Raw genomic sequence first — 72,089 nt, forward strand, 5'->3', positions numbered from 1 at the left:
TCTAGACCCTTTGGAAGGGTTAGGAGCGAAATTCTCATTTTAGGCCCATTTTCACCTTTTTCCTCCCTTCTTTGGCTTGGATATAACTTATTAGGCCTCTCTTGATCATCCTCCAGTCCAAGTTAGCATTCACTTCAAGGTTTTGTGAAGAAAAAAGGGTCTCATATGAATTTCGCTCTGGACCCTTTGGAAGGGTTAGGAGCGAAATTCCTCCTTATGCTCAAATCCTGACTTCATTTTCATATTTCTTTACTCCAAATAAGTGTTTTGCCCTCAACAATGTCTGGGAATAAGTTAGTTCTAAGTTTGGATCAAAGTAGAATGTCCTATAGAGGAATTCGCTCTGGACCCTTTGGAAGGGTCAGGAGCAAAATTGAAATTCGCTTTGGACCCTTTGGAAGGGTCAGGAGCGAAATTTGACATTTTGGTCTCTCCGTCAGGATTCATAAATGGAATATAACATTTAAGTATTTCTTCTTTCTTATACTTTAAGTTATATTCCATATATACTGTCAGGATGTTTGAGAGTGGTTTCGGACCTCCAGGAGTTATAATGCAAAATCTAGTTTTTGGAAGACTTCAATTTTCCAGATTTAGTCAAATTTCAGGATCGGGATGACATTCCAGACTTAGCCAAATTTCAGGACATTTGAAGATCAGGATGACATTCTAGACTTCATCACTCACCAATTTGACCTAACTCGGATCTTCAAAGATGATATTCACTCACCAAGCTTCATTGACCTCCTAAAACTCAAACAAGACACAATTAGCAACAAGAGCAAAACTTTGTCCTAAGGAAGACTTTCAAAGAAACCCTAACCTGGAGCACCTGTTGACTCCCCCTGGCTCAAGCAGAGCCTGCCATCCTAGTGATCCCCTTGGCGACACTCAAAATGCAAAGGCTAACAGACAAAACCCTAAAAACCTAGAAAGCAAACCCCAGAAAGAAAAAAAAGTAGGGGTCCCCATTTGCAATGGGGCGATGTGTGAATACGTCACAGCAAGTTGTAGCAAGGGCATGCTTTTGATTTGATTAACTGTTTATGATTTTTGGAAACAAAAACCTTCAGGAGTTTGAGAAAGGCTTGGACAAAAACCTAGCTTTCCCCAAAGGTGGATTCGCAACGGAGTCCACAGCTGGACCAAATTTGTGAAGTCTTTATTAAGACAAATTCGCAGATAAGTCCTAATATCAATAGTAATACAAAGTCTGCTTTAGAGTGTTTATTCTGAATATGGGAAATAAGAATATTTATATTCGGAGTCTTTCAGAGAATATAAGGATTAGGCTGCCGATTAAATATTTGTGCCTAAAGTTTATAGGCTCCAGAAATAATTATTTTGAGCCGACGTGAGAAGGATATTGTCTATTGGAGGTGTTAGATCCAAGCTTCATATTAATTCGACTTATCGTTGCAAATATCTGTGTCGTTGCCGCTATTTAAAAATAATATAAAATCGAAGGCTTCAGTATTTCCAATTTTTGGCGATTAATTATTTCTTATTGGGTTTAGGGATATTGGCATCAATATTTTAGCTAGTCCGGAGAGTATTTTATAGTGAAGGGTCATAATCGTAGAGTTATGATTGATATTGCGGCTATATTCTATCTGGTGTGGCAAAATCTATTTTTGAAGATAGCTATACCGATTCTATAAATTGCATAAACTCCTGCATGTGTGACTACTGATGAACTATGGATAATTGGCGATCATCCCCAGACAGCTCGGTTCGGTCTTTGTGGTGCCAATCATCTTCAGCACAACTCCTTTAAGGCTAGAGCGATCCTTGAATGTGAGCTTAGGTTTGTATTCATTCTGGAGGCAGTTGTGTATTGCTGACGCGTTGATTGTAGGGAACATGAGGTGAATGCTTAGCGCTTCCCAACGCAAACATTCATATCAGTATTGCTTCCTCATGTGGCACTGGTTCAATCATTTGAAATTTGTGTCCATTGGTGTGGGAGGAAGGACTTCAGCAGTTCATGAATATCTCGCCATGAGGGGAAATCTCTGATATTGAATATTCAATAGTAGCAGTTGTTATGTTCCTGTGAGTATTTGAAAGATCCCTAAATAGGTCTTTTGCTGCCTTGTTTAAATTTTAATTTAATAAACTATATTTTGGAGCCTTTTTGGTGTTCTTAGAGACTAGACAGAAGATGCAAAAGAGTTTGTTTCTTTTGTGTTGTTTTTTGGTGATGGGGTTTGCAACATATGACAAGAAACAACATAAAAATGAAATGTAATCAAGAGATCAGCTTCTGATTTTTTATATGACAGCAGATTACAATCATCTAGAAGTGAAATAACATTCACATGTACAAGCAGAAAACATACCAAGGATCCAGTGCTAGGGTTTGAGGCTGGTTTGCCATCCAGAAAATGGATACAAGCTGAGAAGGATGGTGTAGGAGCAGATCAGTGGATCCAATCTACTTATTCTGCCATAAGATGAATTACCAATAACAAATTGGGCAAGAACCCAATTACCAGCTGGAAATCTAACCTTTGCTAGGCAAAATTATACAAATTTGACTTCTTTTCCCATTGTTTTGCTCACCCTGATCACAAATCTAGTCAGTTGATTGTGATTTCTTCCACACTACCCTTTCTAATCCCAACAATGAGATCAAGCACAAGAAATGGAGTTAGAACTCTCCATTTAATTTTAAATTGATGCACAGCCTTCTAGAATGGTACGACACTGCCTGGAATGGTACGGGTGCAATTATGAAACCCACACTTGCTGCAATTTCAAGACAAACTGCTCAGAACTGATATATTATACCTAATGGAGATTGCTGGGCTGGTTTTGTTGCTAAATTGACCCCCATTGGGTCTAGACAAGGCACATCCTTGTCCCACGTGGGCAAATTAGTGGGTACACCTCCACTACCAATGCAGATCTGAGGGTTTACGTCCTCCAAACACCTGCAATTTCTGCTGCTAATGCAGAGCTGAGAAAATCAGAAAATAAAATAATAACATAATGCCAATTCCCTCCTCCAAAAAGTCTAATAACCTTTTCCAAGGAGTGGCATAACCCTAAATGGAATATCCAACTAAAAAAACATCTTCCTTGGCATCTTTTGGGTCTACGTAGCTGAAAGGCTTAAAGGCTTTTAAAGTAAGACAAGGGTCCCACCATGCCATGTCATTTAAGTGATTTGAGCAAAGGGGTGGTGTTGACATTAAAGGAGCCACTTTATTAAAACATAAGCCTTTATTAAAAAAAGAAACTTAGGCTTATAAAGTAACTTTATAAAAGTTACTTTTTCCCTTATTAACTTTTGACACTTAGAATTTTTTAAGTGTCTTTGTTCAACAAATGCAATGTGGGAATTGCATCAAAAAGATGGGGACATGACAGTATTGAAGGCATAATTTTATATTGAGTCACAAGACTGGAAATTCTGAGTTAACGGTCAGATATTTCATTGAATTCTGATTGTCATTTCCAGTAATATTTTCTGCAGTTGCAAATTCTATTCTCAGACTCTCCTTTATTTGTTTGTGGATGCACTGCTTGTTCGTTATTAAATAAAGGAAATAAGTCGTCATCTTTTATGCAAACTGTTTATGAAAATTCTTTGAAAATTCATAGCACAAGTCTGGTAGAAATCAGTTAGGACCTTTTCAGTGGTATCAGAGCAGTGAACCTACCAGCCTGTGGGGGCAAATGATGAGCAAAATTACACAAAGGTATCTTGAGAGAGAGAAGACGATTATCAGTATGGGTGATGGAGAGGAAGATGTTGTTAAAGCCTTCTTCAAAAGATCAGAAGAGCTGCACATCACCATGTCTGAAACATTGAAGGAAGTGGCCCAATTGTTGAGAGCTCTAAATCAGAAATAGAATATTGATAAGCCTGCATATGACAAGGGTGAAAGACATCCTGATCAAGCTAATGAGATGGACCGACTTCAGGCTGAATACAATGCTTTGAGTGCAGCAGTCCATGATAAAATGACCTTAATTGAATGTGGAGTTGGACTTAAAACACAAGGAAGGCATAGGAGAAAGGGGTATTGTCTTAAAGACAAGTTGGATAGAGTGACTAATATTTTTCAGAAGAGAAAACAGTAGAAGCCAAAAGAAAACTCAGAAGATACCATTGAAGAAAGGACAGAACAAAAAGAGGAGTCAATTGTTTATGATCTGCAGTTTACAAATGATCCTGGGAAAGACAACAATCAGCTATATGAGGATATGATCAAGCAAGAATCGATTATTGCACCTACAAGTGGAGAATACATTAGCCTTCATGGTGACTACAAGGTTGAAGAAAATGCCTTCCGGAATTCATCAAACCAGCAGTGGCTGATCAGCTATGTAGAGGTATGAATCCTAATAATGTTCCATTGTGTGAATCAACTCTACATCTTATTGGTAAAGAATCAAATTGTGATTTGAATGGTGATGATGTTCATACACATGAAAGCAACTCAGAAATTTGGTCATATAAGAAGATGGATTTTCCTCACTTCATACCCTTGATTACATTGGAGAAATACGTGTCAAGATCGTATGAGGTATGTTGTCTTAGAGAACCAATTGTGAAGACTAGGAGATTGCCTAACAAGAGGGTCCTGCAGTTTGATAATGTTTGGTTTGTCATAAATACTTCACCATGGATTTGGTTGGAGGCAATAAACATCATAGCCAAGTAAGTGTAGGTATGGATCAGTTTAATGACAGCTAAAGCAGCCAGAAGAACATGTGGCTTTCAGCTGGACACATCTCATAAACCATTGCTTATGAAGAAGCAACCTATGTTGGAAGAAGATGCAATTTAGGACAGCGAAGACACTATGAAGAGGCATGCACACGATTCTAATTTTCTGAGAGCGACCAGCAGTCCTGTGCCATCACATGAGCCTTGCATTGAGGACGTTCAGGGATGGATTGATATGCATGAAGTTAAAGATGAAAATTCAGACTTCTCACAGTCTGATTTTGCATTAGCAGTTGAAAAAGAGCATGAAGTAAGTGATTCTACTAACTATTGTGGTGATAACCCTTTGATTGAATATGATATTGGCCTAGCTTCAAAACGTGAGTTTTGTGGAAGATATGTTATGAAGGGAGCTGTTTTGGAATAGCATGATTATGAAGGCAAGTCAGAACATTTGTTTGAAGATATTAGACTTCAAGTGTCACATCACTAGGAAGGTCAATTGAGGGTAAAAGATATGATTATTGCTTCCCTAGCTCACGTTGATGACACTCATAAGATGCTGGCAGATTATTGTTGGAAGACTCAAGATGGACACAAAAGCCTTGAAGGAGATCTATCTCTTGCACCCTTACAGGTACTCAAAGAAGCTTTGATTGTAAATTACGTATACCTACTTCTGGATAGAGATCATTGCTGACAGCTTAATGAGATAGGTTTAGATGCATTAAGAGGAAAAAAGGCTGAAGTTGATAAGCTTTGCTTGGAGATAAGCTTAAGACAATCTTCATCATCCAAGTTGGGAGTTCGATCATCTATAGCAGCCACATTCAGGGAGCAACAACTTTATATAAAGAGTAGATACATAGATGAAGAATTTGTAGGGCTCCAATATGAAGTTTTTACAAAAGAGGACAAGGGTATAACTTGCAACCGAGGGACAGAAGTCATGTCAGGTAATACTTTGGTGACACCTCTTGGAACAACACTTATGGATAATCATCCACTCATAAAAGAAGTAGCCAAGATCCATGCAGGCATCACACAAAGGCAAGAGGGAAGGATTGATTTCCTGAATTGGAACATAAGTCCCTTACCTATGCAGAATCATGAGTTAGCAAGTTGGGAGTTCGATCATCTATAGCAGCCACATTCAGGGAGCAACAACTTTATATAAAGAGTAGATACATAGATGAAGAATTTGTAGGGCTCCAATATGAAGTTTTTACAAAAGAGGACAAGAGTATAACTTGCAACCGAGGGACAGAAGTCATGTCAGGTAATACTTTGGTGACATCTCTTGGAACAACACTTATGGATAATCATCCACTCATAAAAGAAGTAGCCAAGATCCATGCAGGCATCACACAAAGGCAAGAGGGAAGGATTGATTTCCTGAATTGGAACATAAGTCCCTTACCTATGCAGAATCATGAGTTAGCAGCCCTTAAACATGAAGATGATAATGTTATGGAGTCTCCCAATGTTGACATTCAAGTTTTGAGAGCCAAACGTGAGGCATTTGCTATGGATCCAAGCCACAAAAAGTCTGAAAGTTTATATTTCAGCATGAAAGATGTAAAGAAGACACAAAGTATGTATGATGGATGGTTACAAAGAGCCAGGAAGGTGTTGGATATTTGTGGCATTGATGTCAGGATAATTTCAAAGTTTATTTGAGCTGCTTACTTGCTTGTACTTGAGCAGCTTGAGCTGCCTGGGTGTCTGCATCAGCTGGCTGTGTGCCTACTTGTCATGGTCAGCAGCTTTGTCATACTACTTTGCCACATCATCAGCTGAGTGCTTCTTATGTTAGGAATCTTTTCTAATTCTTTCGAATTTCTGCCTACTTGTCATGGTCAGCAGCTTTGTCATACTACTTTGCCACATCATCAGCTAAGTGCTTCTTATGTCAGGAATCTTTTCTAATTCTTTCGAATTTCCTTGTGCTCTCTTTAATATTTTTCAAAGGAATCGTTTATGTGCCTTAACGCATCCTACTTGGTTGTCAAGTCTGTTTGACATGACACATAATCAGGTGGACTTTTCTAGTGTAACGTTTTGTCTATAATCTTTTGTGAAGTGGAGGTGGTGTTTTTAATTCTGTGTCTGACGAAAGTCAGATGTCTTTTAATTCTCTCTACATTCATTTTAGGCACGATTTTGTTTATTTCGTGTATATGGTGTGTGGTGGAGACGGTCTTTATTTATTCAAAATCGGATTTCTATTTTTGCATCGCTGGAAGTGTTCGGGCAGCTGTATGTTTATCTGGAAATAGCTAAGGCTGCGTATTGACTTTCCACTGCATGTGCGTTCAAAAGGAGGTACCTTTTAGCTCCAATACATGTGCATATATTTATTATTTCTGTAGACATGTCTGTGCAACGGCAGCAAGTGGAAAGCAATTATTTCAAACAACGTATCCAGTATACAAGCTGCGTTTTTTTGGTGTGCGCCTTTTAAAATTATCATTCGATTTCTTCTGGAACCGAAATTATTAGTCATCCTCAGCCGTTATATTTCTGAGTAGGGTTTTTGTTTTGGGGAATCGTATTTGTGTGTGGTGCCGCCTAGAATAATTCTGTAGAATTTTTTTATTATTGATTGGAGTCGATTTTTTAATGAATTCGAATGAAGCGTTGAATTAATGAGGAAGGCGTTTTTTAAGTGGCACTCAGCTTATGCGTGAGCGGAAAAAAAAAGGGTTGGGACATGGTATCGAACGATTATAATGGCCTCAGAATTTATTTCGACCAAGGAATACAGGGGATGAAGAGTTAAGCTAGGAGTCGTAGAACTACCGTTTTTTGAATATTTTCGAAAGCAGTGGTGCGGTTTTTATTTTTATTTTTAAAAACGGCAGAAAGTTATTTCCCTGTGTAGAGGCGTTAAATTCTTAATTGCTGAAAGGTATGGTTGGCGTGAAAAAGTGAGTGGAAGCAACAATATTGGAGTGAGTTCGCAGCTGTGTTGGGGAAATGGTGAAAAAGAGTTCGTTGTTTTTGGAGTAATACGAGAGAAGTTACGGGATTTTAAAAAATGATCTGGGTGTTTATTTGAAAATTAGATGATTCTTTCTTTACAGTGCAGTGACTGAAATAAGTCTGGTGGGATAGTTTTTCTATATGTGGTGCTGGTCTTGCAGACAAAAAGAGAAATTAATGTTTATCTTTCGAGTGGGGTTAGAATCTTTTTCAAATTTTCTTGGCACTTGAGAGTTGGAGCCTGTCTCTCGAATACTTTTTGCTGAACAGAGATTGGTATCTCATTTTCACTGAGTTGCTGCTCAGTTTGTAATCCGGGTTGGTGCCCTTTTGAAATAGGAGGAGCTTTGAACCGTGGTTTTTTCACCGAAAGGGTTTTCCACGTGATATATTTTGTGATCTTGTTGTATGCTATGGTGTTATCTTTCATATCTCTATGTATCAGCCTATGGTTATTGCAGGAATGGATCAGTCATTGATGTCATCAAAGGGGGAGCATGTTCTCAGGGGGAGTAAGTTGCAAATTGGAGATGGAGTTGCCATCAATGACAAAATGGGGGAGATTGTTGGGCATTTATCATTGATGTCAAGTTTAGTCTTAAGTTTATTTGTGCTCGCTGCCTGTGAGCTTGAGCTGCTTGAGGTAACTGACTGGGTGCTTGAGGTGGTTGCCTGCCTGGTTGAGCTAGTTGTCTGCTAGCTTGAGGTGCTTGGATGTATGGTTGAGCTGTGTGCTTGACTCCTTGTGCATTGTGTGTGTTTGCTTCAGCTTGTTGTATGCCTGTCGGCAGCTTAGTCAGCTTTATGCCACTTCAGCCTCTTATGCCACATTATATTTTTTGTGGGACTCGATTTCTCCTTGAGCGATTCTTCTTATATTAATATTTCTTATGCGTACTGGGGCGGCTCAATCTGGAACCTTTTTTTTTTCTTAATCTGCAAGAGAAGCTATCAGCTTTGTATGAATCTTGTTTGGCATTAGTGTGTGAAAAGTGTGTGTGATGCTTTTGTATATGTTGATACGGAAGAGCGAAGAATGTGAGCAGTTTTTGTTTGACAGCGAACCTGTGTGCTATGGAGAGATTTTCTTCATAGATCTGTTGATCTATCATTCTGCAGATTCTGTAATGTGAAACTGAGCGAATGTCTTAAAAAAAAAAAAATTTCTAAGCGTATGTATGAAGAAGTTATAATCATGTTCACCCTGAAGTGTTGAGTCAGAAAATCTTATCGGTTCTGCATTTCAAGATTGTAACTCTTTGCTGGAGGTTGTGCTTCAGCCTGTCTGTGCTTGCTTTAGTTTGCGTTGGTGCTCCTTGGCTGTGGGGTTGGTGCCTCTATTGTTCTCAGTTGGAGGGAGCTGAGAAGGGAGTTGGTGCTCCCTATTTGTGTTCTTACTGTAAATTGGTTTGGTGCCCATCTCTTCAAAATTGAGAAATCTTTTTGCCGTGTTAAACTTTGGGTCCTTGCTTTGCGTCTATATTCATTACTAAACACTGATAATCCCCCGTCTCCCCCCCCTTGCAGTGTTTTCTGTATGCTTTTCAAGCATCACTTGGTGGATCAGCCACTAGTACTAGACCTACACACGTAAGGGGGGCATAAGTAATTTGATTGGCCTTTTGGGCACTCGTGGTGTGTTTGAGGAACTAATTCTTTTGGAGGCACACATGGTAGAGCATATATCCTTTGGAGCAGCCTATGTAGTAGTATATGGGGATGGTGGTGTTGCCTATTCAGTTTTGCTTAAGCATGTGGATCCTCTTGGCAAGACCATTGATACAATTCTGGAGTATAGAGCTGCTCAATTTTCAGAGTATGAGGAATGCACAATTAATGTTCTTCATTTTAAGTGGCTTTTACTTTGGGTGGATGAGTCTCAACTGAGCTTCGGTGTGAGGTATAGTGAAGTACACATACAAAGAAGCACTTCAATCCTCATTCGTTGGTTTGTAGTCCACACATTGGCATTAGACAGCTGTAATGTATTGTTAACCACAAAGATGTCAAGTTGTCTTTTGGGGACAACTGCTGATTGGAGGAGTTGGAGAGGATTGTATCCTCTTTCTGTTATTGGAGGTTGGCTTATTGATAAACTCCCATCATCCTTTATTAGTGGAGGTACTCATTCCTTCACTTGGAGTGAGGTTCTCAAATGGGTGGATGCTATCCTGGTTTATAACAGCAGCATATGGTGTTTTGACATAACTGAATTTGCACTTAAGATGATCACTTGGGAACTCATACAAATGGGGGTTGTCACTAACCGTTGAAGGCATGATAAGAGACATCTACTCTTCCACTTTTCGTTGGTGTGAGAGTGGAATGATTTGGGATCCATTGAACAGCTTGATAGTGGAAATGCTACAGGATAACATAGTTGCAGAGGTCAGTACGGCTGGGTGCATCAGAGTGGAGCAGCAGAGTGATGTAATATTTTTCATATGGCTAATTTGGGATCCTGGTGGTGCAGTAGAGAATTGCTCAAGGACAAGCAATGTTTAGGTCGGGAGTGCTGTAATGTCCACAATTTTTAAGGTGACATTTAATTAAATTGATTTTTATTAAGTTATCAAAATATAAAGAAAATATCCATACAATGATTTAATATTAATTAATTTAATTAAATAGGAATAAAATAATATTTCATAATATTACTGGAAATTCTGAGTTGTTAACGGTCAGATATTTCATTGAATTCCGATTGTCATTTCCAGCAATATTTTCTGCAGTTGCATATTCTATTCTCAGACTCTCCTTTATCTGCTTGTGGATGCACTGTTTGTTCATTATTAAATAAAGGAAATAAGTCATCATCTTTTATGCAAACTGTTTATGAAATTTTTTTTTGAAAATTCATAGCACAAGTCTGGTAGAAATCAGTTAGGACCTTTTCAAACATACTGAATCTGAACTGTTGAAAAGAGTGAAGGTGGTGGAGATTTTTGAAGAACATTACTGAGACTCTCATCGTCAATGTTTGTATGGGCCTGAAGTGTTGACATTCATTTTATTGCTAATGAATTTAATTTTTTGAACCCCAGGATGTCTTCATTTTTAATCTGTTTGCTGTATATATTTTCTTTATGCATGTGTCATTCAAAAATCTCTTATACTCTTGTCTTCTATGAATTCTTATTGGGGATTCAATAGGGACTACTGCTGATTTACTTTAACAATTGTAGCATCTTCTAGCCCCTTTGCCTATTTATTTCCTTTACCGCATATGTTTCCTATATGTTTCCTGGATAAAAATATTAGAAGAGAACTCTAGCATGAAAGTTCAGATTACAATACCACAATGTCATTGGTGAGCTATTCTTGCTTTTAAAGTCCAAATAATCATATCACATCATGATTGTGAATCATCACAAAGTTCTTTTAGAGCTCCATCATTTGGGCCATTAAATAAAATAGTTTTATGCGAAAAACTTTTGCATTAAATTTTGCACTCTATACCCATTAAGCTTTGCTTCCCACTGGACATTTGCATATGGCTCAGAGTTTCTAACATGCAAAATTGCATGTAAAATAATAAATTCTACAGTTTTAAAAAGCATGCTAAAGCCATCAACAATAGCAAGACTGAACACTGCCAATAACAATACCTTGCAAAGTTGAAGCTTATTAGTCCCCTCTTTCATAAAGATGCTCATTTAGTACCATTAACTTGTTGATACTTTAGCCCTGACCTTTTCCCTTAGGAACTGAAGTATATGTTCTCGCTTCCAATTATCAATCCTGTAGATAATAACAATGGAAAATAAGCCCAATGAATCAGAGTCCATAAAAAATAGGTGATAGTGGTTCATTACGAAGTACAAAAGCATATTGGAATTAACTATCTACTGTACTTATTGTTAGAATTATATTTCTCTATTATTTTGATGGTCAGTACTGTTTCATTAATAGCTACAGTGTTTTGTCATTTCTATATATTGTAATCTTTTCTAACTTAATACACTGAATTAATTTACCAGTTCTTTCCTGAACATGGTATCAGAGCCTAGGTAAGGAATTTTTTTGGGCCATTAATTTTTTTGAAATTTACCTCAAACCCGTCTAGGGTTTATGTTCTTCCTGGGCGCTTTGTCTGTTTTCGTAGGTCTGTTTGAGGGCTTTTTTGCCCTACCCGCATCTGTTTTTCCGCACGCGCCTCTGTTCATACCTTTCGTGATTCTTCATCGCGACGTGATTTCGCATCTTCTACAACCTACGCAATTTTTTGCATTGTCTGTGCAGTGTGATTCAGTGGCAATTTCGCAAAATTTCTCTGCGTGCGACGAGCTTTTTATTTTCCGACAACTATGTATTTCACGTCACGATGGAAATTTTTGTTGCGTTTTTCTGCTTTTAGCCCACGCAACCTGCATTTCTCTCCTGGTGGCAACTCTTTTCTACGACGCAATTTATCAATTTAAAAAATTGTGGTGCATTTTCTGTGGCGGCTTTTTGTTCGTGCTGACGGTTTATTTGTGTCCTAGGGTTTCAAATTTTCTGTGATCTGGGCTTCTGTTATTTTTGGTGGCTAGGGTTTCTACACAACCACCTAGGGTTTTCTATAACTTTGCAGCACCTCGGGTTTATTTTTGAACCCTCTATTTTTTTTGCGGCCAGGGATTTTTCAAACAATCATTCTCAGAAAACTATCACCTGGGTTTTTCGTAAGCTTTTCTGGGTACCTATCCGATTTTTTTGGGTCTTCCACAAAAAATTTGCCTCGAAAACTGTGTTAGGGTTTCAGTTTTTGTGCATTGGAATTTGTGCCCTCACCAGTTCAACCTCAAGATACGTGATGGCATCTTTGACAAATATTATGCTCGAAAGCAGCCAGAAGTTCAACGGGAAGAATTACAACACTTGGAAGCAGCGCATGCTTATGACCTTTGAATATCGTTGCCTCGATCAAGTTGTTTTCAGAAACCTGTCTCATCCTATTACAATCGGCAAGGATCAGGACAAATGGGATGAGCGCAACCGGGAAGCAGTCATGCTCATTAAATTCTCTGTCACTGATGAGCAACTACCTCAAGTACCATCCAGAAAAACTGCGAAGGAGCAATGGGATCATTTGAAGAGTCTCCATGAAAACTCTGACAAGAGCAGAGCATTCTTTTTGAAGAACATGCTCTTTTCGATTATGATGGATGTGAGGACACCTCTGCAAGATCACTTGACAAAGATCGAGGACATCCGTGACCAACTCGAGGCGATTGGTCGCACAATGGAGGAAGAAGCCATGGTTATCATCACTTTGAAGAGTTTGCCCAAATCTTATGAGCATTTCATTGAAACGCTGAATATCACTTCCACTAACGTCGATTTGAAGTTTTCCGATATTTGTACCAAGCTTTTATAGCAAGATCGGTGGCGACAACAGTTTGGAAGTAGTACCAATTCCACCTCCACCGAGCAAGCATTCTCTACCAAATTTTCTAGTAAGAAGAAAGGGAAGGCTCAATCTTCTCAGTCGAAAGGCTTTGGTTCTTCTCAGGACAGCAAGAAGAAGAAGAACGTTCAGTGCAATTATTGTTAGAAGTTTGGTCACATGAAGGCCGAGTGTCGAATTAGATTGGCTTCCGAACAAAAGCACGGAGGGCCTCAACAAAAGGCAAATGTCGTAGAGCACTTAGAGCAGAAAGAATCTACATTCTATGCTTTTATGGCCAAGAAAACAACAGATCCAGTCCACTCTTTTGCTTGGTATATTGATTTAGGGGCTTCGCAACATTTCACTCATCATCGGGATTGGTTCACAAAATTTAAACCATTCTCGGACTCAGTAATCTTTGGAGAAGAGTACATAGTTGGTGGTAAGGACACTGTCCAAATTCACTTAGGAGGCAGAAATTTACTTTTTCTTGATGTCTACTATGTTTCAGGCATGGAACATGATCTCCTCTCTGTCAGCCAAATCATGAGGCATTCTCCTCAATTAGATGTTATCTTCAGTTTGTCCACCTACAACATTGTTGATAGGGAGACTCATAGTACAATCACTATGGGACTTGAGGATCATGGTTTGTATAGACTTGTTGATTTCGGCAATTCTCAGGAGCACGCTCTGGCTGCTACGAGTACATCCATCAGAACACTTTGACATCAGCATTATGGGCACTTAAACGTGCACTATCTCTCTCAGTTATCTTGGGAGGGTTTGGTTGCTGGTCTACCTAAGATCCAACCTCAAAATCATGGAGTTTGTAGACCCTGTCAAGCTGGGAAGCAACATCAGACACCATCCTCGGATGGTGATTCTTGGCGAGCCTCCAAGGTCCTTCAGTTGGTTCATGTTGATGTATGTGGGCCAATGAACACTCCATCTGTTACTGGTTGCAGGTACTTCTTGTTATTTGTTGATGATTTCAATCAAAAAATGTGGGTGTATTTATTGAAAAATAAATCAGATGTGTTCAGTACATTTCAGCAGTGTAAGGCCTTAGTTGAGAAAGAATTCAATTCTTAGATTGTCACTCTAAGGTTAGATAATGGGGGGGAGTTTTGTTCCAATTCTACATTTTGTGCTACACATGGCATTAAGTGACAACTCACCACACCATACACCCCTCAGCAGAATGGTGTCGTTGAACTTAGAAATCGCACCATTACTGAAATGGCTCGTTCTATAATAGAGCATTGCAATGTTCCTAAGAAATACTGGGCTGAAGCAGTTTACACTACAATCTACCTCCTTAATCAGTCACCTACACGTCGTTAAGAAGATGACTCCTGAAGAAGCTTGGTCAGGCCGCAAGCCTAAAGTGGGCCATTTAAAAGTCTTTTGGTTCTACTGCTCATGTATGGATTCCAAACACCAAGTGTGCTAAGTTGGATTCAAAGAGCCAAACACTTATGTTTAATTGTTACGGCGACAACCACAAGGCCTATAGATTGATTGATGTTGTGGTTGATGAGACTACTGGACCATTTATGCCTTCTACTACTCCTAATCCTGCGACTTGGTTTGTGAAGACTTCTGATGTTGGTGTTTGTCTTCCTCTTGGTTCCCATGATGGGAGGGCTTCAGAGCATTCTAACTCTGAAGATGAGGAATCTATCGATCTAGCACCACTTGATTTTTCACAGGATTTACATCCAGATGACTTTGTTCCGGAAACTCCAGGGGATGTTCCTCCAATGCCAGATGTTGGTACTTCTACCCTCAAGCCTAAATGGTGGGCCAAGACAATAGGAGATCTTCGTGATGATGAGCTTCTTGAGGATAGATCAGTTCGCCGAAAGAGAAAGCAGCAGAATACAATCAACTTTGCACTTATGGCCAACATCCACAACATCCATGAGCCCCAAACATATTCCGAGGCTAAAGGCATTCCTGAGTGGGAAAAGGCTATGGAGACAGAATACCATGGTCTTCTGAAGAACAACACTTGGGTGCTTTCTGATCTGCCTCCTAGGAAGAAACCTATCAGCTGTAAATGGGTTTATAAAGTCAAGTATTATGTAGATGGTACTTTGGATATGTACAAGGCCAAATTGGTTGCTCGGGGATTTACACAGCGGGAGGGCATTAACTACGAGGAGACTTTTACTCCTACTGCCAAGATGAGCACAATTTGTCTTCTTCTCGCCATTGTAGCTTATTTTGAATGGAAACTTCACCTGATGGACGTTAAGAGTGCATTCCTCAACGGTGAGTTGTAGGAAGAAGTTTATATGACAACCTCTTGGCTTCAAGGTTCCTGGTAAGGAACATCAAGTTTGCAAATTGGTAAAATCCCTCTATGGCTTGAAGCAAGCCCCTCGGGCTTGGTACTTTAAAATTGATCAGTATTTGGTTGAACATGATTTTCAGCACATTCCCTTTGACACTAATCTGTATGTCAAACTCTTTGGTGATGATATCCTCTTTCTTGTTGTCTACGTGGATGACTTGATTGCTGGCAATTCAGCACATTTGATTACAACCATCAAACAGGACTTGTGCCAAGCTTTTGACAAGACAGATTTGAGGTTTTTCCATTATTGCTTAGGTGTTGAAGTGTGGCAGACTGGTGACTGTATCTTTATTTCACAGTCCAAGTATGTCCGCAATTTGCTTGACAAGTTTCAAATGCAAGATTGTAAACCTGCTTCCACACCTATGGAGAAAGGGCTGAAGTTATCAGCCAAGTTTGATTCACCTGTAGTAGATGAAACCGAATTCAGGCAACTAGCAGGCAGCCTCATCTACCTCGCTGCCACTAGACCTGACATCTGTTTTGTTGTCAGCTACATCTCTCGCTTCATGACAGCCCCAAAAGGTGATCATTGGATTGCAGCGAAGCGAGTGCTACGATATGTGAAAGGCACTTCAGACTAACGGTAACGATCCAAAGCTGATTGGTTATACTTACTCAGATTGGGCAAGATTAGTGGATGACAGAAAATCCACTTCTGGGTATGTATTCAGTTTAGGTATAGATGTCGTCACTTGGAGCAGCAAGAAGCAACAAGCCGTGGCTCTTTCCTCGACAGAAGCCGAAACCTGGGAACAGTCAAGGCCGCATGTGAGGTAGTTTGGCTTCAAAGGATGCTTTTTGACATGTAGATGCCGCAAGCAAGTCCTTCTCCCTTGTAAACTAATAATCAAGGGGTACTCAAACTGGCCAAAAATTCAGTCTTCCATGAACGTACCAAGCATGTCAAGCTTCATTGTCACTACATCAGCAAGTTAGTAGAAGACAGATCAGTTCAGTTGCCGTATGTTCCGACAGCGGATCAGACTGCAAATATTCTCACCACGTCTCTGAGCCTGGATAAATTTGTGAAATTCATTGGGCGACTTGTTGTTTTTGATAGATTGACCATTAAAGGAGGGTGTTAGAATTATATTTCTCTATTATGTTAATGGTCAATACTGTAATTAGTTGTTAGACATCTTAAATGTCTACAGTAGCAGGTAGTTGGTTTCATTAATAGCTACAATGTTTTGTCATTTCTATATACTGTAATCTTTTCTAAGTTAATAGACTGAATTAATTTACCAGTTCTTTCCTGAACACTTATTAATACTACAAAGGAACTATGTAAATTGCTAATATGAATTGGCATTTTTGTTTAGCCTATATATTGCAACAAATTGGTATGGAAAAAATATACACATGAAATAATTGGAGAGTACATAATATGACTGTTGGACATCTTTTAACCAGTGAAGATATTTAATCAGTAAAGTCATTGCTTAGTTTAAAGGATAAAACATTCTCAGACACCTCAATTTTCAAAGTAGCAAGTCAGGCTTACAAGTATAATTTTTTTGTCAGCTGTCAGTGATTTTAATTGCATTCAATTGTGAAATATGCAAAAGCAGAATAAACAATATATTTTCCCTACTTCAAAAGACAGAAGATCAAAATATAATAACTAACCTGATAATTTCCTTATGATTACCATCTTCATCCAACATGATAAGTTTCGGGGGTGAGCCATAATGATACTGAACATGGAGGGAATTAAAATCATCCGCTTCTTCTTCAATAAAGGAGAGAATGTCTGGATAAAATGTAAGCTTTCTCATGCATACTTCTAAAATTGCACCAGAATAAGTAGCCTGCATAAAAAGATCACGACGTCATTGGTTTTAATATATCACAATAGCATCTGAACAAGACAAATAAAGGTGTTGCAATGAGGTGAAAACAAAACAACATTGAATTGTGGATCGCCTTGCCTACCTCTCATAGATACATATAGATGGAAACACAGACAAAAGATCGTTGTCAAAGTCAAACTATTAATCTAATAGGTATGGTTGAACTTGAAATTACTTTTTTCCAAAGAAAATGAAGACAACTACAATAATAAAACAAGAAATCAACCATAACATTACAACACAGCCAATGCCATTTGCAATTCATTTATAATTCCCTGTTGGATACCAAGCTCACAAATTCATGGTTCCATTCAAGGTATCATATCTTCCCAGGTCAGCCAGGAAAGAAACAAGAGTTCCTAAATAAATATACCATACTTTACCAACTCCAACTTGACAGCCCAAAATTTTGAGTTGGACTAAAGGCTTGGCAAATTAAAAATACATATAAATTCATAAAATAAATTCAAACATGCAAAATACTGTTGATAATCATAAGCAATGAAATGAGAAAGTGAGAAGCCAGGTAAAATGTTGAAAAATCATTCAAATCAAAAGCAAGGAAAAAAATTGTTAAAATTATAAAATATGGAAGAAAATCTGCCACTTGGCTTGCTTCATACTCTGCAAAAAACTCAGTAAAACTCAGCATGCACTCACCAGAAGCTCACCAAGTTTTAGGCAAGTTACTTGCCGATCACTTCTAGTTTTGGCTCATGAGTTCTGTGAGTTCCTGGCAAATTTTAGAGCTATGAGACAAACAATGAAGTATGAACTTTTCTTCAGCATTTATAACTCCAGGTTGGTCCTCTTCCTATGATTTCCTATCCCTCCTGCATTTCCCCATCCCTCCCAAAAGGGGATTCAGCAGAACATAGCTTATATTTTGCTTTTGCAAACTTCGTTTTAGATCTCAAATATCCAACAGCATAATGTAAATCTTGGTTGTTAAGCGAGTCTCTTTACAATTTGAAGGTAGTTGATGAGCCTTTTTCACATGATGATGCCAAATAGATAGCATCTTCAGAGCTTTATATCATAAAGATAACATGTTTAAATCAGACTTACCACCAAGAGCTTCCCCACATGTTCAAATGGGAATGATATTTTTGCATTAACCAGTTATGAAAGGAAAACATTATTCTAAAATTCCTATTTGTTTCATGACCAAGTTGTAAATGCTATCTACAACTTTTATCCCAACAAATTCTTCCTTCCTGATAGGGTTGAAGCTACAAGCAGCATTTAGTGAATGTACTAGGATAAGGTGTATATCTCACTGTAGTACACAAGATAGTGTATGCTATGTTTGAAAAGTGCTTCAATTCAAAAGATAGCAAAATAATAAAATTTCCAACACTAACAAACAGGAATTCAGTTATTTGCAATATTGATAGATTCATGTTGTTGTTGATTAGGGCTTATCCTAGTAATTGTAAGTTTGATAGAAGTTTTATGGGGATGTGATAAAGGCAATAATATCAATTGTATTCAAGAGCTTTCTTATTACTTACTTAGCCCCATTCATTTACTACCTCCTAAAACCAAAGAAGCTGCCAAATGTTAAAAGGCACAGTGTGTATTAAATATGCAAGTTTGTATGGCATAAAAGGTTTTAATAACAACGAAATCACCTTTCCCCCAATCACAGGTTAAGTGGAGATCATTCTAAAAAAGTTCAAAATGCTCAAGTGAAGCACAATCTCTAGCAAAGTGACCAAACTTGTCACATTTGAAACACTGAATCCTTGAGAGATCCTTCTTCTTAGGTTCAGGGGCTGAATCAAAATTCCTATCTTTGTACCTCTTGAAATTTCCTTTCCTCCCTTTCCTTTTAGAAGTATGGGCAGCAAGGACATGATCTTCTTCATGGTGAGATTTTTGCCCATTTCCTCTTGCCTCCAATCTGCATTCCTCCTGAATACAATCACCTCTCAACCGATCAAACTTGGGTAGTTCATCTCTTCCACTAATTCCTTGAATGAAGGTTTCCGAAGAGTGAGGAAGGCCATTCATGGCCAACATAACCAGGTCTTTGTCCTCAACAGAATCTCCAATAGCATCGAGCTGATCCTTCAATTCAGTAATCTTCATAAAGAAAGAAACAATAGATTCACCTCTACCCATTTTAATATGAAGGAATTGATGTCTCAAGGCTAGAGCTCTACTAGTGTTGTTGAATTCATACAAGCTTTGAATACACTCAAACATCTCTTTGGCTGAATTCAACTTGGATATAACAGGTGCCAGATGATCCTTAACAGAATCAATCAGTATCTTTCTTGCCATGATAATGTTCTTTCTTCATTGAGCTTTCTCAGTGTCATCACAAGGTTCAGCTACATCAGACTTCACGTAATTGAGAAGATCATTCCCTTCAAACGCAATTAGGACTCTGAATTTCCATGAGGTAAAATTGGATGCACCATCCAACCTGTCTTCAACTTTGGGTCCATTCAACATTGTTGAAAGCTGAAATAAACAAGCTAGGAGACAAGCAAAGAATATTTCAAAGCTAAGCGTTCTGGTTCTGGATCTTTTTCTTAAAACCTGGCTTTGATACCATGTTAATTTTTTAACCAGACTACTAAAAGAGCAATAATCAGAACCTTAAAAAAATACAAGGACAAATCAACACAAAATATTTATCCTGGGAAAACCCCCCTGCCTGAAGGGAAAAACCCAGCCACACTCAAAATTGATCCTTTATTAAAAAATCAACAGATTCAATACAAAGCTTCACAAGCTTCTATGGAAGAATGACTTCTTCAACAGTCTCCAAATCAAATAACAATTACCAGTAGTATGTCCTAATATGATTAGACATCTACTGCACATATATTTTTTCCTTTTGAATCACAAAACACATATATAAAAGCTAATCACACGATAATAAAACTCACTGTTATATCACTGAGCAATTCTAATGAACTGTCTCTGTTCTCCCGTGAATCAAATAACCTCTTCAAAATCACTTCAAACCACCTGCGAATGACTTCTAACATTGCCAAAATACAACCCGATACTGCCTCCAAGAAAGTTGATGGCAGTTACCAAATGTCGTCTTATATTCCGCAAACATAAGAACCACGCGAACACTAGAAACCGACAACGCTTGGACTCCCCATCGTGAATGGAATTGATGGTGGTGAAAATGAATATTAAACGATCCATCTTCAGAAACATATGAAACATAAATAACGGAGACTATACGCCGAAGGAAGAAGGCACGATGGTGTGATAGCTGGAAACGGTCACACATTCATGTCATAGATACAAACACAACAGCAACGGAAGTAGGCCTATTCAACGATACGACCACATGATCATATACAGATCATGCATACAAATATCTAAAGCATATGAAATAAAAGACAGACATGGAATGTCTGTTTTAGACTCAATAAAAGCTGATCTTGATACAATAATATCACATCAGCTTGTGCTTGAACAAACACAACTATCCAACCTCTGCCAATGCTCGACACAGCAACACAGCAGAAATGAAAAATTCAGATAAGCACAACTATCACAGGCACAGATGATGTCTCCTGTAGCTACCAACATTAACAGTTTTGTGATCTAGGATTCCTCAAGTTGTTAAGAGTTAGGTGGCTCCCTTTTTAGGAATACATACAAACAACAAAGCTGAATGAAAAGCATTGACTTTGGGGATAAAAGCAGCAGTCTCTCTTATTAGCTGCACTAATGTGATTGTCAAAGGTGACACTACGATTCATCAACAAAGCTAAAAAGTCCAAGCTGGAAATTAAATAGATATTTAGAAAAAGGTTCAAAGTGTAAGGGAGAAATTTGAAAGGATAGATTTCATACAATACCTAATGAAAATTGACATGGCACCATATTGTTTGACAAAGACTCCTCAAATGCTAAACTGCGTGATCAAACAAGGTGACTCCAAGGTTTCTTTGGTCAGGTCTTGACTTTGCACATGGATAGTCTCAGTGAATATGATGTGATATGCCGGTATCACAAAGGAACTTACGTTTATGAATTGCAGCTGGAATGTGATCATCTGATGTAACAATTAAGTGATGCTTTCTTCCTACACTAACTCGAACTCAAACAAAAGGTCAAAAGGGATAAGGTTTTGAGAGACTAATCTATGCTAACACATAAGGGCAAATAAAATAATGGATAATGCTTTGATAGACAAACTCCTTCAAACCAAGCTTTGCTTTGCTATGATAACAAGAACTACACAACGCTGGTGCAATCTCCCAAGGAAATGAAAGATTTTCATACCGCAAACCATTCATTCAAATACCCAATGCTGGTGCAATCCAAATGAAACATTCGCAATCGAACTTAGCAATATTGAGGTTCAAGCTACCTTGCACTATAGCTTACAATCAGCAAACCACAAAAAGTATAAACCAAGGAATTTATCATATATCATCGCATTGCTTCATTAAGACCAATGAACTTTATCTAAAACTTAAAGTAGAAACCATGCAACATGTTGAAATAACACACAAAATCCACCATATCTTCAATGAAAGTAATATGTTTATTCCATAAAGCCTTGGCAACAATCTCTGTCTTCTCTTCTACTCTACTCCTACTGCTCTATTCCATTAACTTCTAACTATATTAACCTTTACAAATGAGAAGGCAATGCCCTTTTATAGATATCCCAATTACAAATGAATGGCTTTGATTGATTTGAAATCAATGGCCAAGATTTAACAATAAAAACCTAATTAGGGTTAGTGACAACTAACTCCTCTTTGACAAATGCGATCATTACATTGCTTTGAATACACGTCCTTTTAGGTGAAGGACCAATAAGAAATGAGGTTAGGTACATTGAACTTTGTGCCTTTCTGGTTTTTTAGATGCATAGTGTTTTCTACAGTAATCATTGAATCAGCCCAATATTGTGCAACATGACCCAGAAATTGAGTATGTTAATAAAACTAATGTAAGTAATTGAGTTCAAATTCCTGCAAGCCTATGCATAATGATATACATTATACCAGGATCAAATTCAACAAAATCAGAAAATTCTACTAATACTACTTAGAACACAAGCTCAGTTCTAAGAAGTGTACCATCAAAATCTAATATACAATATGAATATTTCATCAAGCAACCATCAGTTCAATTATGATACAGCATGAGGAATGCATTTACAATAGCAACGTGTGAATTTACAGAGAGCAAGAATAAATTTACTGGCAATACCTTGTTGATTGAATCTTCTGACTCTTGCACACAACATTTTTTGCAGTCTGATACCAACTCTGCAAAAAGAAACAAATAAAGGAAGAATTAATGATATTAATTCTATAAATTAGCTTCTTCAGCATCAAAAAGCAACGGTAAAACTATCCAAGGTGTAAACATTGTTGTTTCACTACATTTTTGCAATTAAAACAAGTTTGATATTTTAAGCCTTCAAGTCGTTAATAAAATACTTTGAAAACTCATAATTGACCAAAATTTCACTCAGACTTGGCAACTGAGCAACTTAGAAAAAATTCTTTAATTCCTTAAGAAAACATAAATTTTATCCAAAACCTTCTGAAATTATAGGCGATCAATGATAGGTTAGAAATGCAACCAAAATCATAGAAGCAGATCTGCATAATTAGGGCAGCTCAACCCAAAGAGCACAGGGGAGGATTGCATTAGGAGAGTAAAGTAAAATTAAAAATTAAAAAATTGCAAACTCACATTCTAGTAGCAAACACAGTCAATTAGAATTTTACTGCTACAAGTCTATGTTGTGACGTATTCACACATCGCCCCATTGCAAATGGGGACCCCTGCTTTTTGCTTTCTAGGGTTTGTTTTCTAGGTCTTTTAGGGTTTTGTCTGTTAGCCTTTGCAGGATGAGTGTTGTCGAGGGGATCGTTGGATTACAGGCTTTGCTTGAGCCAGGGTGAGTCCACAGGGCCCCAGAATTAGGGTTTCTTTGAGAGTCTTCCTTAGGGCCTGGTTTTGCTCTCGTTGCTAATTGTGTCTTGCTTTGTGAGTAGGTATCATTCTTGAAGGTCCGAGCTAGGTCGAGTTGGTGAGTTATGAAGTCTGAAATGTCATCCTGATCTTCAAATGCCCTGAAATTTGGCTAAGTCTGGAATGTCCTAATCCTGAAATTTGGCTAAGTCTGGAATGTCCTAATCCTGAATTTGGCTAAGTTTGGAATGTCCTGATCCTGAAATTTGACTAAGTCTGGAAAACTGAAGAATCCTCCAAAAACTAGATTTTGCAATATAACTCCTGGAGGTCCGAAACCACTCTCAAACATCCTGAAAGTATATATGGAATATAACTTAAAGTATAAGAATTATACTTAAATGTTATATTCCATAAAATGATCCTGACGGAGAGTCCAAAATGTCAAATTTCGCTCCTGACCCTTCCAAAGGGTCCAAAGCGAATTTCGCTCCTGACCCTTCCAAAGGGTCCAGAGCGAAATTCTCCATAAGACATTCTACTTTGACCAAAACCTAGAACTAACGCATTCCCAGGCTTGAATAATTTCGCTACTGACCCTTCCAAAGGGTCCAAAGCGAATTTCGCTCCTGACCCTTCCAAAGGGTCCAGAGCGAAATTCTCCATAAGACATTCTACTTTGACCAAAACCTAGAACTAACGCATTCCCAGGCTTGAATGAAGGCAAAAGCACTTGTTTGAATGAAGAAATGCAAAAAAATGAAGTCAGGATCATGGCCTAAGGTGAATTTCGCTCCTGACCCTTCCAAAGGGTCCAGAGCGAAATTCTTATTTCCTCTATTTTTCTCCTTAGCTTGACCAAGTTTGTAGACTTTTGAGGCATAATTGAGGTGGTTTGATGCAACTTTGCCTTGGAGAGGAGATTCTAGACCTTAGGATGATGGATTCTAGCCTGGGAGAGGAATTTCGCTCCTAACCCTTCCAAAGGGTCCAGAGCGAAAATCCTTATAACTCTCATTTTCCTTCCTTGTTTTGGATGGGCGTTGGTTTATTAGGCTTTGTGTGTGAGTCTTGATGTGTTCTTGCCTTGAGAAGTGTTTTGAAAAGTGAGGATCTTGTCCAAAAATAGGAATTTCGCTCCTGACCCTTCCAAAGGGTCCAGAGCGAAAATCAACCTAAGACTCATTTCTGGCCTTATTTGACCAAATTTTGATTTGCAAGGCATTTTGAAGGGAAGAGTAGACATGTTTGGACGTTGGAAATGTTTGAAAGCTTTGAAACAATGAAGGATTCTAGCCAAGAAGGTGAATTTCGCTCCTGACCCTTCCAAAGGGTCCAGAGCGAAATTCCTTGCAAACCTATTCTTTTGACCTTGTTTTGGCTTAAGACCTTATCCCTTGGGTGAAGGATGATGTTTAGTTACCTCTTGAGGTGGTTTTGAGTTGGAAAAAGAAAGAATCAAGCCCAAATCATGATTTTCGCTCCTGACCCTTCCAAAGGGTCCAAGGCGAAAATCCTCCTTGACCTCATTTCCTTCCCTATTTGACCAAATTGTGATGCCCAAAGCATGTTGAAAGGGGAAATGGACATGATCTTGCCTTTGAGAGTGTTTGGAAGTTGTGAAAATGAAGGATTTTAGCCAGGAAAGGAAATTTCGCTCCTGACCCTTCCAAAGGGTCTAGAGCGAAATTCCTTATAAGCCTACTTTTTAACCTTTCTTGGACATGAAACCTTGCTCCTAGGGCAATGAAGGATGAGATTCTACCTTGCAAAGAAGTTTCAAGTTGAAAGAATGATGATTTTGGGTCAAGAATGAGATTTTCGCTCCTGACCCTTCCAAAGGGTCCAGAGCAAATTTTCTCAAAACCTCTCTTTGCTATCAATTTTTTGTTGGATCAAGTGTGGGCCAAGGTAAATTCAAGGAGAAGTTGCCCCTAAGAGTGACTTTAAGTTGCTAGAAACCATGAAAATCCTAAAAACCATCTTTTCTTCCAAAATTTGAGCAAAGTCAAACTTGGACAAGGGTGAGAGAAGTCATTTGGATTGCCTTAGAGTGAATTTTGGTTGCCAAGAATGCAAATTTTGAAGCCAAACGAGAATTTCGCTCCTGACCCTTCCAAAGGGTCCAGAGCGAAATTCTTAAGATCACCCTTTTTCCTTGCAAATCAAGTCAAGATTTTGGTTTTTATGACCTGGAGAGGAGTGAGGCAAGGTGTTCTAAATCTTGGAGGTGATTTGAAGTTGAAAGGATGGTGAAATAGCCCTAAAACAAGATTTTCGCTCCTGACCCTTCCAAAGGGTCCAGAGCGAAAATCCTAAAATCTACCTATTCCTTTCAAATTTATGCTAAGCTATGCCTAGACCAAGGTAAAAGATGCCCTTGGGATTGCCCTTAAGTCGATGGTTGTCTCCAGAAGTGATGATTTTAGGCCAGAAGAGGAAATTCGCTCCTGACCCTTCCAAAGGGTCCAGGGCGAAAATCCTTCAATCACCTATTTTGCCTTGCAAAATCAAGATAAACTTGGGTTGGATGAGAGAAGAAAAGTGTTTCCTTGCCTTGTGAGGTGGATTGAAGTTGAAATGATGAAAAAAAATGAGCTACAAACAAGAAATTCGCTCCTGACCCTTCCAAAGGGTCCAGAGCGAAAAACACTAAAACCATCCTTTTCTCCAAATTTTGTGCTAAGTTAGGCCTGGACTAGGGTGAGAAAAGCTATTTGGAATGCCTTGGAAAGATGTTTGACCTTCAAAAATGTGAATTTTGAGCTAAAGTTGGAAATTCGCTCCTGACCCTTCCAAAGGGTCCAGAGCGAAATTCTTATAGGGTCTGTTCCTGGAGAAAATCTTGGGCAAGTTTCATGTTGATATCTTTTCGTTGATGATTTAAATTGAAAATGCTATGTTGAAATGAATTTATCATGTGTCCTTAATCATCTTTTTGTTTGTCTTGCAGTTAAAAGGCGACCTTCTCCAGCCCAGCATCATCAAGGATGGCCTTCTCCAGTCCAGCATGAACAAGGACAACCTTCTCCAGCCCAGCATCATCAAGGATGGCCTTCTCCGGTCCAACATCATCAGGGACGACCTCTTCCAGTCCAGCATTCGAAGGAAAGGTACACCATCCATCCTGCACATCAAAGACAAAGGAAGTTAAAGCAAGGGTTCGTTGAAGAAGCAGACAGTTTCAGAAGAGTTAATTAAAGTTAGCTTCTCAGCAACATCAAATTGAATATCTACCAAGTTGCAAGTGTCAGACAAGATGGCATCCTAGTCATCACTCCTCCAGTCGGATTGGTCCACCTCAGCGTGTCCAGATTCAATGTACCTGACTCATGGGAGATGGCACAAACTTCGATGTACCTACCCCGGTTCTCCATTGGTCGAATATTCCAGAGAAGACATGTGTCCAAATAATGCAATTATTTCATTGGCCAGAATTGAGTTTGTTGTAACAAACCCTAATTAGGGTTTTCATTGTAAAATCTCGGCCATTGATCTGAGCCATTGAATTGTATTGAGGACGCTATATAAGCCCTGGCTCCTCATTTGTAAAGGCTAATAGTTAGTCAATAGTTGATAGTAGGTGAATAGTTAGCTAATAGTGAATAGTCAGTTGATAGAATAGCAATTAGAGTAGAATAGCAAGAGAAGGCAAAGATTGTTGCCAAGATGTTGTTGTAAAAGACTTGTAAAACTTCATTGAAGAAATGGTGAAATCTATGGGTCGATTCAACAATTTGCATGGTCTTTATACTTCTCGGATTGGATTTCATGTTATTAGATGAGTGGAAGAAATGTGTTTGATTGATGGTGAAATTTGTATATCCATACTACTAGCAGTTTGTTGATTGCAGACTTGCCTTATGTAGTCAACTGGAATCATTCAGCTTAAGCTTAACTTCAATTGTCGCTTCTTCATTGATATGCATCAGCCTGATGGTGTCTATGCCTGTAGCGATGATCTGAACATCATAAAGCTTTCCTCCGAAGATCGCACTAACCTTGTGGAGATGGTCCTGGGATGTCAAGACAAGACTTAGTTAGAATTTCATCAAAGGTCATTCATTGTTCTTACATTCTTAGTGTCAGAATTAGATCCTTCCCTCGCCCTCATCCTTTTTTCCCTTTGTTCAAAAAATCTAGGCTAGTGAAATCCTGTGATTCCAGCAAATCAGACGTTTAGGTCATCAAGTGAAGTCCCCTTGTGATTCCAGCAAAAATCACATCATACCACAAAGAGCTTATCCACAAGTAGAGATCCTACATACAGGAACCTTGAAGCTTCTCCGATTGATCCTTCTGCGATATCTTCAACATTCGGGAGCTTTATTCAAGAGAGGATAAGGTACCTTTAGGTATTTTATTCTGTGTTTGGCCGTGTACAAAATACACATCAACAGTCTACAACACTCAATCCTCCTCCCATGAATCACAATTGCCTTCTTCATATGTATTTATAGATGCTAGAGAGTCCTTCCCATTCACTGGAAGGTCGCCAAACCAAGTTATGAAACAGAGAAGAGTGTCTTTTCACTTCAAATTCTGGCAAAAAGACATCAGTTGGAACCATTGCTTTTGGCAGACTGGCAGTTGTGAAACTGCTGCCTTTATGGAACCAGTGGTCTGATTTGCAGATTATTTGGGTGAATTTTGAGATTAAAAACTCACTAAAATATTCCTTGATATAAATTACAATTTTATGATCCAATATGGATCAGATCTCAAGTGGACTTGCAATTCATCTAACCATGCTGGTTGAATAAAGTCTTTATCGACTTAATATTCTGCCTGTAGCTTGTTGAACATGTTGCTGCATGTTTATTTTCCTGCATTTAGTTTATTACTTCATTGCATTATTATGCACCTAGGATAAGCTTACGTAGGTAGATATCTACTTGGGTAGGTTGCACTTGCATCATGTGACATGTACTTTCTTAAATTGGTGGAAACGTAAAACTACATGTGACTATATCTCCTATTATCCCTTATTGGTTGTTGTTGATGGTGTTTTTACACACTATGCAACACAGAATAAAATACTAAGTATTCTATCGTCTCTTGAACAAAGACTCCCCAAATGCTAAGTTGCATGATCAAATAGGACGACTACAAGGTTCCAAATGTCAAGTCTTGGCGTGCTCTTGGATAGACTCAATTGTTTGATGTGATATTGCTGGAATCACAAGGTGGACTTACGCTGAATGCTTGAATGCTTGAATGTTGCTGGAATGTGGGATTTCACTTGATTGCAAAAAGAGCAAAAGGGATAAAGGTTGAAAAAGCTAATCTAATCCTAGGAATGTAAGAGCAATGGGCAATCTTTGGTGAAACTCAACTAAGCTTTGCTTTGACATGCAACGAACATCTCCACAAGGCTAGTGCGATCTTCTAAGGATAGCTTGATTTTCAAATCACCACCACAAGCATAGAAACCATCAAGTTGATGCATATGAATGAAGGAGTGATAATTGAAGTTAAGATTGGTTAAGATGGATCCAGTTGACTACGCAAGGCACTTTACAATCAGCAAGGTGCTAGTAGTATGGATGTAAGAATTTCACCATTGATCATGCACAAAGTTCTTCCATTCATCTAAACAACATGGAAATCAAATGAGAAGTAGAGACCATGCAAATAGTTGAATCAACATATGAATTTCACCATTATCTTCAATGAAGTTTACATGCTGCTTACAAAAAAGTCTTGGTCACAATCTCTACCTTCTCTTCCTATTCTACTCTAACTCCTACTTGCCACTCATCTACTATCTATTGTCTACTACTGAACTCTTGACTATTAACTCTCTATCATTAACCTTTACAAATGAAAGAGTGGAGCCTTTTATGGTGCTCTCATTACAATTGAGTGGTTCATATTGATTTACAATCAATGGCCAAGATTAAAAGATAGAAACCCTAATTAGGCTTTATTACACCCATTACAAAGCTTTAATGCTTGACCAATGATAAAATTACATTTTATGGGACACATGTCCTTCCTTGAATATTTGACCAATAGATGACGACGGTAGGTGCATCGAACTTTGTGCCCACATGTGGTAGTTTGTAATGTCCATGTTTTCGTGAGCATTAGAGTTTGAGGGATTAGCCTATTATTTGGACTCTCGTAGGCTAACATTTGGGATAGAGAGTCTCAGTGGCAGTTCCACTTCTTCAGTTCAGTCTTGGTTTCAGTTTCAGGGCCTTTGCAGTCAGTGTATGGGCTTAATTGAGGGACTCACTATTTATAGTAAGTCAATCTGGCAGTTGTGATATTTTTAGTTAGGGCACCTAGACACATGGGGGTTATTCAGTGTTGACCCCAACTTCAGACGGCACGTCAAAAGACTGAATATTGAGGGAGATATTAATATTTTAGTGGTTAAGTTATTTAATTAACTTATATGGATATTATAAAGTCATAAAGTGACTTTATTAAAATTAATGCCACTTAAATATTATAAAGTGATTTTATTAAATTACAAGTCACTTAAATTTTATAAAGTAACTTTTTAAAAAAGTCACTTAAATGAATCATGCGCCCAAGGTGAATATAACTATGGAGATGAATTAAATACATGGCGTGGCTTTTGGGAAGTCGTGCTTTTTGGAGTTATAAGGAGAATTAGCAATTCAAACTCATTATTATTGATTATTTGAAATTTCTTTTCTTTCCTCTATGTATTTTTTGAGACAAGGGTTTCAGAGGGTTTGCTATTGAAGAACATTCATTCTTCATGGATCTGTTATTCTGAGGCTATGAAAGATCAGCTGAATTATTGCAAATTGGAAGGGCTTCATTCAGGAGTCTTCATGTGCTTCATCAGAGATTAATTGATTCAGTTATTTGCAGATTTTGAATAAGGAAGGAGGCATTACAGGTTAGAAGCCTCATTAGCAGCATTTTACAATTCCAATAACCAGTCGTACAAGTTCTTTGCTGGCCGTACTATTTCAGCTTGGCACGTGGGGTTCTAGACAAGGCATTTTTGGCTGGACGCTGAAACGCCTCCCTTTCCTGCAGTTTGAAGATACATTTCCCAACGCCTAGCCCTGACAGGTTGATGTGACTACTTTGTAGAAGAGGGTTGTAGGAAGATTCCTAGCAATGACACTCAAGAGTTGGGTGTTAAAAATGTTTTATGTGTTAAAAATTCAAGTCATAGCAAGTCTGATTTTGTATATCAGACCTTGGAAGAGGTGAACAAGACACAAGTCATGTGTGATGGATTGGTTGCAAAGAGCTAAAAAGGCAAGGTTATTGGCTACCCAAGCGAAACAGCATTTGCAAGAAATCGAAGAACATTGCAACCAGCTAGATCAAGCAAAGAAGCACGGGGAGTCACACCTTAGATCTCTAATTCTTCCAAGGGAAGAACATATTAAAGTTGGGCATACAAAGGAGGACCTTCTTGAGGTAAGCAAGCATGAGGAATATGCAATTATGTGTGAACAAGAGAAGAGGTATGATTAAATGCTCAAGCCTTAGAGATGTGTGACCATGTTGAATACACACTTAGTGGATCAGCCACTAATGTCATTGCTACACATGAGGCTGGGAAAGAGTTAAATCATTTCCTTGTCATGCAAGAGCAGCATGGGAATGATACTCTATCATCCTATGTACCTGTTGGTATCCTTAGCATCCCCTCAGGTCGGTCTTGCAGTTTTGAGGGTGTTGTTTGGTTTCATATCAGCAACATAAGAGAGGAGATTACATGTTATTCAGCACCTATGGGGGGGATTCAGCAAAGGGTGGAGATTGTTGTTGTGTTGTGGGTACTCTTAGTTATTCCTATCTCCACAGAGCAGACGGATGTGTGTATTGTTTGCATTGGGACATGGGTGTTGACAAGGTTGGCACTACGGTTTGGATGGGTCCCATTGGTTGGCTTCACCACTTCTGGCATGGTGAAGTTGAGATCAGATTTGAGCAGTGGAGGTCTAGAAGTGTTTCTCATGGCTGACTTCAATACTGGCTATGGGATCCAAGGATTGTTCTAGATGGTGGATTGCATCTTCCTTCTGTTGGGGTTGACTTAGTTGCACTATACAATGATATCATGTTGATGCCACATGATTTGGAGGGAGTACTCTACAGAGTGATTTGGGATCCTCATATTCAGCCGAGCATTGAGTATAGAGTTTGGGATTCTTTGGGTACATCGAGATTCTAGACAGGGTTTACAGTTGAGCATTGCAGCATGTTCAGTGTGTTGAGAGTATATTGGTTCATCCTTGGCCTTCTTGAACATGTTTTGTTTTTGATGCACTATTCTTGTGCGCAGGGGTTGGATAGTTGGCATGATGTTTGTCCCTACGCAGTTGTGTTTATGTTGGTGCTACAGGAGTCGGTTGGAGATGTGTGGGACATTTCACAGTTCATCTTTCGGACCTCTGGTGGAGTGAAGTTGCTTCACAATAGAGACTGCTTGAGGACAAGCAATTTCAGGGAGGGCGGATTGTAATGTCCCTATTTTCGTGAGCATCAGAGTTCAAGGGATTAGCCTATTATTTGGACTCTCGTAGGCTAACATTTGGGATAGAGAGTCTCAATGGCAGTTCCACTTCTTCAATTCAGTCTTGGTTTCAATTCCAGGGCCTTTGCAGTCAGTGTATGGGCTTAGTTGAGGGACTCACTATTTATAGCAAGTCAATCTGGCAGTTGTGATATTTTTAGTCAGGGCACCTGGACACATGGGGGTTATTCAGTGTTGACCCCAACTTCAGACGGCACGTCAAAAGACTGAATATTGAGGGAGATATTAATATTTTAGTGGTCAAGTTATTTAATTAACTTATATGGATATTATAAAATCATAAAGTGACTTTATTAAATTACAAGTCACTTAAATTTTATAAAGTAACTTTTAAAAAAGCCACTTAAATGAATTGTGCGCCCAAGGTGAATATAACTATGGAGATGAATTAAATACATTTAAATGTATTTAATTATGATTTGGGCGTGGCTTTTGGGAAGTCATGCTTTTTGGAGTTATAAGGAGAATTAGCAATTCAAACTCATTATTATTGATTATTTGAAATTGCTTTTCTTTGCTATGCAAAGATTTATGAGACAAGGGTTTTCTATTGAAGAACGTTCATTCTTCATGGATCTGTGATTCTGAGGTTGTGAAAGATCAGCTGAATTATTGCCAATTGGAAGGGTTTCATTCAGGAGTCTTCATGTGCTTCATTAGAGGTTAATTGATTCAATTATTTGCAGATTTTGAATAAAGGAGGCATTACAGGTTAGAAGCCTCATTAGCAACATTTTACAATTCCAATAACCAGCCTTACAAGTTCTTTGCTGGCCGTACTATTTCAGCCTAGCACGTGGGGTTCCAAACAAGGCATTTTTGGCTGGAGGCTGAAACGCCTCCCTTTCCTGTAGTTTGAAGATACATTTCCCAACACCTAGCCTTGACAAGTTGATGTGACTACTTTCTGGCTCAGAGAAACTGCATTCCAGTCTTGTACGTCCATTTTGGTCAATTTCCCAATTTTGGCTGGCAAACACCAAATTTCTGCATTTAAAATAAGCTAAGGACCTACGAGTATGCTATTAGCAGTAGGAATTATTGTAGCAGTTATCTTATTCATAATATAGTTGTAGTTGCTCTCAATTCTTTTCCAGTTCAATTTTATGTGCATTTCTTGCCTGGCAAAAGAGTTTTTTTTTTTTGTTTTAATTTTAGAAAACCCTTGAAAAACACCAAAACGAACCAGCAATAGTTTGTCAGAGAAGTTAGAACCAGCAGGGTTCTTACATAGTTATCCTCTTTGTTGGATGAGTTAGGTGCATTGAATCTAGATGCCTTAGCCTGAAATAACATGATTGGATAAGTGATGACTAGACGCCACCTTAGCTTGCTTGATCTTTGTAACTCCTCACAGATGTGTGAATGAATGAGGCATATCTCTTGATACTCAACATTTCCAAGCTCAATCAATGAATGAGGTGATGGCGAGAGATATTCCCAAATTGCATGATCCTCTAGCTTTGATTAACTCTTCTGAAACTATCTCCTTTATTGAACTTGCACCATTTCGCCTTCCTTCTCATGCATGGAAACTCCTTAGGATGTTTGGATTTCACCTTTTACACTTATATTGCTTCTGAGTCAATCACCTTGAAGTCTAGTCTTGAATTACATGCTCGCTATCTCAGACAAGTTTCTTGGATTTCCGAAGGAAATTCAAGATAGTCATTAGTTCCTCCTTCTGATACTTGATCCTTACAATTGTCATGTATCGCCTTTCCATGTGATTGAAGTCCTCCCCATTTTTCATTCAACGGCATCTTTGGAGGTGTTTGATCATGAATCCTTGAAATACAATTATTTCACTTGTGTTAGCTTATTGATGAAGTTGGTCTTCATCTTATGATGTTGATGAATGCTGGAGTGTTCATTCGGCGGAGCAACCTACCTCCTTGCTTTGCTTGATACAATGATGAAGTTATGTTGATCTCCTCTTTGCATGTTGACTGTGCTCTCTCTTTTACACCTTAGAAACATGTTCTTCCATTATTCCTCATTCTGACTCCCTGCATTAGACATGAAAAGAACATAACTTTAATCAAAACATCAGAAATGGGAACGATATTACCCAAAATTTACTTCCTCGAGTCTTTTCGAATCTGGTCATTAATCTCAAAGCTGGAGCTGATGTCGTCTAACTTGTAATCTGATGTTATTGAAGTGAGATTCAATCCACCTCTTATATATGCATTTCCTACCTTGGGTCATTTTCCTCATTATAGGCCCGACATTTTTTTTTAATTTATTTCTAATGATTTTGCATTTCCAAATTTTGATGTGAAGGGAAGTCGACTTATCTTGCAATGTTTTAATTTCTTTTACTTGTACTCAATCGGTCACACTTTAAATGAAATGCCTCCTCTTATGGGTTGGCCTTCCTTATCCTTGCTGGCGCACATTTTGGGTTTCAATACAAATGAGCAAAAACCTTAAGTTGCACATTTGCATAGCAAAGGAAATTACTCCATCCTTAAGTCACATTTTTGGTATAGCAAAGGAAATCGTCAAACCTTAAATCGTGTATTTCCATTGGCAAAGGAAGTAATTCAAATCCTTAAGTCGCTGATCTAGATGACCGTTGGAAATGTCAATGCTTAGCTCGTGCCTTGAAGCGGTCAAAGGAAATCTTAGTTGTCATTTGAATGGTCAAAGGAAATTGCAAGGCTTAATTTGCTCTTTTTGGTGACCAAAGAGAAGTGGTGATCTGGGTTCTACGGTGGCATTGTTAATGCCTTAAAGACTTTCGCTCTCCACCTTGGAGTTTGTGGGGCCCAAGCAATGTGGTACAGTAGTAGAATGGGGTTGAAAGTAATGAGGTGGAAGGGATGCGATGAAGAAGTGAGTGGTAAGGAGATGCCATTAAGGTAAGGTAAATGAAGGCTGTGGGGTAGGATGAGTGTCTTTGCGGGGAGTGATAAAGGAAGAAAGATGAAGGAAAATGGAGGGATAAGGGATGGAAGAAAGGTGGGAAGTAGTAATGGTAGGTGAAGGTGAAGAAAGGTAGTGAAAGGAGATGGGAGTGAAAGGTGAAGTGGAAAGGTAGGAAGGAAAAATGGATAGGCAAAGAATGTGGTGAAGGGTGAAAAGAAAGATGAAAAGGTGAAAGGGAGATGGCAATGGGAGGGAATGGAAATGAGGGGAGATGGAAGGGTGGAAAGGATAGGGGATAGAAATGGGAGTGATTGGGTTTGAGCACCTACTAATAGCGTTGGGAGAAGCAAGAAGTGGAAAGGAAAGTGGAAGGAAGGATCGTGCTTGTACTTGGGTACCGGAAGTCTTAGGTCGCACATTTGAGGCATCAAAGAAAATGCTCAATACTTGGGTCGTGGATTTGGGCCTTCATTGGAAGTGTTTTCTTGCTGATTAGAGGCAGCTTTGGAGATCAAGACTCTTAGTTAGCTGATTTAAAGTCTCATAGGAAGCAAAAAAAATGCTTCAGTCGCTGATTGGAGAGGTCAATGGAAATGATCGCAATGCTTAAGTCGCTGATTTGGAGCCTTAAAGGAAATCACCATGCCTTGCCAAATTTTGCATTTCATCTCCATTTTGCAAGCAAAAGATGATCAAATGGAATGATCATCATGAATTGTTCACTTCGTAAGCCTTGAGAACTTATTGACCTCACTTCATCCCAAAGAGAGACTTGACTTGATTACCTTCTGGCCATCTGAGATACTACACCTCTTACAAATGAAAGGCTAATAGCTAAAGACTCCACAACTAACCTAGAAAGTAGGAAAAAGTGGGGGTCCCCATTTGCAATGGGGTGATGTGCGAAAACATCACAACAGTTGTAAATTCACATCTTTTGTTGGCGTTGCCTTTATATGACAATCTCTTGCTTTCACATCTCATTTCATTGTATTGCATCCTTGTAAATATATTTTCATCCATATTGTGATAATATCCTCACATATAATAGTAACAATAAAGCAATGTAGAAGATAGATCACACACAACATGAGCTGTTTGTGGGCCAAGATGCCCGAATATCCAATATATGCATAATGAGAATTAACCCTTGAGGTAAGGCAGCACCATGCAATACTCCTTTATGGAAGAAAGCACTCCATGCTATTTATTCAAGATATATAAATACATAATGTTCTTTTTACATATTCTTGCAATGATGACATTCAGCTTCTTTTCATAGACCTAATAATAAGATAATGAAGGGGTAAATCACTAAACCCAATATAGGCCTATTCATTGCCTAATATAAGTAATAAGTTGTCCACATAACCCAGTATAACTATCTTAGAGATGTGTGTCAAATGTTGGCATCTCTATCAACCTTCATACATTATAGTATCATATTCGTAAGTACATAACATGCCATCGGTCCTTGACATGTTTCTGTTACATTTTGTTGTCAATGATGTCACAAATAAACACAAAACCACATCAGTAAGTATATTCTGATGTACTGTTATAATTCTGTACAGAATGAACATAGGAATACAGGAAGTCATAATGGTTGTTTTGTCTTCTGGATATGCACAGAACGCTTTCATACCTGGGCGTTGCACAGAAAATGGATATGCACAGTATACTCTTTCATACTTGGATGTTACACAGTGAATGGATATGCACAGTATGCTTGATCTGCCATTTGATTTTGATATTACCAGTGAACCCTCCAGTTTGTGGTGATAATATTGTTTAAACTATTAAGTATCTTTTGGTTTTGGTTGAAGACAAATTCTCTCAAAACATCATTGTCATGAATTTTAAAGAGAGCTTTATAACCATCATCTCTAACGGGTTTGTGTTAAAGATGACTAATAAGCAGTTTAGTGGTGGTTATAACTTAGTTGTGTATAACTGCTCTCTCTAATTCAATAAAGGCAAAACAGTTTGAAACTAATCAATTGTTAGTTGACAGTTGTCAACTAATCATAACTGTTATCAAAACAGTTAATAAGTTTGAACTGAAACATATTTGTTTTGTGTGGGTCAGCATACCTTTATATATATATATGTTTCGATGAAGCATGTTGTTGATGTGATGAGTGAAAGGCATACGGGTATATTCAGGAGAACTCTACATGAGTGAAGGGAGTGATTGAATATTTTTGCTATTACTTGTCTGAAGTAATTCGTATAAGATCTTGTGCAATTCTGAAGGAGATTTGATGAGTATTGCTGAAGGGAAAATCAGAATGAAGCAGTCTTACAGTTGTGAATCATATCTGATGCTTCTTGTCTCAGGTATAAATATTTTTACAGTGTGATATATGATATATCTTCATTTTCAGAAACTTTTTCAACCAGTTTGCTTACTGTCACAGACCTTTCAGAAACTTTTCAAATCATTAGTTGACAGTTGTCAACTAATCATCAAACTAATCATAACTGTTATCAAAACAGTTAATAAGTTTGAACTGAAACATATTAACTTTTGTGTGGGTCAGCATATCTTTATATATATATATGTTTCGATGAAGCATGTTGTTGATGTGATGAGTGAAAGGCATACGGGTATATTCAGGAGAACTCTATGAGTGAAGGGAGTGATTGAATATTTTTGCTATTACTTGTCTGAAGTAATTCGTATAAGATCTTGTGCAATTCTGAAGGAGATTTGATGAGTATTGTTGAAGGGAAAATCAGAATGAAGCAGTCTACAGTTTTGAATCATATCTGATTCTTCTTGTCTCAGGTATAAATATTTTTACAGTGTGATATATGATATATCTTCATTTTCAGAAACTTTTTCAACCAGTTTGCTTACTGTCACAGACCTTTCAGAAACTTTTCAAATTGGACTATATAAAGTTACAGAACAGATTAAAAAATGAGAAGTTTTAACAGTATTTGAAGAGTTGTTGCAGGTCTCAGAAAGGACTGAAGTGTTTTATGAAGTATAATCACTTATTGGATAATTTTGTGCAGAACTTTATCTTGCAGTTGGAGACATCATAAAGTGTTACTGACAAATTGTATACATTCAGATTTCTTTATTGTTATATATCTATGTTTTCAGAAGTTGGTGATTCTTAAAGTTAAAGTCAGTAATCTTGTATGATCATCTTTCTGATACATTGTTACTGAGTTGGTGCTCAGATCAGTGAATTGTAACAGCGAATGAGTTGGTGCTAATAAGGGTTTGGCGAATCTATTGGGTTGGTGCCCAAAGAATTGTAATCTTTTCAACTGTAAGGCTAGATTAGGACAGTAGATCCTAGTGGCATTTCTCACAGTGGTTTTCCCATATTGGGTTTCCATGTAAAATCTTGTGCCTTATGGATTTGCTGTTGTTCCTTTTCTAGTTTCAGTTGCTTCATGTTTTACATCTTTCAATTTCAGATTAAAAGTTTGATTAAAGTTTAAATTTTTTAGAAAGGATTAAAGTCATTGTGCTACTGATTCACCCCCCCCCCCCCGCTCAGTAGCACTACTGTGTTCTACAGTTTCCATCATAAAACAAGTGAAAAAGCCAAATAGTAAGACAGTTGCAAGTCACTACAATATGCTTTCATGCCCTATTATCCAACTATCCATAAGCAATTCTAGGTTGACGATACATAGATCCCATCCTTGATCCACATTTTGCTATGACCATCCAACTACATCCTTCACCATAGCAAGTCCTTAAATTCTGCCCTAAATCCCTATTACTTCTATCATGCCATTGATTGTTGTAGACTTGTAGTTACTCATTTGATTCCATCTCAACCATAGTTATTGACCTGCTCATTCCATGTACATGTAGTATCATGCCTCCATGATTCTTGCCTCTCACAATAATGTGGATGTTTATATATTGCACCCTTTTTTATCTTTGGAACCTTCTTTGGTTCTTCACCATTTTTGCCACTTGTTTCATTTGCTCGTGAAAGGAAATAGTACTTTCCTCTTTTCTTCTTACATCTTGCTCCTCTTGTTTGTCCTCTAATTCTACAATGTATCCTTCGGTAAATTTCTAAACTCTCTCTACCTTAAATTTCCTTTGGTACATATCATATGTAATTCTTACAATGTAAATTTTTTCTTTCTATACCAAATCTTCATACACTTGTTTTGCACGTTAATGGTTGCTGTCCCCAAAGATTCTAACCAAGGATATCTACAAACAATATATAACCCATCCATATTCAAAGCATAAAAAATTGAATGAAAAACATTATCTATAGAGAGCTTCAAATCTTGAAAATTTTGAATATCCTTTCCTATATTTGAATGTCCTTAATTTTCTTTGCTTTTACTTGTAGTTGCTTGGCTCATTCCATGCTGATGAATTATACATGCTGCTAGGATTTATTGAAACAATTACCATTGTTTTTTAAATACATCCATGAAATTAAAGAATTGAATCTTCTTTCCTTGGAGCTAAAGCTAGTCCTCCAGAGACAACTGGCATAAAGTAGCAGTGGTCATGAGGTTCCTCAAATAAAAAGTGCCAGATTAAGCAGCAAATAGAAAATATGTATTATGTACAAAATGAGCCAAAATTCAAGTAATTTGAGCACCAAAGAATTTTAAATGCATGTCTCAAGTCCAATATCCACACGAAAGAATCCCTGTGGTACGAAAAAGATAACATAAGAGAAAATCAACATATAGCTTCACAGAAGTTGTCCTGCTCCCATTGCTAGGATGCCGTGCACATCTCCCACTGCCTCTGCCTCCTGGTCTACAGCTAAATCCAGCTAATATAAGTCATTACATCTGATGACCAACTCCTGTAGTTCTTACTTATTCACTTCTATCGTGGATTAATCCAAATCAAATGAATTGCATTTGAGTTGGTTTTATGCAACCTCCATTGCAAGGCCAAAGGTTATATAGGGAAAAATTAAGTTGCCTCTTTGGAGCCAATTTATTGTGTTTCTTGATGCAAAAATGCTCAAACATATAGAGAAAACAAGAATCTAATGATATCACTTAGTGTCTACAATGTCCTCCCATGGCAACCTGTATTTTTTCTTGTTTCCTTACATATAACTCCAATGGCCTCCTTGGCCTTATCCATGCCCTCACTAATGCCACCATTTGGGACTTTTCCCCATCTTCCATCTTAAGAATCTCAAACACTTTCTCTAATGTTCTGATTACCTTCTACTCAACCCTTCAAAAAGGTACATAAATACAAAATGTTAATGGCTTTTAGTCTCTAGGTATAGCTCAAAAAATTTCCATTGGCGTCAGATTTCTCTTGAAATTTTGAAACTAATATTTTGATCACAATAAACTAGCAAAGGATCCATTTACTGGTATGCATACGTATTTTCAGAGCATTCATGTTCTCTGTTCAGGACACCCGTTGACAGTGGTGTTACGGTTAATTTTTTACCAGGCTGACTTACAGGGTGCTCAACTAAGATCATTTCTTTATGTCAACGCTGGTAGTTATAGAGAAATAGGCTCCCTGCTATTCCATACTATCTCCTCCCTTTTCTAACCTACGGCATTCATTTTGCAGGGTTTATCTAAAAGCAAACTTTTTTAAAGTAATACTAATTTTTCTTATTTTTGCTCAAAAACACTGTTTTTGCAGCAATTTTATCTGCATTTGCAATATTCCACAGGTCTTACCTAAGGAAGGAGGGGCCCGTACTTCTTCCTACCTATTCCTGAAGCTTGTGTCAGTGATAAGCTGAAGATAGACCCCCTTGTTACAGGCAGTGGTCATGTAACTGGATTGCCTTCATTAGGACTATTGTAGCCCCTTGGGTCCATGAAGGGCAGAATTTTTTTTCACTCAAAAAACTTTTGGTATGGATTCAGTTTTTGGTTGCTCTACTTAACAAATCACACAGCACTCACCTTGGGCCTGGTCTAGAAGGTACTGTAGCCATTAGCCATTGGAAGGATTTCCATCTTCTGCATTTTTTTATATAGTTTTAAATGTGTAATTTTTAGTATTGGTTTGCAAACATTCCAAGTTGTGTTTTAGTGGGCCATATAGTTTCAATCTATCAACAGATCCAATCTTCTGCATTGGATCACTCTTCCGAAATTACATTGTACAGGTGCAAACTTTTTAAATAGACTTAGTTATTATGACAGAAAAAAGTGATGGCAGTGATCTGTAAATTAACAATACTATGAAAAATTCCATGTTTTGACAGATCTTCAATTGAATGAATAAAATCAGTTGTGAAAAGTCGGAAGGTTCACAAAATAAGATCAGTTAATTAAAGTTGCATGGTTTGCAAAATATGACTGGTTATGAAAAATTGCGAGGTTTGCAAAATCTCAATTTTAGCCCGTATCAAGCATCAAAACAAAATATTTATCTTATCAAACAGAGCACAAGGAAGAAATTTGAAAACATACAGAAAACTAGGGGCAACTTTCCCCTTCACTAAACTCAAGGTTCAAAATTTCATCATTCCATTTACAAATTTCTTTCCAAAAAAGAATACTATATTTATAGATAGTTTCTTTTGCGGAGTATTTAACTGCCTGCATGACTTAACAAAGTGGCATTTCATGTACATACCGTAGAAAAAGTACGAAAACTAAAAGCAAATGTACTATTTGTAAAATTATAGAAGGAACTGAATTATTAATTTCATATCAAAAATAACTCTGTCGATAACAATAAGCACGATACATCAAAAAAGAAAAGCCAATGTGAAGGGGAAAAAAGCATAGAGAATCAAAAAAATTATTTTACTTTTACTAAGGGAATTTATGTTGAAAAAAGGCTACCATAAAATAGTAGGCTGTGCTACTGTGGATAACAGGCTAATATCATAAGGACAGCTCTGTTTTTCACCTAAATCTTTCTTAGAATATAAGTTTATAAAACCTCATTTAACTTTTATAACAAATCTATTCAATGAATCAATAATGGTCTAGTGTGATGGTTAAATTGTGGTGTTCTGATTTAAAACTCAGTAATTGTGGTGTTCTGATTTAAACCCCTACTGAGGTATTATTGCTGAGTCTTCATGTTGGGATGAGGTCCCTCACATGTGGCTTCACTGATTCTTAGCTCCAGTCAAAAGCACTTACCCAATGTTAGAATAGCTTAAACCTAACCCATAACCGTAATTTTTCAGTCTGATTATGATCTCTATTTTTGTGCCAATTAAGTATAAAAAATGAGCTCAAAAATGACAAATGCAACCATTCTTGCGTACTGCAGATTAATTTTTAAGTTTTCCACCAGTAATGCTATTAAGCTATTTAATATTCCTGAGTCGATATGTTTGCATCCTCCTCTCCAGTGATAACAACCTAGATTTATGTGCTACATTGTTCGTATTTCTAAAGTATGAGAGATAAGTAATAAAACGTTTGTGTATTTTTATTATTTAGTATAAAATTCTTGCAAATGTTTGACTGCTCTGCCTAAAATATATATAAAAATTTAATAAAATATGTGGTGATTTCCTCTCTATCTCTATCAATATATTGGATATAGTACATCTATTCGCATTATAAGGGATAATCCTGTAAAACAACCACAACTCAAAATTTGTTTGCTGGCATAGGTTGACTGTCTGATCACTGTTCTTAACGAGAAAAACATAATAAATTGAAATTTCAAGCTTCGAAATTCATGACGAAATTGCGTAAAAGGATTTATAATAGACTTTTTGTGTCCCACTTATGTGGGGCATTATTTAAAATTAAAATAAAGTTTAGGGTTTCATTGAAAAACCACAATACTTAAGACAAGTTTCCCCAATACAGCCCCAGGTTCAATTCCCAGCCAGAATTAATATATGAATATAGAGAGGAGATATTAAAAAAGTTAATATGGTATACTTGCCTTCGTCCTTGATGTATTCAGCCATTGCCTGACAGTCTGAGCAGAGCGCGAGGCCTGTGAATCCAAGATCTTCGCATGTTTGGGCACTCAGCTGCTCTGATCTAACATTTGATATCACGCAAAATACAATGAAAGCATACCACAATTCCTTTGCCATTTCAATTCACTGAATGTTCTGCTCCACAACTCACCTAAATTTGCTTCTGATGAATTTTATCTGAGTGGATTCAATATTTGGATCAAAGGCCGCGTAATTTCCTATTTTCTGTATCTTTCTTTACCGTTTGGGAGATGAATTTTGTAGGCGTTGAATTTTCTTTCTGAACCTATTGTGGCCTTAGTGCTTTAGACCTAGAGATTTGAGAGGGGTTTTTATTTATTAGTACTTGTTCTAGTAGGCAATACTATTCCATTCATTAAAGTTATTTTATTCAATTAGTTGGTACTATTTTTTCTTAAAAAAAACACTTAGTTTTTTTTTGTAAAGTTTAGATTTATATTTGTAAATTTAAAATATTATAAAAATTATTTATCTACACTATGATTGATTTAAAAAATTTGATGTTATAGGAGCAAAATTTTAGGCATGATAGATTTTTTAGACTTTTTTTTGGATTTCTTTGTATTTTAAAAACTGAAATATCTATTTTAAATAGTTTTTTTCATTTTTTATCATTTATAATATTGTAAATAAAATATTTTTTCTAAATAAATATATGTATTTTAATAATTATATTTTATCTGTTCTATACATTTTGGAAATAGAAATGGTTCGCAATATGCAAAAAAATGTAGACAAAAGCTCTAAGGTTTTTACCTTGGTTCAGTCACGCGATCATTCTCAAACTGAAAAAAAGGCTTACTGCAAACCAACTTGCGGACTTGGGTCGCCTTCCTCCCTTAGCCTCTGAGGCTTCCTCTCCAAAGCAAAATAGCGGGTGTTTCCTTTTTGCGAGAAACTCCCATGGGAGGGAACATCGACCTCAGGACTTGCTCCCTGATTCCAGAGTGAAAGGACAAAATACCAATAGATGGCAGGAGGCTAGAGGCAAGAGATCTTGAAGGGCAAGAACCCTTGGTTTCACCTCATGAGCCAACTTGATTCCTCTAGGTATAAAGAGAAACCCTGGGAGGGTCTCTCACCTCTCGCCCGTGATTGCCCAACCAAGGCAGGAATCAAAATTAGGGCTTGACCCCAATCCCTCCATCTCTCACAATTCTATGTCCTACCAACTTCAAAATGATCATATTAGGGGTAAGGTAAATCCTAAAATCTCGGGGAAACAAAAGGATCTTGGGCCCAAATATTTTTTTTAACCATCGAGCGATTCAGCTTAATAGGGAATCTGAACCTAAAGCATGCATTCGGTAGAATAGCTCTCAAGGTCATCTTAGATTAATGAGCAATGATGACCCTAATTTGGAGGTTAGAGAAGAAATTTTCGCTAAGAGATTAAGGGTTCATTGCAGAAAATTTGGTATTTTCGCCAAGTGGTGCGGGAATGAGCAACCTATTGAAAAAATTGCTAGCTGGTGGGAGACAGAATTCGCGGGCTAGATAAGTATTATTTCTCTCAACAATATTTTTTTGTTTATTGACTGCAAACGGGAAGCATTAAAACATGAATTATTATTTGGAGATCTTGTGTTCTATAAGGGCTTCAATTTCATTTTCATTGACTGGCATCCAAATTTTAATCTTGGCTCTTATAAATCTGGCAAGATGTCGAAGTGGATTATTTTTAGAAATCTTCTTGTTGAACTGATGCACTCTCGGGTCCTTTTTAAACTAGGTGACAAATTAGGAGGTTTTGTAGGTTTGGAAGAGACTTGGTCTTGCTCTGTTGATGTCAAAATGTTAGTAAACATGGATACCAATTTAACTAAACTTAGTAACATAGATTTCATTACAGCTAATGTTAAATACTTCATCAAACCTGAATTTTATATGGGGTTGGTATCTGAAAACATTGCCTTCAGGCTCAGAATCTCCCTATTAAGAAGAACCCCCCACAGGCTCCTACCTTCAAGAGCAAGGATATTGATATATGCTTCAATAAAGACAGGGGTGGCTTCATTGTTAGCGTTGTCCATTCTGGGCAAGTAAACGATGACAAACAACCTAGTTCTCCTGCTAATATTGAAGAAGGGGAGATTGTAGGTAATCCTTCAGAGTCGATGATCCTTAGGTAGGCAAAAAGGCAGAGGAGAGTGGGGTGATGACATCCACTAAAGTAATTATGAAGTTCCCTTGTGCCTCTTAGGAAAATTTTGTTCCTGACAATCCTAGTCAAAACCAATCCCCTTAGATGACTCCTCCCTTGTTTTTTAGTACCCATAAGGAAAGGTCTTGTAGCCCTGAGTACCCATGAGGAAAGGTCTCGTAGCCCTTCTTAGGGTTTTGATCTTGATCACAAGGCACTTACACCCATTCAGTCAATATTAGGGAATGACATGACTCAAATAGTGGGTGGGATCAAAGATGACAATCTTTATGGTCCCACTGAAGGGATAGAGAGTAGGAGGGAGAATGAGGTAATTCTTGAAGAGAGGACTCCAAGACCTCTCCCCTTAAAAGCCTTGGAGGAAGTCAGGTAGGGCAATGTAGTTAATTTGGAATTTTCTGCAGGACATTTGGCAGATGATGGTCCTGGGTCACAGGATAGCAAAGATAAGGTGCCTTCATTTGAGAAGGTCAAGGCAATTGAGAATAAGAATGAGGAATCAATCAACCAAGTTTGCAATGAAGTCATAAGCAATCTCATAGATAGGTTTGTAGAGGAAATTGTTGATGAAGATGAATTAGCCTTGAAGAAACAAGTTCTAATTGCAAAATTTATGGATTTAGGGAATGAGGATGAGGATGTGATGGGGGAAGCAGAGATGTTGGCAAAATTGAGCTACAAAGACACTGGAGATAGGGAGGAAGTCCTTGGGATTTCTCAAAATGAATTCGGAAAGGATACCCTGGACTGTGCTAAGCAAAGCAAAAGAAGAGGCAGAAAATCTATGTCAGAACTAAGAAATTTGGATGAGTCTGCCAAGGGCCTAGTCAAATTAACCTTTATGTTTGATACAGGGAAGGGGAAGTACCTTCCCAAGGAGCCATGAGACTCCTTTCATGGAATGTTAGGGGCATTAATTCCCCTAACAAGCAATGGATCATAAAACACTGCATTTCAACAACTAACTCTGAGATAATTATGATTTAGAAAACTAAACTTAATGCAGAAGAATCTGAGCCTTTTTCAGGAAAAACTTAGGCATTAGAGAGATGATTGGTCACCTATATAATGGGGCCTCTGGGGGTTTAGCAGTAATTTGGGATCCAAGATTGGTTTCCTATGAAATAGAAAGGAGGCAAGCAAACTGGATGATTGGATGGGTAAAAGGCATTAAAAACAACCTATGTTTCCTACTAATAAATGTTTATGGTTCGACACAAAATAGGGACAAAAGAAGGATTTGGAATGAGATAGAATTTTACCTGAGGGCAATCCCTAACCAAATTTGCATCATAGGAGGTGACTTTAATGCCATATTGGATCATAATGAAAAAGGGGGAGGGAGGAGAACAATCTCACAATCTGAAAGAGATTTTTGTGATTGGGTCCACAAGACCAACCTCATCGAGATCAAAACTGCAGAGGACTCTTACACGTGGAACAACAGAAGGAGAGGTTTCAACCATATAGCTAAAAAACTAGATAGGTTTTTCCTTAGAGGTAGTTTGATTGACTTCCCTAACTCCTTATCTATGGATATCCTTCTTATTTTAGGATCGGACCATTGTAACCCAGTTCAACTTTCTATTACTAAGGAATTTAGACCCAAGAGGTGCCTTTTTAAGTTTGAACAGATGTGGCTAAAAGATGATAATGTAGTGGGGTTGATCGAGCAATGGTGGAAAGGAACAAAAGTCTTTGGATCTAAGCTATATAGAGTCGTTAGTAGATTGAAAGTGGTAAAGAACAATTTGCTTAGGTGGAATAAAACTCACTTTGGCAACATTTTTTAGGCGAAGGCTAAATTAGAAGAAGAAATGAGTGTAGTTAATAAGATGGTAATTGAGAAGGGAATGGATGAGACTCTTTACCTGAAAGAAAAATAGTTATTAGTGGATTATAAGGATATTCTAGCTAAGGAAGAAGTTTTTTGGTGCCAACAGTCCAGAGAAATGTGGCTGAGTGATGGCGATGAGAATACAAAATTCTTCCACAACCATACCAGACATAGGAGAATAGTTAATAGAATAACCAAAATTAGAACTAGGGAAGGATCAGTTATTGAAGATCATAACCAAATTTCAACTGAGGCAATAAGTATTATGAGGAAATCTTTAATAATTGGGTAGGTTCCAACTTAGGTTCTAGGGATGAAATCCTTGCAAACATCCCTAAAATCATTACAAAAGAGCAGAATAAGAGTATGGGGGCTAGACTATCAAAAGCGGAGGTGGAAGCAAAATTAATGCAAATGAATCCAGACAAGGTATCGGGGCCCGATGGGTTCCCAACAACCTTCTTTTAGAAGTGTTGGCATTTTATTGGGGATAAAATTACAGAGGCATTGGAGGGGGTAAGAAATCCAGGTAATATGCTTAAACAAATCAACAACATATTCATCACCCTTATTCCTAAGAAAGATAAGGTGGACAACTTTGGAGACTTTACACCAATAACACTATGTAATACTATTTACAAACTATTCACCAAAACCATTGCAAAAATTGCTCCCCCTTTTAATTAGTGAAGATCAAACAGGTTTTGTCCCAGGTAGATCTATATATGATGGTGTCATCATTTCCCAAGAAGCCATTCATTCTATCCAGTAGAATAGGGAACCTAGCATGCTAATCAAGTTAGACATTAACAAGGCTTATGATAAGGTGGAGTTGTACTTCCTTTGTAAATGTATGGAAGCCTTTGGCTTTTCCAAAAATTGGATCAACCTTATCTATGAATGCATCTCTTCCCCCAGAATCTCCTACCTTGTAAATGAAACCCCAAAGGGTTTTTTTAGTATCTCTAGAGGATTGAGACAGGGGGACCCCATATCCCCCTTCCTTTTTATCATCATGGTAGAATCTCTGGGAAGATCCATCACCAAGGCTAGGGAAAGGGGTACCCTTAATGGTATCAAAATAACTATTGGATTGGATTCTGTCACACATCATCAATTTGTGGATGATACTATGTTGTATGGCCAAGGTAATAGGTATGTGACACGATCCTTTAAAAAACTACTTAACTCCTATTATGAAGCCTCGGGACAGGAAATTAGTGAGAAGAAGTCAGAAATATTCTTCTTTAACACTAACAAAGACACAAAAAAGGCAATATGTAATATTCTTAAATTCAAAGTGGGGGAGCTTCCATGTAAATACCTTGGATTACCCTTAGATAAAGGTTGTAGATCTTCAAAACTTTGGGACCACATGGTGACCAAAATAAAGAACAAAACAGAAACTTGGAAGGGTAAGTGGCTCTCCTTGGTAGGAAGGGCAACCATGATAAAATTTTCTTTTTTCTATGCCAATATACCAAATTTCATGTATTGAACTCCTGACAGCTTAAAAAGAAGAGGTGAACAAATACCTTAGGAAATTCTTTTGGCAAGGAACAAGGGAAAAAAACAAATTGGCTTTATTGGCTTGGGATAAAGTATATAGGCCTAAGATGGATGGGGGAGTTGGAATTAAAAATATTAGAGATCAAAGTAAGGCCTTAGGAGCAAAGTTAATTTGGAGAATGTTCAAATTCCCTCACCTAAAATGGGCCAAAATCCTCTACCATAAATATTTAAATAGCAACAACCTTATAAGTATTTTTAGGACTATTAATCCTCCTAGAGGATCACACATCTAGAACTTCATGTTAGATTGTAGAAGTATTATTACAGAGAAGCTATCATGGAATCTTGGGAGGGGAGATCAGGCCCTGTTTTGGTCCGATTCTTGGGGGGGATATCCTGCGATTGACAAGGTTGCCAACCTTAGAGATTCTAAGACACTCTTGGAAGAAAGGTGGGGAAAATATGTTTATAATTACATTGAAGTTGAGAGGGGTGACTATGCCAGAGGATGGAAGTGGAAGTCCTTTGACAACATCAATATCACAGTCAAAGAAAGGGAGGAGCTGATCAAAATCCTAGGGTCTAGAGTTATTACTTTTTAGCCCGGACATGATAGTTTAGTTTGGGATGGCTCGAAAATAGGGGTCTATAGCTCTAAGGAGGGTTATAATCTCCTAATGGGAAAACAAATAAGACCAAAGAGTAACATTCCATTGAGGCAGTGTTGGGATAAAAATTGCTTACCTAAGGCCAAACTATTTTCATGGTTAGCACTGTAGAACAGGATCCTCACTATTGATAGATTTAGAAAAATGGGATATGAGGGCCCAAGTAGATGTCCTCTTTGTGAAAAAGGATGAAAAGAGTGTGGATCACATATTATTATCTTGTAATTTCTCTCATTAGTGTTGGAATTGGCTCCATAATAAACTTGTATGGTTCTTAGCAATTTCAAGTTCTATTTTGAACATGTTTCAAGCTTGGCCTATCAGAAACATGAGTTGCTTGTATGGAGGTCTTTGGATTGTTGCTCCATCTATTGTCATATGGGAATTATGGAAGGAAAGAAATAGATGAATCTTTAAAGAGAAAATGTTGGGATGGGAACAACTTTCCCATAAGATGGAAGCCACCATTATTGAGATTATAAATAATAGAATCATGAAGAGTCGGGGTGGGGAGGCAATTATGACCTTATGGGATGAAAAGATGAGGGAATGGTGGATTCAGCTGGAGATTCCTTCTTTTATTGGGCCAGAGGCTAAGGAGGGTAAGTGCAAATGAGAAGAGTGTGTGTGGATGGTTCAAGATCAAATTTGATGGAGCCTCCAAAGGCAACCCCAGTCAGGCAGGCATTGGCTACTGTCTTCAAAACTCTGATGGGATGGAGGTGGCGAGGCTAGCAAAACCAATAGGTATAGAAACTAACAACATGACAGAACTCATGACTCTTGTGGAAGGACTTGTAACATGCATAAAGAAAGGGGTGGTAAAACTGGCTATCGAAGGGGACTCGATTATTGTGATCAATGCTCTGAGGAAAGGGTCCATGTCAACCTGGAGGTTGGATGTGATACTAAGGAGGGCGTTGAACTTATGTCAGTCCTTTAAGAAGACTACATTCAATCACATCTTTAGAGAGGGAAATTCTAGAGTTGACGAATTAGCAAACATGGGAGCAGATGGAATATCCATAACTTGAATAGAGGCTATCTTGAAGTGTCATCTCACAAGAATGCTATAGAAAACTAACAACATTTTTGGTTTTAAGGATTGGTCCCTCATGGTCACCCAAGGTTGGTTGACCTCTAGGAGTACATTTATCCGATCTAACTCCTCAATTTAAGGGACGCATAGCGCTCTTAAGACACACTCACATAATGGTCCAATGAATATACATATTTAGTAAGGGATATAGCCTCATATTCCTATGGTTTCTCTATCCTGGTATTGTCTGGTTTTCTCTCTCTCTCTCTCTCTCTCTCACACACACACATACATACATACATACATACACACACACACACACTTGTGTGTGTGTGTATATATATATTGACTTATCAGATTTCACTTATTCACTTATCAAATTTCATTTTTATTTCTGTATATATATATATATATATATTTCTATTTTAGGACTTTATTATACATTGGTTAGGGAGGTAACTAAACCGGGTTGCCATCGTCGATTTTTGGGGCATGCATTTTATTGTCTCTCCCTGTCTGGGCATTTATCCCTTCGGTGCGATTTACTTGGCACTCATTTGAAAGGTCTAATCATTAATTAGTTAGGCCACCTTTGGAAAAATCGTGGAGATGATCTACGATAGTGTCCTCATGAAAGGTTTTAATATCCATATGTGTTATGACAGGATTTTATAATTTTACATGTCCTTTTAGGCATAATATGTGACATCATATGATTATATGAGATTTGCACTGACTTTTAGCTTTCCGAAGGCTTGGGTGTTTAATGCACTCTATTTTATGATGTCAGGTCATTATGAATAGGACAAATTTTCTCATGAACTATTCTATAAGTGACTTGTGCGGTGTCCTCCTCATCCAGTTTTTGTTATTATCCCAGCTATTCCAAGTCTAGCAGGAGCTTTTCTACAAATGGATACTTTGGTAAAACTGTCTTGCAGTAAGAGATAGATGGCAATTTTGAATGTGATCACTCATGATCATCCGGTAGGGATTGTAAAATTCCCTCATGATCTGGTAATTGGTGTCATTTTAAAAATGATTGGGAATAATACGCCTTTAATGAGGACAAAACTAGGGCTAAATTTGATATAGCATCTATGTTTTTAGCATTAGCTATGTACTTTGAGAAAGATAGGGAGGTGGTTAAAGTTATTTGCAAGAGCCTATTCAAAGACTTCATTCTATGTAATTTAGATAGAGTTCTGATTAACATCTATGAAGACCTCACAATCCCCAAACCCAAGCCTTATGATAAGTTAGTATGGTGAGGTAAACCGGTTCCAAAATATTCCATCTTGGATATTGAGGATTGGGAATGGTTTGAAGCGAGGGTGCTTGAAATTACTCAGAATTTGAATTTCATGCTTTGGTTGTTTCGTATTAAGAGGCCAAATTATCGCCAATGCTTTTCTCAATACCTCATGGAGGAAGGGATTTCTGGGTATGATGAAGTCCTGAACATAGCCAATGCTTCCTTCCTAAACGATGATGAGGACACCATGAAGGTAGATGAAAAGAGAATGAGTTCTTCCAAGCGTGAAAGCGGGGGTGGTCATAAGAGAAGAGCAATGACTGATATTTCTAATGAAAAACGTGGGCTTCGTTGACATAGATTGTAAGGGTAAAAGAAATATGTCAAACTACACCTTGTAGAGGAAGGGCATTTTGGCTTTTAAATTCACCCAGAACTTAGTATCTATTTTGTTATGGTTTCATACTTTTCATTACGGCTGCCTTAGTTATCTATACAACTGACATGACTTGGTTATATGGTTTTTGAGGGTTTCTATGATGACCTAAACTCCTAAAATCTATGGACTATCTTCTACTAATATTATTGTGAAATATCTAGTAGCTCATTATTGTGTGGGTGCGATGTTATTTCAAGGTTTTTGCTTTCTTGGCCCCCTTCCGTATGTGAGTTCTGGTCTTTGTTTTGTTTCTTTCCTACTCGGCATAATTGTAGGAGGGGTTCTTGTCCCTTAACACACACACACACACACACACACACACACACATATATCACTTCTCTCCCTCTCTCTATCCTATCTCTCCCTATCTCCCCATCACTCCCTCTTTTTATATTTCTCTACTTCTGCTCTCTAATGTATATACACACACTCCGCATTTCTCCCTCACTCTCTATATCTCTCTATCTCTATCTTTCCCCCTCTTTATCTCTCCCCCTCTCTCTAAAATCTAAATATTTCTCTCTCTCTCTCTCTATTACTTGTATTTGTCAGCTCCTTTCTCTCACTCTTGCCCCCCTCTCTCTCATTTTCTCCATATCTCTTGCACAATAAATGTTTTTCTATATTTATGTCCATCTCTTTTTGGCTCATCTATCTATCACTTTCTATACATATCTCTCTATATCTCTCTCTATCCCTCTCTATCTATTTATATTTTCCTCTATTTATGTCAATATCCATCACTCTCTCTCTCTATGGCATCCCTCTCTTTATCTTACCCTCCTCTCTATTTCTCCCCATCTCTCCCTCCCCCATTCCCTCCCTATCCCCCTATTTATCTCTTTATCTCTACCTCTCTCCCTTTTTCTTCCTGTATATCTCTATATCTCTCTCTTTCTCTTCCAATATATATCTATGTCCCTTATTTCTCTCACCTTCTCTCTAGCTCTATTTGTCCATTTATTTATCTCTCTCCCTCTTCCCCTCTCTACATATCTCTAACTCTCTAGTTCTATCTCACTATATATATCATCCCTCTTCCTATATATCTCTCTATCTCTTCCTCTTTGTCTCTCCCTCTCTATCTCCTCTCTTTCTATCTTTATCTCCCCCTCTCCCTTTCTCTATCTTTTTTTCCCTACTCTTTTGCTCTATCTTCATCTCTACCTCTATCTTCATCTCTCCCCCTAATCTCTAGACATGCCTCCTTCAATCCGTCCATCCCTCTCTCATTCTCCCTCTTTTTGGACCTCTATATCCATATCTCTTTTCCTCTCTGTATCTATCTCTCCCTATCACTTATTTCATCTATCCCTCTATCTCTATCTCTATACCACTATATCTCTTCTCTCTCTATATCTCTTCCTAACTCTATCTTTATCTTTCTATATCTTCATCTCTCTCCAACTATTTATTTTTCTCTTCCATTTCTATATATTCCTCTCCCCTCTCCCTTTGTCTCTCTCATATCTCTCTCCTTCTCTCCATCTGCCTCTCCCCATTCTCCATCTCTATCTTTGACTCCAATTATATCTTCATCTTCTTCTCTATCTCTATGTCTATCTCTTTACCAATCTCTCCCCCACTCTTACCCCTCTATATATTGCTCTTGCTAGCCCTAGCTCAACTCCACTCTTGCGCTCACCCTATTGCAAAGATAATATGAGTTTGTTGCTAATAAAACTTGATTATCTTCTCCATTCAAAGGTTTCATTTTAGTTATGGTTGAATCCTTGTAAGTGGATGCATAGTTGATTTTAAGCTACCACCTCTCAATTAAGTCCTTTGTTGTACAAACAACATCATGTGGCCACAAATTGACCTCATGCACTACACAAATTTATCCAAAAAATAGACCAATTTTTTTTCCAATTGACCTTCCACACCTCTTTGGCATACCCATTGCACACCAAAGTACACTTACTAGTTTATATTATTTTATTAAAATAAGAGTTGTAGTTAATATTACATAAATATAATTATTTTAATATAATTTTAAAATAACAATGAAAAAAATTATAATAATTAAAAATTCAAATATTTTTATTACAATTAAAAATTAGAACAATTTTTTTTATTACAATACTATGATGACAAGTACTCGCCACTACGTGGCACTTGTTAATTAAAGATCAGATTCTTATTTTAATTGAAAAGAAAAAAAATATAACTATATGATAAACCTCATATTCTATAACCATATTAATTCCACTCTCTTACTACTTAGGGGCTTATATTTTCTAGATAAGTGAATTAAGGGGAGTATATAGTGAAGGTAGAGTAAATTTCATCATTTGTAAGTTGCTAGTAGAATGTAATGTAAAAATTGAGTGGGAAACTTGTAGTTCATTTCACCTCTCAAAAGTTTCATCTAAATAATTTGGATGTTTCTTATTTTCAAGAAAAGATTTTGAAATGTTTTTTATATAAAGATTCTAAAATGGCTTTTAGGGAAAGATTTTGAAATGGGTCTGTTTGTGTCAATTTTATTTTCCGCATGGTCACTTATTCATTGAAAATAAGAGTTATTTCTTTAATAAGACCTTTGCCTTAGATGAGGTTTTCAATATATTTTCTATAGTCAAAATTTCTAAAACTATCTTGTAGATTAAAGTAGATTTTACTAAATGTTAGGAGATAAACTTTATAAATAAACTACAAAACTAATGTCAAATAAAGGTTTTAAAACATTTTCATGATAATGTGTTAATTTATATCTAGTAAAAGTATATGTAGGTGTTCTTGGACGATTGATAAACACATATAAATACTCCTATTAGCCAAGCACTACATAATTTGACTTTGACAAAAAAAATGTATGTCTAGTGCTTAGCTAAAAGAACTATTTATCTATGCTATTAATCATTCAATAGCACTCATGTTTTAGTAGTTTAATATTTCTACCATTTATAACCAACTTTGTTCTATACGATAATGACATATTTTTAATTTTTTTTTCAATACATTGTTGGTTAATGAACTTATAAGAAACTTTGATTAAAATGACAAGTATCTCCTTCAACATATTTTGATTTTCTTTCAATACATTGTTATTTAATGAAGCCATGGATAAAGTGTTGGAGTTAAAAATCAAAGTAAAAAAAAAGCATGTCTGAGAGTGTGAAAAATATTACATTCATATCATATACAAAGTTAGAATTGAATTTGTACGCATGTTGCATGATTTGCATTGCTTAAGAATTAAGAAAAAAATTAGTGGTGTCACCAAATGATGGTGTTGAACCTTGGGTTGTCTTTAAATGCAATCATTGAGGAAGATATAAACATGTTGTTTATAAATATTAACAAGCTGCTTCCTATATTTAGATTGACTATGGGTTGAAATGGTGACATTATACTTGAAGCTTGATGTACTTATGTATGACATTAAATGGAAAAAAAACTAAGAAATATTGACATAAGAAGTTATAGTCTCTCATTTGATTGGAAGTCTTGTACAAAGTGACATCCTATTTATATCTATATTAATGAACATATCAAATGGAGCACCAAATGTAAATAAATATGTTCATGAGATCAAAGGTAATCAAGGACCATCAGATGTATATATTAAAGAAGATTATTCACTAGTAGTAGTGTCTTACAATGTAAAGGCTATAACCAAGAAAGTGTTATGCATACACACAATTGCTACATCAAATCCTTGTAACCCTTTCTACATGCAATTGGGTTAATTATTTGAAAATCAATTGTATTTTTCTAAATATGAAAATCCCAAGAATTGACATGCGTAATGTAGTTCAAGTAACTATAGAAGAAATATAAGCAAATAGTACCTATCAATTATGCTCAATAATTCATATACTTGAATAAAAAAGTAATAAAATAACAATTGTATCACTAACTATAAAATATTAATTGTCTCTAATAGAACCTTTTGGTACTTTTACTAGTTATAACAAACATAAGTCAATTAAAAAAAAAAACTAATTTCAAATTCTACCATTCAAAGAAGGTGCAAGGGAAGTTTACAAATATTTATCAATTAAATAATAGTCTAAACAAGAATTTTGCAACAACAAAAAAACAATAACCATTTTGCTATTAAGGCATTGGTAACACAATAATTTTCAAGAGTTTAAACAATGTGGTGATTAATAATTTTAAAAGTATAATAATTTATTAATATTGATGATGATTTTCATTAAAATTGTTTCCTTAATTCATAATTCATAAATTACATTATAAGGTGTTTGGGCTTTTTGTATTTTTCTCTTTGATTATAAGTATGAGCGTTATGTTTTACTATGTTCATAGATGAACATGTCATAATATTTTCTTGAAATTATCTTCTATGAATTATTTTTTATAAGTTATCCATGGATATTTTAACCTAATTTAAAACTTACAACTTACATATATCTATATAGATGTTAGAGTAACTTTGATTTAAGTATATTTTAATTTTGCATGACTATTCTATTGGTAATCATGGATTTTTCTATAACTTGTAAACTTGCACCTTATAAAAGTGGCGTTGATACATGTTTGAATAATCAATAAATGATACAATAATGCAATTATGCACATTAAATTAATTTCACAAACTTCTAGAGACATGGCTTTTTACAATAGTTTTGATTTTTTTTTTGCCCTATAAGATAGCAATGCAAGTAATCTAGAGTTTATAATGACTTAAAAAGTCTAGAACCTTTCATATACTAATATAAAGGAAGAGAAAAAATTAGAGAAATATAGAAGGATTCTAAAGCATTGTCCAATAAACTTAGACATCATGCTTCAATATATTTTAAAAAATTATTCCAAATAACTCATATAGATGAAATAACTCATAATAGCTAGAGCATGCATATAATATGAACTTGACATGGATTTTTTATATATATTAAATATAGAGAGAAAAATATGTACACCATTAAACTAATATCACACTATCAGGTAATCAGACCAAGAAGCAGTGTGAGATTTCCTATCAAACAAACTTGTGTACATAGCCCTACAGTGAAAATGGGCCTATATAATGACTCGTACTATGCCTGACTATATACATCGACTCATACATTGATTGAGTACATACATATATAGGTTCATACAATGCTTAACCATACAAAAAGAGACTAGTGCATGACTCAAATGACATTACCCAAACCTTAGTAATCAAACTAGGTTGTCCACCCCAAGGGGCCTTCCATCCAGATGATACTTTTGTTCTAGTTTATTGCTCCCACTATAGCTAGCTATTGAGCCTGGTATTCCTCTTCGACTCACTTGCCTTCATAAATCTCATATATAAAAGCTTCCAATGCATTAACAAATGAGGATCTTTCCACCATAAACTTGGACCATGTATATCCATGTGAGAGCTTCAAGAGGTAAACTCTGGTTGTGTCATCTTCAATGAACCGTTCAAACTTTTTCACTGAAAGCCTCATTACAATTATGACTTGCAATGTAACGTTGTAAACAGTGAGTCTTCTTAAAGATTCAATAAGTTGTCTACCCTTTCCTTGAAATTTCTCTTCATTCCTAAGTGACCAAATAGCCCAAAGTATTTCACATGATAAAAGAGCCCAAAATTGATTATTGTCCTTTTTAATACCATTAATGTTTGATGTAGGAACATCCCCGGTCTATGAGCAATCTTGCATCAACCAAAAATATTTCCTTTCAACTTTGTTCTTGTTTAGTTTAGTATGCAAGTTTTTGTGTTCTTACCGGTTGGTACTAATAGTTTCTTGCTTTTCATTGTAGATCCTATTTTCAGTTTCCAGGCTAGTTCATGTGCTTAATTCTAGGTTTTTAGTCCATTTGGATTCTTTTCCAGTTAGTTATCGCCCCTAGTTGACTATTTCTGGGTTTCGAGACAGTTCTTGTATCGGTTAAATTTCCTTCATAGCTGTTCTTGGTGTGTGGATCTATTTTGGGTCTTGTATGATTTTCTTTGGCATGTGGTTGACCTTCCTACTGAACCACACTTCTTTGGTGTTATTTTCTGAAAGGATTTCTTTAATTCTTAGGGTTGACCTAGTTACACGTTTCATTTCCTGCATTGGTAAATGTGATCTTATGAGGCCAACCCAGATATGTTCTAGAGGGTATTTATATGGAATTATGTAATCATTTGTAGGGGCAAAGGAAGTAGAATTGAGAATAAGGATTTAGATTCGCATTTAGTGATCCGGTTGATTATTAGAGTCACGGTTGGATTGTATCTGGCTTGAAGCCTGCATGTAACTGGTTAACTACCAGATGTTCTATGATGATTGTATGATGATAACCAGTTGGTTGCCGAAATTTATAAGGTAGTAATAAGATCTGTTTCTGTAATCTTGTAATGTTTTCTTGTTTCTTTCATTGTGTTACTCTTGCTGCATAAGTTGGTCAATTATCTTTTGAGGGTTTCACTGATTATGGTTGCATCAAGTGGTATCAGAGCTAGTTATGAACCGGTTAGTGAAAGAGTTGTTTGGGAACCTTGAGGCATTTCTTTGGGTGGACAGATCGTCGATTGGAGGCACGGTACACATGTGTTCAATAGATCACCAAGGAGAGGCAATTGAAATCGGTAGTCAGATCGCCGAGTTGAGGTAGTTCACCGGAGCATAAGAGGAGATGCCACCTAGAAGGACAAACCCTCGAAGGGTAGAGCAGATGATGGAAGACTTCAATAATGAAGTGAGGAACAAAATCCGGAACACATTAGTTGGTTTGTGGAGAAACCCTGATTCTGAGGATGAATATGAAGAAGCCGATGAAGAACTTGAAGCGGAAGAAGCTGAAGGATCGAAAGATGGAAGAGAAGAAAGATTCCTAAGAGCAGTGGTGCAAGCGAGTAAAGTTCACAAAGTGGAAGTTTCAAAAATTTCTGGAATGCTGAACCCGAAGGATTTGATTGATTGGATCGGAGAGTTGGAGGAATACTTTGAGTTTGAGGATGTCAAGGACCCATAGAGAGTCTGGTTTGCACATACTAAGTTGAAAGGGTATGATGCCTTGTGGTGGAAGGAACTGCAAAAAGACAAAGTGGAGAATGGTGAAATGAAGATCACCCAGTGGAGACAGATGGTTGCAAGATTGAAGGCCAAGTTCATACCAGGAGAATATGAGTTGGAATTGTTCAAGAAGTTGTGGAACCTGAAATGGAGAAACATGACTGCGAAAGAGCACACCGAGGAATTCTACAAGGTGATGATTAGATCTAGACATAAAGAGATGGACAAAGAAAAGGTGGTGAGGTACATAAATGGACTTGCATTTAACATTCATGATGAGATGAGTATGTTGAGGGTTTCCATAGTTGAAGAAGCTTACCAGTATGCTTTGAAGGCTAAGGAGAAGATGAGAAGAATACAGTTGAATAACCCTAGAGGAAAGGAGAGATTCAAGGGACAGATGAGTATAGAGAAGTTGAATGTTGAGGAGGAATCAAAACCTAAGTGGAGTAAAGAACTAGGAAAAGTATAGAGGAAAGGCACTGACAATACTGGTAGAGAATTTCTTGGAAAATGTTTCAAGTGTGGAGAAACCAGACATAGATTTTATGAATGCAAGCAGGGAATTGGCAAGAAGTTGTGTGGCTAATGAGAAATCGGAAAGTGAAATTACCGAACCTGAATGTATATTGGAGCAAGGAGAATTCCTTATGTTTAGAAGAGTCATGATGTAGCAAGGCAGTGAGGATACCAAATCTACTAAGAGAAAGAGTCTTTTCTGGACTGTGTGCAAATCAAGTGATAAGTGTTGCAAGGTTATTGTAGATAGTGAAGTACTTACAATTTGGTATCTGAAGAGATGGTATTGAAGCTTGGATTGAAAAGGATTGAGAATCCTTGTCCTTACAAGATAAGTTGGTTACAAGATGATTAAAAAATAAAGATAAAGGTGTTGGAATCCGAGAACACTGAGAGGGGGGGGGGGGGGGTGAATCAGTGTTCTACCAGAATGGAGAAATTTAACCTTATTAATACAATAGCTCAACAACCGGTAAACATAAAAGCATATAACAACAAGCAACAGTGCAACCACAAACATGAACACCATAACACCATATATTTATACGTGGAAAACCTCAAGGAGGAAAAACCACAGTGGGATTACAATAAGGGGCCTACACATGCAGGAAGGCACACTGCCTAGAGTGCACTGCTCATCACAATGGAGTCTCATTGACTACAAATATGTCAACCACCTCAAGATATTTGGACTACAATCCAAAGAGAAGAACTGCCTATGATAGCATCAAACATGCCAGATTACAGTTCTAGTTACTTAGCTTAATATTGGAGGTCTAAAACCTCTTACATAAACCCAACTCGATCACTTATGATTGACCAAATCCTCTGCACAAATTATTATTACATTATTCACTCCTTGCCATTCCCATATATGATCTACAATGAGATCTTACATATATTTATACCAACACGAGACCTAACCAATTAGGTCAGCCACACAAATGATAATTCAATAGATCCATTACATAATCCTGAAATAAAATCATAAAACATGTCGACCTAAGGCCAAAAAAATATCATCCAATCAATAAAACATCCCAGAAGCACATCCGAGGATCCACCAACACATTTCATGCAAACCGGTCCATAATCTAGATAGCACCAAACCTAAATTAGATCCACACACGCCAAAGAAATGACACCAATTAGTCAAGGCGCGAACACAATCACCATCAACATCATGAATCCCTTCTAGAAGCTGAAACAACACCACTTATGCATTACATCAAAGATCTTCAATAAAGCTCTATTGGTGAAACCTTTACCAGATAAAACAAGCTTACTAGAACATAAGATAGCATCTGATCATCAAGTCAATACCAACTGAATGTGATACACATTAGAACACATGAATAACCAATCCAAACCAATTCCACCAACCAAAGAATATTGGAGCATACTTGATCAATATCGTAGTCCAACCACTCTATTGGAACCAACTGGAAACCGGTAAACAACCAAAACAGTTGGTGTTGCCATCAATGACAAAACATCAATGCAATACATAATCAATTCCTCCAAATTGGCAACAAAAGGAACAATGTTTGGTGAATTTAAATATTGGGCCTTTTAGGGATGAAGTTTTGTGTGATGTTTTATCTATGAGTGCTTGTCATGTCTTGTTGGGAAGACCTTGGCAATTTGATAGAGGAACTATTTATGACTGTAGAAGAAACCTAGTCACTATTGAGAAGGATGGGCAAAAGTTCACATTGACTTCTTTTAAGGAAAAAGAGAAGGAGGTGAAGAATCTGAGTCTTGAGAAAAGTTGCAATACTGAGAAACTAGTTGCAGAGGTGATACCAGAAGGTGACATGAGTTTGCAAAAAGATTTGATAAATAAGCTTGATGGACAGATAGAATCGAATGATAGAAAGCTTATGGTGACAAACCGGATGAAGTCTTGTGGTAGAAACAAATCAAAGCTACAGAAGAAAGAGAGTAGTAAATAGAGACAATATGTAGATCTGAAGCAAAGGAAGAGAAACAAAGAGATTCAGGGGTTAGAGAAGTCGGTTGAGGTCCTGAAGGAGCTAAAGAAGAGGTTGGCAAATAAGGAAGATGTTTGGATCAAAAGTGAGCATGAGGTCTTTGTCCTAAATCCTTTTAGATGTTCATGAGTTGCCTCTCATGGAACATCTTTTCCTACCTCGTGTGTCTAATGCAGGAGCATCCCCGGTCTATGAGAAATCTTGCATCAGCCAAAAATATTTCCTTTCAATTTAGTTCTTGTTTAGTTCAGTATGCAGTTTTATGTGTTCTTACCGATTGGTACTGGTAGTTGCTTGATTTTCATTGTAGATCCTATTTTTGGTTTCCAGGCTAGTTCATGTGCTTAATTTCATATTTTTTAGTCCATTTGGATTCTTTTCTGGTCATTTATCTCTCTCAGTTGGCTATTTCTGGATTTCGGGATAGTTTTTGTGCTTACCGGTTAACTTTCCTTCATTAGCGGACTTGTTCTTGGCGTGTGGATCTATTTTGGGTCTTGTTCAATGTTCTTTGGCATGTGACCGACCTTCTTGCTAAACCGCACTTCTTGGGTGTTATTTTCCAAAAGGATTTTTGTAATTCTTAGGGTCCACCTAGTTACACGTTTCATTTTCCTGCATTGGTAAATGTGATCTTATGAGGCCGACCTGTATATGTTCCAGAGAGTATTTATATGGCATTATGTAATCATTTGTAGGGGCAGAGGAAGTAGAATTGAGAATAAGGATTTATATTTGCATTGAGTGATCCGGTTAATTCTTAGAGTCCCAGTTGGATTGTATCTGGCTTGAAGCCTGCATGTAACTAGTTAACTACCAGATGTTCTATGATGATTGCATGATGATAACTGGTTGGTTGCTGGAAGTTCTAAGACAGTAATAAGATCTATTTCTATAATCTTGTTATGTTTTCTTGTTGCTTTCATTGTGTTACTCTTACTGCATAAGCTGATCAATTTTCTTTTGAGGTTTTCACCGGTTATGGTTGCATCAATGTACCCAAACATAACTATGTAGGAGAAAAAGTGACACTAAGCAAACATGCCCTAATCTCACTTTCAACCACACACTTGCGGAATACGAAAGAGCCTAGAGGTATCACACAATTGGCTACTTCTTTTTGTGGAAGAGAGAGCCATGGGATACCTATTAGGATTTCTATTCCTTTGTTGTAATTGAAAGATGAAATGATGCAAGTTCAATCCCTAACCCCAAAGTGCAAGTATGAACTAATAACAAGATTACAGAATTGAACTTAAACAATGGAAAGCTGTAAACACAAGGACAAAGCAAGAATGTAAATGTGTACCTAGAGTTAAAATCTAACTGAAAATGTTCGGGACGGGGGCGCGGGCGCCACTGTCCTGATTCTGCCCCTGAAACTGCTCCGGAAACTGTTGTTTTTGCACTTTGGAAAAGCTGTCAAAAATGTTGAAAATGTTGTCTGTCAGGAGGACAAGGGCGCCCAGCGCCCCTGTCCCAGGGACCAGGGTGCCTAGCGCCCCTGTCCTGGCAGGACTAGGGCGCCCCACGCCCCTGTCCTGGTCTTTTGCTTTGAAATTTGGTGGGAAGGTCGGTCTCAGTCTGCTTCTCCCGGATCTGCAACTTGCGGCGTCGTCCGAGTCCTGAAACCTGCACTTATATCTGAAAAGGTGTTTGGGCAGCTATATAGGGTTTTGCCTTAGTCAAACCCCCGCTTCGGTGATTTCCACCTCCACGAATAGCCAAGTTGTGTTGTAAAATATATTGTGTGTGCAGACCTAGTGTGTGTGCAAGGTCCTAAAATGCAAGAAAGCAAACTAGAGCAACCTAGAAAGTAAACCCTAATTGCTTGTAAATGATAATGTAAATGCTCTAAATCAAGATGAAAAGTGATCTAAAGCATGAATAAATGTTATATTGAAGCTTATGCAAAGACATGAAAACAACATGAAATCATACCCAACCCCAAGGGAGGGGTACAAGCCAATCTTCAGTCGGTAATCTCCTATTGTTCTTCAATGTCTTCCAAGCCCTAAATGAATGAATGAAATTGATGAATTCTTGATAGATGGATGTTGAATGTTGTTGAAGTCTTCAAAGATCTGCTCTTTCGCTGCATATGAGGTCCTGGAAATCAAAAATCGAATCCTTTCAAATGAAGAAAGAGAGCTCTTATATATGAAACCCTAGGTCTTAATTTCGTCTTTTGGCCGACCTAGAGATTGAATATCCCACCAATTTCTTGGGGTTAAGCTTTATTTTATGATTGGATTGTGCTCCTAAAATTTCGGGAAAAATGTCCGGGACCATGTGCACTCCGGGCGCCATGGTCCCGACAACTTTTCACCAAATTTTTAGGGCCGTCGGATATGATGATTTTAGAGAGAATCCTGAAGTTACAGGTGATTTCGAGATGTTTTGACCCTCGAAACCAAGCCCCCAAGTTTGAAATAGGGCCTAATTAGGGTTTTTGATTAAATGATGTATTGGAAGAATAAAATGAAAGGGGCACACTTTAATGAAAGGGCCCAACTTTATGATATGGGAGATGATAAAATAGGACCTTAGACCTAATTAATTTAATTAATTAAGTGCTAAAGGGGAAATGCAATGCAAAATGCAAAATGCGCCAAGGTGGGTGCTAAACTAGGTGTGAAATTGTACCACCCTAGCAAGTGCGTACAATTTACGACGCTACATTTAGCCCCCACTTTAGCGGTCATATGAACACTACGTGCATATGCAAGCTAAAGTACAGAAAAGTAAACATTATTTGAAAAAGGATATATCCATAAGTCTGTCGAACGAAGCCCCCAGCGGTATCTGTAGTACACAGTTAGGAACCGCACCCTACAAAACACACGTTAGATCACAAAATCACCTAATGCTTACTAAAGAAGGTGATGAAAATTCGAGAGTAGCTATATGCCCCCCCCTGTTTCGGCTTGCTAATTTTAGTGAGTTGAAACAGGGTATCATGTTTACCACTTCGAATTGTTAAAGAATATTGATGACAAATGCTCACAAGAAGATTTGATATGAGATCAAAAACTAATGGAGAATCATTTGGTAAGAAAGAGGACCAAATCTCAATTCCAACACAACAAAGAGTGTGAGGATTTGAGAGTTCTCTAACACAAGATGAAGGATGTAAATGGAAACAAAATGCAAAGAGAAGAAAAGAAAGGAAAAAAGCATGAATACACACATTGGTGATCCATGAGAAGAATAGTGAGAGAGAAAAACATGGACTTCTCGCCCCTAGATCTTGTCTAGGTGATCCATGGGAAAAGGACATGGAAAACTAGCCCCTAGAGTCTGTCTAGGTGATCCATGTAAGGGAGGAGAGTGAGAAAGTCTAGCCTTATGCCGCTAGTTCCACTCAACCTCGTGCATGTGTGTGTAAGTGAGGTTAGAAGCATCTCATAGGAGTCTATGCCCGAGTATGCTACAACCTGTATATGTATAGTACAAAAGCGTGACATCTCACTCTAAGAGTCTGTGCTCTGGTTCCGAGAATAATCCATTGCTCAAAAAGTGTAATGTTTATGTCATAAGCAAAGTAGAACAAGGATACCTACCTTCATCACAAAAGAAGATACCCCAAAAAATGCAACAATGTCATAGATCCAAGCAAGAGAGTTTTGCACTCTTTAAGCAAGGATAAGATAGTTGAAAAGGGATAGCTTGTAGTTTGTGTAAAGGAGATCCTTAGAGGAGAAGAGATCTTTGTACAAAAGACACCTATCCTCGAGAGGAATTGTCTTAGACAAATATAACATCTTCTAGAATAAGACAATGAAGAGAATAAGCATGCAATACTTCCTTCTTTTGCGAGGTGAAAGTGATTCTTAATGAAGGATGACGCTCTTTTTAACCCAATTGGGAGAGTGAATTCATTATGGATGTATTTTACCAAGTGCAAAAGAGGTTGTAGTCAAGGACTTACACCTCTTGTAAGAGAGAATCCTTGAACAAACAACCAATGCATACAAGGAATAACATCAAGTAATAAAGTCCACACCATCCACAAAATAGGAAAAAGTGGATCCTTAGATAAAAATAAGGAAAGATCATTGCCTCAATGAGAAGGACTTACGCAATCTTCTAGGGAGAGATTTGGACATAAGCAAAAGAAGAGATATATGAAATCACTCTTGTCCCCATAGGAACAAGAAAATTAGGCTATTATGTTGCTTCAAAAAATATATGATTGCACTTGAAATTGTACCATCATGAATGACAATGAGCCGCCAGTAAATGAGCTACCAATGTCACATAATGATGAGCAACATAATAGCCATTAATGTTATTTAAAGACATGATAGATTGAATGAGGTATTTGAATATGACATGCTAAATGCTCAACTATAAGTGAGATCAAAAACATGTATAAAATGATAAAAATTGAAGAAGAAAAGTCACAAGAAATCTTAGAAGAGGGATGAGTGTAATTTATTAGAGCCTTATCCCTGGGGAAAAGGACTTTATGATGAATAGGAGATAAAGATTCATAAGTAGATTTAAAAATTTGAGGGGATTCATAAAGAGATTTGTTCATCGCCAAGATTTCCTTATGAGGGGAATGAGAGTTGATAGAAGTAGAAGATGATTTAGTTGAAGTGAGATCATCATCACTACTAAATATAGCATTCACATTGAGAGATGGTCTTTTAGATGCTTTGGTACGTTTGCAGGTATTATAGCCGAGTCCAAAGGCATAATTGTGAAAATTAGTCTCTAGAGGAACTTTTATCCCTTGTTCATGAGCGCCACAACCATTTCCATGATACCCATGCTTAGCAAAAATGCGAAAACCACGACCATAACGATCAGCCATTTCAGGAAGAGAAGGTGGTTTTTCATAAGACAAAGAATCAAACTCTTCATAATTAGAGGTGTGAGGAGAAGAAGTTTGAGAAGCAGCCACAAAATTATTGCTCATAGTTTCATGTAAGACAGATTGATCTCTAGTTTCTTCCTTCTTTTTAAGTTTAAGCTCTCTAGGAGGAACCCTATACTCACCTACAAAGGTGGGATTAAAATCAAGAGATCCCCAATCGTCTTCCACGAGAACCTTCTCAGGATCAAAAGCCTTTTCATGTGTAGACTCAAGTCGAGAAGGATCTTCTTCAGGAGCTTCAGACTCATCCAAAGAATTTTGATTATTAGAGGGTGATGATTCATCCATAGGTATCTTGTTTAAAGAGTCGTCATTAGAAGAGGAAGATTTAGAAAAACTCCCTTTGGAAGTAGATGTTTGCAAACAAGCTTGAAGATTAGTATCACCTATCAAGGTATATGTTTTATTGTTATAAATAAATTTAACTTGTCTATGCAATGTAGAGGGGACAACTTGCATACTATGAATCCAAGGTCTCCCTAATAACAAGTTGTATGTTAGATTTCCCGACATAACATGGATAGGAGTAGGCAAAGTAACAAGTCTCACTGTGATGGGTAAGGTGATAATACCTAATGAAGACTTAGCCACATTATCAAAGCCTCGAATGGGATGAGAGTCAGGCTCAATAAGGGATGTATCCACATTCATCTTATGAAATAGATTAATGCTACACACATTAAGGCCAGAGCCATTATCTACTAGTGTTCGTCTTATAGCAGTGTCATTTATGATAACCACAATCATCAAGGGATCATATTGTTGTTGAATTTCACTAGTAGGCAACTCATCTTGGGTAAACACAATTTGAGCTTTAGGATTCATCACAGAGTTAACCAAAGACGCTATATTACTAGATGTATTAGGTGGAGGAACATTCAAATCTTTCAAGGCATCTTGTAACATTCCATGATGAGCAGAAGAAGTTTGGATCAAATCCCAAAGGGATATCTTAGCAGGGGTAGTTTTAAGTTGTTCTATGAGATCATATTCCTTACCAAGAACTTATGAAATACGAGGAGCTTGAGGAAGAATAGGTTGGGAAGGAGGAAGTGAAGTTGGAATAACTGGAGGAGGATTAGGTTGCCTATTGTTTCTTGTGTTATAGGTATGAGCAACCACATGATAACTGTCTCTAGTTAGTTGCTTAGCATACTCATAAGGGCTCTTAGTAGAATAACCTCCTTGCACAGTAATAATAGGTTTGTTAGGAGTGCAAAAAGAATCATTAGCATAACCACCTTGAACCACTAAGATAGGCTTATTTAAAGGTTGAGAATTTTGAGAAGGACAAGCACCTTGGATAGTGAAGAGAGCTTTGTTAGGTGTTTCATTCACATGTATCAAATTGATTGAGGATGGTTTAGAGGAATGAACCAAAGCATTGGAAAAATTATTGATAGTCTTCTCTTGCACTAAAATCTTATCACGGATTAGATCAATTTTAGGAGAGAGACAAGGGATAGGCATTGATGTTCTAGTAGGAAGAGTAATACTAGGAAAGGTCATATCATCCTCTATCATCAAAGGGTCTACATGGGGAATAAACTCTCTAGGAGAAGGATCAACATTACTCTCTAAAGTCTCACTTTTGAGAGGGAGATCATTGAAAGAGATGTTAACCATCTTGCTTTGAACTAGGGTCTCCTTAAGAGTAGAACCAAGTTGAGGAGAGGGAGATGGAGGATGATTGAGATTCAAGGAAGGTGAGAAACTATCAAGGGAGAGAGAATAATCTACACCTTCTTCTAATGGTTCATCCCAAATAGTGAGGTTGTTGAAAGGAATGTTTGAAGTATTGTCAATTTCGGGAGAGGAGATAACATTGTTTATTAATTTCTCATCCTTAGAAGGGAGAGCATCAATAGATGTGTTAAACTCATCCTCTTTCCTCAAAATATGATCTTTAGGGGAGAGAGAATTAAGGAAATTTCTTATTATTTCATCTTCTTTCTCTAAGGGATGCTTATGGGTAAGACAAACTTTAGGAGAAGGGTAAGCATTTATCATTAATTCATCATATCTAGTGGGAATTTTGTTGGAAAAGGAAATACCATCACTAGGAAATGTAGGGATCATGTCATCTTCTTGCACAAAAGGATCCTCATGAAGGGAGTGTTTTTTAGGAGGAACATGAACAGACTTCTCCAAAGATTTATGCTTAGGAAGGAGATCTTTGAAAGAAGTGTTCATAACCTCTTGTTGCACTAACATGCCCCCATTGGAAGGACCACCTTTAGGAGAAAATAAGTCAATGTCCATCAATACCTTTTCACTTAGAGAGGCATCATGTAGGGAAGGTGAAGTAACATTAAGAAAGGTGTTTATGATATCATTCTCTTCTTCTAGGATAGCTAGATAGGAAGGGCACATTTTAGGAGAGTTGTCAAGATCACTCTTAAAGTCTTCATCCTTAGAGCATGGGAGAGTCTCAAAGGGATTGGCAACAACTCTTTTAGGCACTAAAATGTTGTTATAGATGGGGGGAGGTTCTTTAGAAGAAGGAAAAATTGAAACAAGTGAAGCTAACCCATTATCACATCTATGAAATGAATGCATCATGATAACAATCTTCCTCTTTCAAATGATAACACATGCAAAATAGAAGGAAAGGTTTAATTTTAACCAATGCAAGCACTTAGAATGTAGATTTAGAAAATGAAATTTATGATTCAAATGAGTTCCTAAATCAGATTTGAAATTATTGATCCCTATTAAGCTATCCACAAGTTCAACTTTGAATTGAAAAATTAGGGTTTTAGCAAAAATTTCCTCTAAATTTTTTTTTTTTTGAATCTTGCAAGAAATTAAAACTTGTAAATAGCATAAACACTCAAATTTGAAAACATAAATCAGAATTAGAGAAGATTGGAGTTCACGTCGGGTTCACCAAAATATGTAGGAGAAAAAGTGACACTAAGCAAACATGCCCTAATCTCACTTTCAACCACACACTTGCGAAATACGAAAGAGCCTAGATGTATCACACAATTGGCTACTTCTTTTTGTGGAAGAGAGAGCCACGGGATACCTATTAGGATTTCTATTCCTTTGTTGTAATTGAAAGATGAAATGATGCAAGTTCAATCCCTAACCCCAAAGTGCAAGTATGAACTAATAGCAAGATTACAGAATTGAACTTAAACAATGGAAAGCTGTAAACACAAGGACAAAGCAAGAATGTAAATGTGTACCTGGAGTTAAAATCTGACTGAAAATGTTTGGGACGGGGGCGCGGGCGCCACTGTCCTGATTCTGCCCCTGAAACTACTCCGGAAACTGCTGTTTTTGCACTCTGGAAAAGCTATCAAAAATGCTGAAAATGCTGTCTGTCAGGAGGACCAGGGCGCCCAGCGCCCCTGTCCTGGCATGACCAGGGCGCCCCACGCCCCTGTCCTGGTCTTTTGCTTTGAAATTTGGTGGGAAGGTCGGTCTCAGTCTGCTTCTCCCGGATCTGCAACTTGCGGCGTCGTCCGAGTCCTGAAACCTGCACTTATATCTAAAAAGGTGTTTGGGCGGCTATATAGGGTTTTGCCTTAGTCAAACCCCCGCTTCGGTGATTTCCACCTCCACGAATAGCCAAGTTGTGTTGTAAAATATATTGTGTGTGCAGACCTAGTGTGTGTGCAAGGTCCTAAAATGCAAGAAAGCAAACTAGAGCAACCTAGAAAGTAAACCCTAATTGCTTGTAAATGATAATGTAAATGCTCTAAATCAAGATGAAAGTGATCTAAAGCATGAATAAATGTTATATTGAAGCTTATGCAAAGACATGAAAACAACATGAAATCATACCCAACCCCAAGGGAGGGGTACAAGCCAATCTTCAGTCGGTAATCTCCTATTGTTCTTCAATGTCTTCCAAGCCCTAAATGAATGAATGAAATTGATGAATGCTTGATAGATGGATGTTGAATGTTGTTGAAGTCTTCAAAGATCTGCTCTTTCGCTGCATATGAGGTCCTGGAAATCAAAAATCGGATCCTTTCAAATGAAGAAAGAGAGCTCTTATATATGAAACCCTAGGTCTTAATTTCATCTTTTGGCCGACCTAGAGATTGAATATCCCGCCAATTTCTTGGGGTTAAGCTTTATTTTATGATTGGATTGTGCTCCTAAAATTTCGGGAAAAATGTCTGGGACCATGTGCACTCCGGGCGCCATGGTCCCGACAACTTTTCACCAAATTTTTAGGGCCGTCGGATATGATGATTTTAGAGAGAATCCCGAAGTTACAGGTGATTTCGAGATGTTTTGACCCTCGAAACCAAGCCCCCAAGTTCGAAATAGGGCCTAATTAGGGTTTTTGATTAAATGATGTATTGGAAGAATAAAATGAAAGGGGCACACTTTAATGAAAGGGCCCAACTTTATGATATGGGAGATGATAAAATAGGACCTTAGACCTAATTAATTTAATTAATTAAGTGCTAAAGGGGAAATGCAATGCAAAATGCAAAATGCGCCAAGGCGGGTGCTAAAATAGGTGTGAAATTGTACCACCCTAGCAAGTGCGTACAATTTACGACACTACAATAACATTAGAGTAAAACAATTTATCAAAGAAATTGATACCAAATTTCCTAGCCACAATACATTCAAAGAAAATGTAATGGATTCAGAAACTCTGCAAATACTACAAATATCATTGGTTTGTTGCAAATTCTTAATAGGCAATATTTGCAAAATGAATAACCACTTAAACTCTTTCTTCTTAGGCACGACGACACTACCCTACAACATGGTAAATTTTTTTCCAATCATTTATTCTACACTTCAAGTTCCAAACAATTGTTACATGATTAATTAGGTCAACATTACAACATAAAGTATTATAAATAACTTTAGCCTTGGTGTTCATCGGCTGGGTACCATCCATCCATGTGAATGATGTGAACCTGTCTTCTACCACCAAACACTAATTGGGCAGATGCAAGTTGCCATAGGCTTCTCGCAACACATAATAGATCCTCCAGTTAGAGGGAGGCAATTGATATTTATGATTGAGAGCATTCCAAGATATTAGTTGACCATTAATAATAATATCATTGAAACAACATATACCCTTAGAATTCAAAGTCCTAGCAGAACATCCTTGAATCCACAGGGGGCTTCACTGGATAGGCAATATTATATCACATGCATTCATATTGGGGGGTTTAATATCCCAAAAATGAGGGTGCAATATATTGCCTATTGATGAAAATAGGGGGGTTTTTAATTCCGGCTATGAAAAAATACAATATTTGGTAAAAATAGGGTGACTTTTAATTTAGGCTATGTATTGAGAGGGGGTGAAAAAAAAGAGTTTAGGGCAATATATTTTGAAAATAGGGGGATTCTTTAGTATTCCATGAACATGCATGTTATAACCAAGGTTCATAAGTGAAGCCCTCATGCTTGAATCAAGGCAAGAGGCCTACCCTTGTGGGATAAATTCCACCAGACAGACCTCTCCTTGCACAAGGAGTTATCATTAATGAGGATTTTATTGTGGGAAACATGGCTTCTAATGCATTCTCAAGCCTTCCATATCACTTTGAACACATTAGAGCTGACTAGGGAAACTGGGAAATTACTAGCTATGAGGTCACTAAAGGGGAGCAACTTCCATGTATTGGCTTGTTTAGGAATACCAAGTCTAACATTAATCCTAATGAGAACCTTTCCAGGTTCAAGGTGTGAAGGGTCTATTTAGCAGCTAGTGCAATGCCTTGCATCCTAAGATCCTTTAACCCCAAACTGCCCATCTTCTTTTTTAGGCAACACGAGTTCCACTTGACATAATGACATTTCTTGTTACATCTACCATCAAACCAAAGGAATTTCCTAATTTCTTTTTGGATATCACTGATTTAGTAATTGTTGAACATCCACATAGAGGCATATAGACTATAGGAGGAGAGAATTTTCTAGCATAACTACATCCTTCCAGCCATTGACAGGTAATGCTTATTCCATCTAGCCATCTTGTTCTCAATATTCACTTTTATCCATATCCACATATCCTTTAGACATGGTTGACTACAAATGGTATGCCCAGGTATCTAACTTTCATAGATGACCCCCCATAGATAGTTATACTTGTTGAACCAAGCAAGGGGGGCGTCTTCCCACCCAAGTAGGGTGGATTTGACATAAAAAAATCTTGGCCCCTGAAACATCACAAAATAAATTTAGTTTCACCATTAATGATTCTACGTTCTCCTTATTAAGTTCTAGGAAAAGAGTTGTATCGTCAATAAACTATATTAATCAGGTCCTTCTTATTAGGCAAGGTTATCCCTTTAG

At 37.4% G+C, this 72,089-nt stretch overlaps 1 protein-coding gene across 1 annotated transcript; it reads right to left on the minus strand.

Annotated features, from left to right (window-relative positions):
- Positions 1-10,921: 10,921 nt before the first annotated feature.
- LOC131029084 (uncharacterized) lies at positions 10,922-42,808 on the minus strand. The gene is made up of 4 exons (XM_057959486.2): positions 42,452-42,808; positions 22,467-22,525; positions 17,035-17,216; positions 10,922-11,407 (listed from the first exon to the last, which is right to left on the minus strand). The coding sequence occupies exons 1-4, from the start codon at positions 42,606-42,608 to the stop codon at positions 11,332-11,334; spliced, it is 474 nt and encodes a 157-aa protein (XP_057815469.2). The 5' UTR covers positions 42,609-42,808; the 3' UTR covers positions 10,922-11,331.
- Positions 42,809-72,089: the final 29,281 nt, after the last annotated feature.

The sequence above is a fragment of the Cryptomeria japonica genome, chromosome 5 (genome assembly GCF_030272615.1).
Source record: "Cryptomeria japonica chromosome 5, Sugi_1.0, whole genome shotgun sequence".
NCBI classification, from domain to species: Eukaryota; Viridiplantae; Streptophyta; class Pinopsida; order Cupressales; family Cupressaceae; genus Cryptomeria; species Cryptomeria japonica.

Excerpts from the sequence above, each read along its gene's own strand:
- LOC131029084 (XM_057959486.2), bottom strand. The coding sequence starts at position 42,608 with ATGGCAAAGGAATTGTGGTATGCTTTCATTGTATTTTGCGTGATATCA. Across the intron at positions 22,526-42,451 it reads TGAATACATCAAGGACGAAG|AGTTGGTATCAGACTGCAAA; the intron begins GCAAGTATACCA and ends TTCTTTTTGCAG. Across the intron at positions 11,408-17,034 it reads AATCATAAGGAAATTATCAG|GATTGATAATTGGAAGCGAG; the intron begins GTTAGTTATTAT and ends TATTATCTACAG.